We start from the raw sequence: 60,948 nt of genomic DNA on the forward strand, positions 1-60,948 counted from the left end.
TTAACATGCTCCCTAACATGTACCCCAATATACACCCTAACTCTGCCATACTCACATCCTAACATGTGCCCAGCCCACACTCATACCCTAACAAATTACCTAATGCACCACCAATCTTATGCCTCACCCTAGACCATCTTCTACCCCCAATCCGTATGTCACTGCATAACTCACACTTTGTACAATCCTAACCCACTCCCAGAACCTACATAACCCCTTTCCTAACAAGTTATCTGCTCCTCACCTATTCCCTAATACACTTTAAAGACCGCTGCATAACATATGCAAAATCTTAACCCATCCCATAAAGTTCTTCCTCACACGCTCCCTGACCTTCAACCTTTCCTGAACCCTTATGAGAGCATTTTCCTCCACGACATCCCCAACCTCACATTTTGTCTACCACATTCCCTACACTCTGCCACAACCCTAAACCTGACCTGTTCCACAATCCAAATGCTAATCTTTTCCACAACAACTATCAGATCCATAACATTAACCCATTCAATAAACATAATTCCCTATCGTTCTGTAACACTTAACACTAACCCTGACTTACTAACCTGCTATGTAAGGATAACAGAAAACCCACTACTCACTTGAATCTGTTTCTGAACCATGACTACAAAATTCACTCTAACTCCCATGCTGAGTAACCTCAATAGCACCCAACCTTAACTCTACGCTTCACATCAACAACCCTACACCTGAACCCTAACCTCAATCATACCAACCCTAAACACGGTAGCCCTAACAACCCTAACCATGTCACATCACCACTGACACTAAAAACACTATTCCTTAAGCCTACTGCTCCTCCCCTAGCTTTGAGGGATGGTTGGGCTTGCTGAAATGTGTTAGTAACACACTTATGCTACTGATTGGAGTTAGTAAATAGTTTAGGATAAGGCCTAGGATTGGTGGGTGGCTTATGATACATGTTAAGGTTATGGATCCCCTAAACAAATCCAGACCACACCATGAACATCAACAAGTCTATTCTGTACCATGAACATCAACAAGTCTATTCTGCACCCTAACTTAAACCATACCAACCCTAACGATAGTAACCTTAACAACTCTAACCCCTACCACCAACCCAGACAACAACCTTAACTCTTTCACCTACATCCCGACCCCAACGTAACTGACAGCGCAGTGTCCTGCATCCTTGGAGGTAGGTGGTCTTCTTTTGTCCAATATTACAGAGAAACATAGCACTCTATCCCACACCCTCACCCTCACACATGTACACGTGGCAGGTGTATGAACAGAGTAGGTCAAGAGTTGGTAAATGTGTTAGGCAACAGTGAAGGTATGGATTTGAGGACAGAGAGCTGGCTTGGGAACTACAGTCTGACAGTTCACAATTTACCAAGCAGGAAAGGGTAGGCCTCCCTTCCTCATAAATGCTTTCACCCTCTTTTCTCTATGTACCAAAAGCAAAGACACTGGAGGCCTAAGTTGGACCTCAGTCCACCAAAGCAGGCACTGGGCTGTCTACCCAGATTCTACGCTCACCATTGAAAACTTGAAGACTCTCCAATGTGGTCATCGTTGTCACTACCATTGTCATCATCTCTGCCGCCGTAGCCTCCTCCTCCTCTTCTTCTCTTCCTACTCTTCTCCTCCTCCTCCTCCTCCTCCTCTTCCTCTCTTCCTCTTGCTCCTTCTACTCCTCTTCCTTTCTACTTCTTCCTCTTCTTCCTCCACCCTCCTTCTTCCTGCTCCTACTCCTCCCTCCTCTGCTTCCTCTTCCTTCTTTCATCCATTCTTCTTTTTTCTTCTTCCTTCTTTCTTCCTTTTACCTTTCTTTTCTTCCCTCTTCCTTCTTTCTTCCTTTCTTCTTTCTCTTTTCCTCCACTTCCTTTTTTGGGGGCCAGTCCTCGGGCTTAAACTCAGAGCCCAAGCACTGTCCTTGGGCTTTGTCAAGGCAAGTGCTCTACCACTTGAGCCACAGCACCACTTCCGGGTTTTTCTGTCTGTGGTACCAAAGACTAACTTTTTCCTGAGTGTGGTACCAAAGAATTGAACCCAGACCTTTGTGTATACTAGGCAAGCACTCTATCGTTAGGCCAGGCTCCTGGCCCCTCTCCAGTTGGTCTTCTGACACTGGGAACATTTTCTCCTCAGAGTGCACACAGGCAGAGGAAGGCAATGCACCACAAAGGCTAGGCATCCAGGAGCCTGGTTAAGGATACACAAGACCTGGAAGGTCTGACAGAGAAGGAAAAGTACTAGGATATGCCTTCTGCTTCTCTCCAAAGATTATTATTAGAAACTTGACAAAACCCCACTTCTGAGGCATAAAATGGAGGGCTTCGTGTGGAGTTGCTGACCTAGCCTATGGAGAGCTGTGAACATAATACCACTGGAATTCACCCATGCAAATGGAAATACCTTGGAATGCCTAATAAAAGTGTATTTAAGGTGTATATAATGACAACATAAACACACATGCCCTCTCTCCCTAACCCCCATGCCCTATTCAGGACATTGCTAAAAGCTCAGTGAAGACTCAGAGCTGAGGATACAGACTTAGGATAAGCCTGCTGTGGCAAAAGGTGTTCTGACAGGTACCAACTTAACAAGCAGGGAAGTATAGACTGCCCTTCCTCACACGTGTCTTCATTCCATTCACCAGGCTTTGGTATGAATATGACTGGAAGCACGGATAAAAAACCTAGTACAGACTTAAGACACGAGGTTGGAGACCTAAATTTTGCATGAGTCTATAAAAGCAGGTTAGGGGTAGGATGTGTCAGTCAGGCCACTTCAACATTAGACCACAGAATCAAATTCTTGACACACAATTCCCAGTGTCTGGACTACACATTTTTTCCTGATACTCAGCAAGTTTTGCCCCCGAAGTACTTACGGTCAGAAGAAATCAACACACAACGAAGGGTGAAGATGCTAGAACTGCTCCACAGATCGGTGGGGTCCTGTATACTGACAGAGGAAGACAAAATGGAAACAGTCACACAGAAACTCCTACTAGAAAACTGACATATAACATCAGTCTAAAGGAACTGATTGAGTTACTAGACAGAAAGGGGTGAGGCTCAGTGTTGAGGTGCTTGCCTAGGTGGTAGGAGGCCCTGACACACAATAAAATTTAAATTCACCAAAAGAAATTTAAATGCATTGATATGTTGAACAAAATGTGTATATAACCTATATAATTAAAAATGAAACTTCCTGCATTCCCTCAGCCCCAACCCACAGGCACTGAGAAGGACATGACCAAAAGCAGAAGTGAAATCATGATGACGATTCAGAGACCTAAGTAGGGGCCTAGGGTCATCAAAGTTGTCCTGACAAGCACCAACTCACCAAGCAGGGAGGGAGACACTACCCTTCCTCACACATGCCCTCACCCCCTTCTCCAGGCCCCAAGAGGATCAAAGTATAGATGAAAACATGATGACACTTGGAGACAGGCCAGAGGCCTGGGCAAGGCATGAGTTCACCGGAACAAGTTCAAATGATGTCCATCCAGGCCATTCTACGTTGGGCCATACCCACTAAACCTGTATTCACAATCCCAAGCTTCCAGTCTCTCCACATTTTCTCTGTGCATTTTCTTCTCAAAGTGTCTATAGTCAAGGGAACACAACATACAGCAAAGGCTGGAAATTGTGAAAATCAAAGGCTGAGGTGCTTGCCCAGCTTGTGAGAGACCCTGGAACACAATATCCCAGGAATTCACCAAACAGAAATTAAAATATCTTTGTGTGTCTAATAAAATGTGTATTGGACCTATACAATAAAAACAAAAATCATTCTGTGCTGGTCCTGGGGCTTGAACTTAGGACCTAGGTGTTCTTCCTGACAAATGTTTTTTCAAGGCTAGAGTTCTACTACTTGAGCTCCACTTTAGAGTTTTTTTACCCATTATTGGAGACAAAGACCCTCAAGAACTTTCCTTCCAGGGCTAGGGGTGAACTGCAAACCTCAGATCTTGGACTCTTTAGCAGCTAGGATTACAGACGACCAAGACCTGGCAAAAAAAAAACAATGCTTTCCACAAATCCCCTCACACCCTAACCCCCATGCCCTATGCAAGATGTGGGCTGGGAGCAAGATCCTACATCCTACATTTCAGTGTACACCCAGATCCTACACTTATGTTTGATTCAAAAGTTCTGGATTCTTCATCTTATCTCATCACAGCACCTAAAGTGAAAGGAGTCTCTGAAGAACAGAGGCTCAGCATCCTGAGGCCTCTCTTCTGCTGAGCAGGATCTAGGGTAGAGCTGACAGAAGGAAAAAAAGAAAAAGCCATGTAGACCACACTTCCTGCTCCCACCTTCTACTACCCCACCAAGTTCCTCATGAGGCAGATCCTGGGCCAGGCTTGAGGCAATGATGGCTTCCTGAGACCAACAGGGGACATGGCTCAGCATCAAGGTGCTTGTCTGGCTGGGGAGGCATACTCCAAAATATAGACAAAATCCTGATATGCCCAATAAAATGTGAAGGAGCCCTCCATACTGGAGGATGAATGAATGATGTCCCCAACAACGTCCACACTGGAGAATGAGTGATGTTCTCAACCATCAGTCCTCAAGCTCTGAGAGGGGCAGGGGGGAACAGGAGGGGACAGGAGATGGGGAGGGACAGGAGATGGGGAGGGGACAAGAGATGGGGAGGGGACAAGAGACAAGGGGGGACAAGAGAAGAGGGAGGACAGAAGATGAGGAGGGACAGGAGCCAGGGACCTTTACCGGGTGGACAGAGGCCAGAAGTGAGGGGGAGAGCATTTCACGAGTGGACACAGAGCGGAAGTGAGGGAGGGGGAGCATTATGGGAGCAGACAGAGACCGGAAGTGGGGGTGGGGGAGCATTATGGGAGCGGACAGAGACCGGAAGTGGGGTGGGGGAGCATTATGGGAGCGAACAGAGACCGGAAGTGGGGGTGAGAGAGCATTATGGGAGTGGACAGAGAGCAGAAGTGGGGTGAGGGAACATTAGGGGGGGGGCAGAAACCGGAAGTGGTTGTGGGGAAGCATTATGGGAGCAGACAGACCGGAAGTGGGGGTGGGGAGCATTACAGGAGGCAGAGACCGGAAGTGGGGGTGAGGGAGCATTATGGGAGCAGACACAGACCACAAGTGTGGGTGGGGGAGCATTATGGGAGAGGACAGAGACCGGAAGTGAGGGTGGGGGAGCATTATGGGAGCAGAGACCAGAAGTGGGGGTGAGAGAGCATTATGGGAGTGGACAGAGAGCAGAAGTGGGGTGAGGGAACATTAGGGGGGGCAGAGACCGGAAGTGGGTGTGGAGAAGCATTATGGGAGCAGACAGACCAGAAGTGGGGGTGGGGAGCATTACAGGGGGCAGAGACCGGAAGTGGGGGTGAGGGAGCATTATGGGAGCAGACAGACCGGAAGTAGGGGAGCATTACATGGGCAGACAGAGGCAGGAAGTGGGGGTGGGGGAGGATTACCAGAGCAGACAGAGCCGGGAAGTCAGGCGGTGGAGGGGCAGCATCCCAGGTCCAGTCTGCACTGACCACTTCCTGCCATGGCAGTGCTGTCCTCGGACCTGGAATGAAAAAAGTAAAACAAAATAAAAGAGGAGGCTGCGGCAGGCGGCCGGCCAAGCCTCTCCACTCTTGACCAGGCCCTGCCTACACTGAAAGCTCACCGCTGACTGGGAGCTGGCTCCAGAGGCCTGGCTTAGGCCTAACATGGCTGAAGCCCCTTCAGGAAGAGGAAAAACAAAGCAGCAGGCCCCACCTCACACAACTTCACAGCCACCACACACCCAGGCCCCGGGCCTGCCTAGGCTAAAAAGCGCACCTCTGACTGGGAGCTGGCTCCGGAGGCCTGGCTTAGGCCTAACATGACCTTCCTCACACACACACACACACACACACACACACGGCGTCTGGGTAGAGACAGCCTCCTTCAGGTGCTTCCCCATGAAGAAATGCTGCCAGCACCTTCCAGGACGGGCTAACAGGCAACAGACGCCCGGCCTCAGGACAGCTCTGTAGGCCGCCGAACAAATGCCGCTCTCTCAGAGGAAGGCGAACACACTGGAGCCTCTCACAGGCAGAACCGCCTGTGAGGAAAATAAAAGAGGAGGCAGCAGCGGGCGGGCTGCCGCTCCTGTCCACTCTTGACCAGGCCCCGGCCTACACTGAAAGCTCACCGCTGACTGGGAGCTGGCTCCGGAGGCCTGGCCTAGGCCTAACTTGGCCAAAGCCCCTTCAGGAAGAGGAAAAATGAAGCAGCAGTCCCCACTTCACACACTTTCACAGCCACCACACACCCAGGCCCCAGGCCTGCCTGGGCTAAAAAGCGCACCTCTGACTGGGAGCTGGCTCCGGAGGCCTGGCTTAGGCCTAACATAGCCTTCCTCACACACACAGGCTGCGTCTGGGTACAGACAGCCTCCTTCAGCCGCTTCCCCGCAAAGAAATGCTGCCGGCACCTTACAGGACGGGTGAACAGACAACAGCCTCAGGCTGAGAGTGCCCCGCCCAGCTCTGTAGGCCCCAGAACAAACGCCACACTCTCTGGGGAAGGCGGCCGCACTGGAGCCTCTCATGGGCCGACTGGTCCCAGACAGAACCGCCCCAAACCAGTTCAGCGTCCTCGCCCCGCCCCTGACCCCTGACCCCTCACGTCCTCACTCCGCCCCACCCCCTCAGGCTCTGACCCCGCAAGCCCCGCCCCCGACCCTTCACGTCCCTGAGGAGGAGGGGCAGCAGCCCAGGCCCCATCTGCACTGACCAATCCCCCCCATGGTGGCACCGTCCTCGGGCCTGGACAGAGAAAAATAAAAGAGGAGGCAGCGGTGGGCGGGCTGCCGCACCTATCCACTCTTGACCAGGCCCCAGCCTACACTGAAAGCTCACTGCTGACTGGGAGCTGGCTCCGGAGGCCTGGCTTAGGCCTAACATGGCCGAAGACCCTTCAGGAAGAGGAAAAACGAGCTGCCCGCCCCACTTCTCCACATACTTTCACAGCCACCACACACCTAGGCCCCAGGCCTGCCTAGGCTAAAAAGCGCACCTCTGACTGGCTGCTGGCTCCAGAGGCCTGGCTTAGGCCTAACATGGCCTTCCTCACACACACGCGGCGTCTGGGTAGAGACAGCCTCCTTCAGGCGCTTCCCCATGAAGAAATGCTGCCGGCACCTTCCAGGACGGGCTAACAGGCAACAGACACCCGGCCTCAGGACAGCTCTGTAGGCCCCCGAACAAATGCCGCTCTCTTAGAGGAAGGCGGACGCACTGGAGCCTCTCACAGGCAGAACCCCCCCACCCCTCTCAGGCTCTGAACCCCGCAAGCCCCACCCCCGACCCATCACGTCCTCAAGGTGGAGGGGCAGCAGCCTAGGCCCCATCTGCACTGACCACTCCCTCCCATGGCGGCACCGTCCCCGGGCCTGGAGGGAGGAAAATAAAAAAAAAGAGGAGGCAGCAGTGGGCGGGCTGCCGCTCCTATCCACTCTTGACCAGGCCCCGGCCTACACTGAAAGCTCACCGCTGACTGGGAGCTGGCTCCGGAGGCCTGGCTTAGGCCTAACTTGGCCAAAGCCCCTTCAGGAAGAGGAAAAATGAAGCAGCAGTCCCCACTTCACACACTTTCACAGCCACCACACACCCAGGCCCCAGGCCTGCCTGGGCTAAAAAGCGCACCTCTGACTGGGAGCTGTCTCCGGAGGCCTGGCTTAGGCCTAACATTGCCTTCCTCACACACACAGGCTATGTTTGGGTAGAGGCAGCCTCCTTCAGGCACTTCCCCACAAAGAAACGCTGCCGGCACCTTACAGGACAGGTGAACAGACAACAGCCTCAGGCTGAGAGTGCCCCGCCCAGCTCTGTAGGCCCCAGAACAAACGCCACTCTCTCTGAGGAAGGCGAGGCGGCCGCACTGGAGCCTCTCACGGGCCGACTGGTCCCAGGCAGAACCGCCCCAAACCAGTTCAGCGTCCTCGCCCCGCCCCCGACCCCTCACGTCCTCGCTCTGCCCCACCGCTCTGGGGCTCTGACCCTGCAAGCCCCGCCCCCAGACCATGACTTCCGTGCCCTGGCACCACTACCCTGGAGCTCTCCCTCCAAGCCCCGCCCTAGACCACTCACCTCCCTTCCTCTTCCTGGCCCCACCCCCTGGCGCTCAGCCCCCCACAAGCCCTGCCCTTCTCAAGCCTCAGCCCCGCTCCGGCTCCAGCCCGCCTTTTTCTCTGGCTGTGCTTCCCACTGCGTCTGGCTGCTCTCCACTCAGCTCTGCCTCTTCCCCTTCCCACCTGGATTGGCGGGGAGAACAGAGCAGCAGCCTGTGAACCAGGACAGTTTCCGGGGGTGGTCTGCTTTGGTGGCCATGGACAGGGCTTGGAGTCCGTGCTCTGGGTTGGGCATGGGGGGATCCGCTGTCCGTTCTGGGGTGGTGGGGAGGAATAGGTTGTTTGCCCAGGGGTGGGCGTGGAGGGTCCCTGGAGGGCTCCAGATCCTGAGGCCGAGTGCCGCTGCTTACTTCTACCCGGGGAAGCAAGGAGACCCAGGTTGTGAGCACCTGGTGGGGAGAAATGTTTGTCCAGTGTCTGAAACCCCACAGCCCCTCCAGACAGCCTGGAGGCTCAGTACTGGCAGAGGAAGACGAGCCCCAGCCATGGCCTCCCCTCCCAGCCCGGTTCTTCCCCCAAGGAGGTTCCCGCTTCACTGCCTGCCTGCCAACCTGCCTGCCTAGCAGAAGACCTGAGATCAACCCCTGACTGTGCGGCAGCCCACGAGCGTTTGGGAACACTTTGCTGACACTGGAACTGGAGAGCCAATGGGACAGGCAGGCCCAGACCTTCCACAGACACTTACTAGGGACAGTCACTTAGGGCCTTGCATGGCCTCTCTCGTGCATCCCAGATTATCAGTATGTTAGGGTGGGGGGGGGGGGGATGAGTGGAGAACATGGAGGAAAGTAGACCAGAGAGCAAAGCAAGTCAAGAAAAAACAGGCTGAATTGATGATATTTCCAGTTTTCAGTTAGGACTGGGAAAATAAACCTTTACAGAATCCAGTTGGTAAAAGATGAATTTAAATGAAAACATTCCATCTTCTGCCTCAAACAATGTTTCCTTCAAAAATTTAAAACAGGGAGACACAGCAGCCACGTGTTCAGAGACAACAAGCGCTGTCTCACAGCTTCCATCCAAGATTAGTGTATTTGTTTATTATTTTATTTCATGCTCCCTCATAAACTGCAAACACGAGTGAAAAAGGGAGAGAAGACGAGCTTGCACTCTCCCTCTCTCCCTCTCTTCCTGTCTTCTTCCTTCCCTCAATCCAACAGAGTTAGAAGAGCTTAAAGAACGATAAGCACGTTGGAAAACACAGAGAGACAAAGCACACACCCATACATACACACATTTAGACAATATGAAGCCAGAAGAGGGGCTGAGGCTCAAGTACTGCAGCACCATCTTAAGTGAACAAGCTGAGGAACAGCACCCAATCCCTATATTCAAACTCTATGAACAGTGTGCACACACACACACACACACACACACACACACACACACACACAGAATTAATGTAAGGAAAACTATGGATGTGTGACCACCACACTGTTCCACACATGGTGTTCACATGCCACACTGACATTTCCCACGTGAACAGCAGAGGACGCCCTCCAAGGTACAGTGAGCTCCGCTTCCCACCAGAGGGCGTGCTGGACCCCTGCTCACCACCCTCCTACCCTCCCTAGTGTAGTGAGCTCTGCTTCCCACCAGAGGGTGTGCTACACCCCTGCTCACCACCCTCCTCCCCTCTGTGGTGTAGTGAGCTCGTCTTCCCACCAGAGGGCGTGCTGGACCCCCTGCTCACCACCCTCCTCCCCTCCCTAGTGTAGTGAGCTCGTCTTCCCACCAGAGGGCGCGCTACACCCCTGCTCACCACCCTCCACCCCTCCGTGGTGTAGTGAGCTCGTCTTCCCACCAGAGGGTGTGCTGGACCCCTGCTCACCACCCTCCTCCCCTCTGTGGTGTAGTGAGCTCGTCTTCCCACCAGAGGGCACGCTGGACCCCTGCTCACCACCCTCCTCCCCTCCCTAGTGTAGTGAGCTTGTCTTCCCACCAGAGGGCGCGCTGGACCCCTGCTCACCACCCTCCTCCCCTCCCTAGTGTAGTGAGCTCGTCTTCCCACCAGAGGGCACGCTGGACCCCTGCTCACCACCCTCCTCCCCTCCGTAGTGTAGTGAGCTCGTCTTCCCACCAGAGGGCGCGCTACACCCCTGCTCACCACCCTCCTCCCCTCCCTAGTGTAGTGAGCTCGTCTTCCCACCAGAGGGCACGCTGGACCCCTGCTCACCACCCTCCTCCCCTCCCTAGTGTAGTGAGCTCGTCTTCCCACCAGAGGGCACGCTGGACCCCTGCTCACCACCCTCCTCCCCTCCCTAGTGTAGTGAGCTCGTCTTCCCACCAGAGGGCGCGCTGGACCCCTGCTCACCACCCTCCTCCCCTCCCTAGTGTAGTGAGCTCGTCTTCCCACCAGAGGGCACGCTGGACCCCTGCTCACCACCCTCCTCCCCTCCGTAGTATAGTGAGCTCGTCTTCCCACCAGAGGGCGCGCTACACCCCTGCTCACCACCCTCCTCCCCTCTGTGGTGTAGTGAGCTCGTCTTCCCACCAGAGGGCGCACTACACCCCTGCTCACCACCCTCCTCCTCTCCCTAGTGTAGTGAGCTCCACTTCCCACCAGAGGGCACACTACACCCCTGCTCACCACCCTCCTCCCTTCCGTGGTGTAATGACCTCCGCTTCCCACCAGAGGGCGCGCTGGACCCCTGCTCACCACCTTCCACCCCTCTGTGGTGTAGTGAGCTCTGCTTTCCACCAGAGGGCGCGCTACACCCGTGCTCACCACCCTCCTCCCCTCCCTAGTGTAGTGAGCTCCACTTCCCACCAGAGGGTGCTCTGGTGAATACTCACCACCCTCCTTACCTCCATGGTGCAATGAGCTCCGCTTGCCACGACAGCGCGCTCTGAGTGAACGTTCACCACCCTACTCTCCTCCATGATTCAGTGAGCTGTGCTTGTCCCCAGAGGATGCTCGGGGTGAATGCTCGACACCCTGCCACCCTCCGTGGTGTAGTGATCTCCACTTGCCACCCGAGGCCGCTCTGGGTGAATACTCATCGCCCTACACCCCTCTGTGGTGCAGTGAGCGCCACTTCCGAGCAGAGGGCGCTCTGGGTGAATGCTCACCACCTTCCCTGCCTTCCCGTTGTGCAGTGAGCTCCACTTGCCACCAGAGGGCACTCTGGGTGAATCCTCCCCGCCCTCCTCCCCTCCATGGTGCAATGAGCTCCGCTTCCAAGAAGGGTGCTCTGGGTGAATAACTGCCTTTCACCCCTCCATGGACCTGTGAGCTCCGCTTGCCACCAGAGGGCGCTCTGCGTGAAGGGTCACTGCCCCCCCATGGTGCAATGAGCTCCACTACCCAGCAGAGGGCGCTCTGGGTGAATGCTCACAGCCCTAGACCAATCCATGGTGCAGTGACCTCCGCTTACCACCAGAAGGCGCTCTGGGTGAATGCTCACCACCCTCCTCCCCTCCGTAGTGCAATGAGCTCTGCTTGCCACCAGAGGGCGCTCAGGGTGAATCATCACTGCCCTACACAAATCCGAGGTACAGTGTGCTCTGCTTCCCACCAGAGGGCGCTCTGGGTGAATGCTCACCCCCTCCTCCCCTCCGTAGTGCAGTGACCTCCGCTTGCCACCAGAGGGCGCTCTGGGTGAATGCTCACCGCCTTTCACCACTCCGTGGTGCAGTGAGCTCGGCTTGCCACCAGAGGGCGCTCGACGTGAAGGGTCAATGCCTTCACCCTTCCCTGGTGGTGCAGTGAGCTCCACGACCCACCAGATGGTGCTCTGGGTGAATACTCACCACCTCCCCGCCCCCCCGTGTAGTAGTGTGTTCCACTACTCAGCAGAGGGCGCTCTGGGTGAATGCTCACAGCCCTAGACCAATCCATGGTGCAGTGACCTCCGCTTACCACCAGAAGGCGCTCTGGGTGAATGCTCACTACCTTTCACCCCCCCCCCATGGTGCAGTGAGCTCTGCTTGTCACCAAAGGGCGCTCTCCATGAAGGGTCATTGCCTTCCCCTCCCCCATGGTGCAATGAGCTCCACAACCCACCAGAGGGCGCTCTGGGTGAATGAGCACTGCCTTCCCCGCCTTCTCGCTGTGCAGTGAGCTCCACTTGCCACCAGAGGGTGCTCTGGGTGAATGCTCACAGCCCTAGACCAATCCGTGGTGCAGTGACGCCACTTACCACCAGAGGGCAAACTGGGTGAATGCTCACAAATCTCCCCTCCGTGGTGCAGTGACCTCCACTTGCCACCAGAGGGCGCTCTGGGTGAATGCTCGCAGCCCTAGACCAATCTGTGGTGCAGTGACCTCCACTTACCACCAGAGGGCAAACTCCCCTCCGTGGTGCAGCGAGGTCCACTTACCACCAGAGGGCGTGCTGGGCCTGTGCTCACCATCCTCTCCTCTGACTTGACTCTCTCACCCTAACCTAGGTTTGTGGATTTCTGTGACCTTCTCAGCCGTGTCTCTGAATGTATTTTTCTGAGTCTATGGACTATCCTAAGCCCTAGACCTCTCTACAGCCTCAAGATTTCTACTAAGGAAGGAATCTCAGCTTTTTTCCAATTTCTTTTTTTTTTTTCCAGTCCTGGCTTTGAACTCAGGGCTTGAGTACTTGGGCTTTCTCAAGGCTAGAGCTCTACCACTTGAGCCTAAGCACCCTTCTGGGTTTTTCCTATGTATGTGGTACTGAGGAATCAAACCCGTGTCTTTGTGCATGCTAGGCAAGCACTCTACCAGTAGGCCAAACTCCCGGCCCTTCTTTCCAATTTCTATAGCAAAAATCATTTGCATCTTATGTGTTTTCATTACCCCCAGATTAAGCTGTACATAGACTCTTTTTGAGAGAAACAACTTTATTTGTGTATGGTGCCTATTTCACTAATGAGATGGTTTGAATAAGATATGTCCTCCACAGGCTCCTGTGAGGAATGCTTACTCTCCAGATGGCGGTGGTATTTTCAAGGGTTTTGGAGAATCTAGAATGGGGGCCTAGCTGAAAGAAATTGTTCACTTGGGTGACTCCACTAGGCCTTGCACTCAGGACTTAGGTGCTGTCCTATAGCTTTTTCACTCAAGCCTCACCCACTATCATTTCAACTCCACTTCCAGCTTTTTCTGTTGTCAGCTGAAAGTCTGTCTCGTGGATTTTTCCACCCTTTCTGGCTTTGATCTATCTCAGCTTCCTGAGAAGCTAGGATTACAAGCATGAGCCAGATGCCCTGCACAAGCCTCACCGCCTACAAGATTATGCCCCACAACACTGCTATACAAGGGACCGGGCTCCTGTCACATGACCTTGGGAGACAACCCTCCTTCAAATCACATCAGCAATCACTCGTGGTTATAACTTAAGATTTAAATTATGATGTAATTGTTTAAATTATTTTTTTCTTTATTGTAGAATCTCCTAGAAGACTTAGCAGATCCCAGGACAGAAAAGGAAATGAATGTATCAGTCTCTGAAAGTCTGCAGTATTTCCATTAGCCTCCACTCTTCGTATAAACCAGAAGATATGCAGTTTCCCGCCTAAAAAAAGAGATTTATGAGCATAGTAAAATTAAACATCTGCGGCAAAAGGACAGCAGGAACGAGGGTCAGCAAGCTTCCAGGCTAGCAGAGCACGTCTTCATCCAATCACCTACCACCCATCTCATCAAGGAGAAAACAGTGACTTGGGAAAGTCACTTCTACGCGCTGGTGAGTTGGCAAATCTTCATCTACCCATCACCTACCATCCATCTCATCAAGGAGAGAACAGTGACCTGGAATAGTCACTTCTACGCTCTTGTTAGTTAGCACAAATCACAGCCAGCCTGATGCTAGATGGCTCACACCTGAGGATCAGAGTTTTAAGCCAGCCTGGACAGAAAAATCTGTGAGACTCTAATCTGCAATAAACTTCTCAGAAAAAGCCAGAAGTAGCACTGTGGTTCAAGTGGTAGAGCTCTAGTCTTGAGTACAAAGAAGCTCAGGGATAGCACCCAGGCCCTGAGTTCAAGACCCATGACCAGCAAATTAAATAAGATAAAATAAGGGGCCTGGAGTGTGGCCTAGTGGCAGAGTGCTTCCCTAGCAGGCATAAAGCCCTGGGTTCGATTCCTCGGTACCACATACACAGAAAAAGCTGGAAGTGGCGCTGTGGCTCAAGTGGTAGAGCCCTAGTCTTGAGAAAGTGCAAGGGCAGTGCCCAGGCCCTCAGTTCAAGCCCCTAAACTGGCAAAAATAAACAAATAAATATATAAATAAAATAATAAATCAGGGACAGGCAAATTATGAGAGTGGAAGTATAAGCCAACTCAAACCCTGTTTTTGGAAAACAACTTCTATTGGAACACAGCCAATTATATTCATTTACGCATTCCTGTACTGTCTATGGCATCCGATGTGTTACAAGGCCAAAGCGAGTGATGTGTTACAAGGCCAAAGCGAGTAACAGCTACAAAAACTGTGCCCCACAAACTCTGAAGTTCCTTCTCTTTAGCCATGGTCATGTAAAGTGTGCTAACCCCTGTTCTAAATCACAGAGGAGTCAATGAGCCAAAACTGGCTAAGAACAGGTACCTAAGAGAAATGCTCAGGACAAATGAAAGAATAACAGGAAAAGTAGGTTAGAGGAGAGCATCAAACATAAACACCATCTAATCCATTAATTTTGAATTAATCAAGCCTCCTTCTGTGGCTGAGTATGTCCTCCAGTACCACCGCCGGTGCCACCATGGGCACACATAAAACCTCTCTGCCTTAACTTTCTTCAACTTTTCTCTCTAGTTTCACCTCCGTAGCCATTAAAAGTATGTCTTGATGCTTAGTGAGTGTATGCTGCTATGCCAGACTGGGAAAGATGAGAAGTGTGGTCCTGTCCCCTGGTCTGCTAGGCACCATGGCTCATACTTGTAATGCTAGTTATTCAGGAAGCTTGGACCTAAGAATTTATGTTCAAAGCCAGCAGAGCAAGAAAGTCTTTAATGCCCTCATCTCCAATTACCCACCCAAAAGCAGGACGTGTGGTAGAGAGCTAGCATGAGCAAAAAAGCTCAGGGACAATGCCCAGGACTGACTTCAAACCTCAGAACCAGCACCAAAAATTAAAAAAAAAAAAGAGTACATGGTATAATGAGGGGGGGAGTCATATAATTTTTTTTAAAATTTTGGAAATAATAAAGGAGGCATGCTCAAGAAGCAATGAAAGCAAAAAAAATAAGATTTCTTAACAATCTGCTTGAGTGCATCTGTAAAGGCTTTGCACAGTAGAGAAGGCCATGCTTATGAAAGCACGAGTAGGCGTTTGCTCAGAGGTTAAATTAGGACGAGGTAATAGAGGCCAGAAACCACATGTGCATGGTTATAGAAGATACTTCTACCTGAGCACTACTGGAGCCTTTATTCTCAGAGAAGTATGGTGCAATGGGATGAATGTTGAATGGTGGACAGAGTGGTTTAGTAACTAGGGAATGCTCAGAAGAAAGGCAATAATTCAGCCATGCAACTTTCATAAAGCTCTGAGAACCCAACGCACCCCGTCACGCATGTGCTTCTCTTACCAGCAGGAGTGATGACTCCCATACGTGCACTGGATGTCTTCCCAGGACACCTGGACGAACACACACAGATGACAGCAGCAGCTAGTTGGTAGCTAGGAAGTATTCAGGGAATTCAGGGCTCTGCAATCTGCCCATTAGACTCCTATAAAGAAGCCCACTGTGATGACAGCTGGTGACACGATGCCCTGTATAACAATGCCCTCTGTAATGTCCTCATTCATCTTTAAACTTTTACTCATTCCCTCAGAGTTTTATCTTGCATCTTTCTAATTTCTGGTTTCATACGTTTCCTATACAGCATAAAACATCAAGGCACTGGACCCACTGGGCCAGAAACCTAAACACTGAAGCAAGCAGACTCTTAGCAATAAACCAGCTGGGCACTGGTGGCTCAGGCCTGTAATCCTAGCTACTCAGGAGGCTGTGGTTCAAAGCCAGCCCAAGCAGGAAAGTCAGTGGGACTCCAATACACTACTCAGAAGAAGCTGGAAATGTCACTGTGGCTCAAGTGCTACAGTGCTAACCTTGAACACAAAGAGGTTTAGGGATAGTACCTAGGCCCTGAGTTCAAGCTCCAGGACTAGAAAAAAAAAAAACAATAAATCTAGACAGAGGAATAGCTTTGAACCATAGAACTCCCCAGCTCCTACACACAAAATAGAAGGCCATACTTTGTCTTCAACTCTGCTGAGGATTTACTAGCGATGGCTAATTCAGAACAAGAGAACATGTGGATGATAAGCCTCACCCAGCCAACATTGGAGTCGTTGAAGCAGAACCATTTTCCATCCACTGCATTCCGTATACAAGCGCAGTAGTGACCAAAGTCGGCCATCCCAACATGGGCAATCACAGCAAAGAGTTCATACTGCCCTTCAGGCACTGAGAGACAAGGCTCTCAGTGATTTATCCCGCCTTCCCCAGCCCTAGTCTTGAAGGAAGCATGTTTTGCCATCATTTGTTACTGCTCTGTGCTAGGCACTGGTACTTCAAAGGTCCTAGAGAAAAGTCCTTGACCTGGAGAATCTCATAGCTACTTAAAAGGAAACATTATAAACCAGAACTGTAATGGCTTCCTCTATATTGGATACATGCATATGGTAAGTAGGGATTGGTCAATCTTTGTGCCCTGAGGAACGTGGAAACCCCCAAGAAAAGAACTGTTTTAACCCCCAAGAAAAGGGTGGATAAAAAGGGAATTTGTTTTGTTTTGGTTTGGGTTTGGTTTTGTTTGAGGAAGGGTTTAAAGAGGGGATTTTGGAGCCTTTGTTTCATCTTGGTCTCTTCTTTTCTTTTGCCAGTCCTGGGGTTTGAACTCAGGGCCTGAGCACTGTCCTTGGGTTTTCTCAAGGCTAGAGCTCTACTGCTTGAGCCACAGCACCACTTCCAGCCTTTTCTCTGGAGGTGGAACCAAGGAATCAAACCAGGGTCTCTGTGCGTGATGGGCCAGCACTCTCCACACCACACTTCTGGCCGCTTTCTTTCTGCTCTTGTGAGACAAGGTCTTACCATGTAACCCAAGCTGGCCTTGAACCAATGATCCTCTGGCCTGTGACTCCCAACTGCAAAGACTATAGGCAGTGCCACTATGCTTGGTAAAATAAATAAACAAATACTCTGCCTGAAATACACCTTCGCTCCTGTGACTCACAACAACCTGAGGACCACCTGTCTTCCTCGGTACTCCCCTGGCCTGGCCAGCAAACAGCATACATTCTCAGATGAGCGCAGTGCTCAGAGGAGGCAGACCTCACTGCCTGAGACGCTGCCCTTCCTCAGCCAGTGTGCACCCAGCACAGCTGCTCACCTCACCCCACAGTGGAAGCCAGCAAGAGACCTAGTCACTGGCCTTGGCTGGTAAGAACCTGGACCTGGAGAATTCTTGAGTAGGTGCCATCTAACAGCTGAGGGGTTAGAGCAGCTGAGCCTGAAGGAAGTCCTGTCTGTGAGATGGATCCAGAAAGGTGGGAATACCTCACCTGCTCCATGGCCTCACTGAGGACTTGTTGCTCAGTCAGGAGAACATGACTGAGATCCAAGTTCTGAGGGAAATGCAATGAGTGGCAGATTTTCTCAGTCTGAGAATTTCTAATGGAGAATCACATAAGGTGAATGGCCAAAGTTTGGGGCAAATGCATCATCTTCAAGACCTGCAAAAGCAAAAATCACTGTGAAATGCCAGGGCTGGTGGTTTACTCTTCTCCCCAGGAAGAGGTGTGTAGGACACACAGTGCAGGGCTAAAGGCTCCCACCGGGGACTCTGTTTAGCTCCTCCAAGACTCAAGTGACACTTGACTGACACAGCACTGCAGATCTCAGACAAAAGCCATGAGCTTCCCAGGGCTGCACACAGGCCCTTGAAACCCTAGGAGCAGGAGTCTGTCATAGGGAGCTGGTCTAAAACTGGAGAGAAAACCCCACCCGCCACCCACCCACCACCACCTGGCCCCACACTCTCCCTGCTCTTCCACTCTTGGTGAAGCTGCATGGGAAGCCCAGGGATCCTGGCACCAGCCCCACCCAGACCCCACCCACCACACATCGTGAAGGGCACTGAAGGTGTCTGGGAAGCCTTGGCCAGGAAACCCACAGTGGAACTATTTGAATCTGAGGTGTGAGTACCTGGTTTCCACGTGTCTTCATCCACAGTTATCACAGAACCACTTGCTTTTGTTGGCTAACTCCCTAGGGTGGAAAAAGCACCGCAGGGTGTCTTCCTGCCCGGTGGAGGGGAACAGGGACAGGCAATGTTAGCAGACTCTTTCCATCAAGAAAGCAGCCCGCCCCCGACAGTGAGGGTTCAAGCTTTGCTTCCACTTTCCCCTGCAGTCTTCTAAATAGCCCCCACCTCTACTGCTACATGTGCCAGGATCTTCCATGAATTGGAGGGGAAAAAAACCAGAGGGGCCCTTGTTAGTAGAACAGTATAAGAAAAGTAGAAATACGGGGCTGGGAGTTTGGCCTAGTGGTAAGAGTGCTTGCCTAGCATGCACGAAGACCAGGGTTCGATTCCTCAGCACTCCACATACATAAAAAAAAACCCAGAAGTGGTGCTGTGGCTCAAGTGGTAGAGTGCTAGCCTTGAGAAAGCCCAAGGACAGTGCTCAGGCCCTGAGCTCAAGCCACAGGACTGGCAAAAAAAAAAAAAAAAAAGAAAAGAAAAGTAGAAATAGGAGAGAGAACTTTTTCTGGTCAATGAAATTGACCCTCTAGAGCTATGCAAGTGAAACAGAATTATTTTTGATATCAAGGGGAAATGACACAAACAACAGGGCACTGGCAAAGTGGACTGTGCGGATTCACCAGGTCTCACCAGCGTTTTCAGAGGTTTTGAGTCCATGTCATACAGAGGAAGAGGGAGGGTCGGCATACAGCTGGTCCTACTGCTCTCTCCGGTACAGGTGAGGCAAACCAAGGAATCCTTGACCTGCATCGTGTACAGGGCCTGCAGCTTCTCCACCTGTGAGAAGGAGCCAAGGACAGGTTAGACTGGTGTCCAGAGCTGGACCTGTTAAGACTGCCTGGCCCCTCACGCTGGTTGCCCTACAAACAAGGGTGCAGTGGGTGGGGGGGAAGAACACTGGGTCTCTGAGGAACCCTCTCTGCACGTGGCATAAACAATGGTGAGAGACTTCTACGGGTCCTCTGACTCCTCCAGCTTCAGGCGCTTACCAAGTCCACATCAGGTATTTGATCCTTAATTGGGTTCCAGAACGTGAGGTAAAGCTGAGCGGCGTCATGCTGGACAAACACTGGTTAGAAAGAAATAACAGCACAGTAGTGAGGGCACTGGAGGCGTCCCAGGACCAGACGCCCTGGCTGCACCAACACTCACCACTTTACTTTTACTCTCTTTCCCCAAAGGTCAGTATGTACTGCCCATGAGCCACTCAGGACATGAAAAGTATTCTTGGTCCTGAATTGGACAGTTCCTCTTAAACTTTTGACACCAGAATGGAACAGGGCTCAAAGTCTGCAACCCATCCGCTCTACGTGCTCTGAAGGATCTGCTAAACTGGCAGCCTAGATGGAAAGGGAAAAGCCGGCCACAGAATAGCCAGAGCAGGAACTGGGTCAACTGCAGGATCCAGGAGAGGCAGAGCACGTTCTGACACGCCAGCCTCTTTTTGGTAGTTAATTGAAGCTAAGAATCTCATGGACTCTCTTACCTGGATGATTTCAATGGTGATCCTAATATATCAACCTCCCAAGTAGCTAGGATTATAGGCGTGAGCCACAGGTGTCTGACTTTCTTTTTAATGTTTTACCCTTTATCCCTTTTTAAAATTGTCATTCTCTGTAGTTTTTCTTTTCACTTTACCTGTCTTATACTTACAAAGCATTCTACTATATATTTATTCTACCTTCTTTTTTTCCTTCTTTATCCCTAGCTTTTCTTGCCATAGCAATTCTTTACTTATTTTGTGTATGTGTGTGAGAGAGAGAGGCAGGGGACTTGAACTTCAGGCCTGGGCACTGTCCCTGAGCTCTTCAGCTAAAAGCTAGTGCTCTACCACTTAAGCCACAGCCCCACTTCCATTTTTCTGACAATTTATGACAGAAAGCTCTAAAAGTCCAGGTCACTATGAAAAAAAATAAATAATCCACAATTTTATCACCATGAATAAAAGTCGTTTACCTCTTCAGTATCTTTGTGAAGTCCAGGTTCATAACGAATACCTGAATCAGGACGTGAGGACAACAAGTCTCTCCAATGTTGAGTAAACCAACTGGGCCTGTAAAGGAGCAAGGAAATAATGCCAAAAGAAAGATAAAGCATTCATTAAAAATCAGATGTTTTTCTAGAGCCTACTAAAGCCATGAAATGTGAAATTCTCTCTGAGATACAAAGAATTCACTAGGCAACCTTTAAATAATTAGGAGAGAGTTATCAAGCATGAAACTGGAATGCTAACTGATGAGGTAAGTTTGAAAAGCCTATTAGGAAAAAAAACAGATGTCACAAAAAGAGTATTCTTAATTGAAAAGTAGTAGTAGTGTAAGCATTTACAGAAAGAGAAAATTCAAAAAGCAAACATTAGGGCTGGGAGTTTAGCCTAGGGGTAGAGTGTGTACTTAGCATGAATGAAGTCCCAGGTTCAATTCCTCTGTACCACATACACAGAAAAGGTTTTAAGTGGTGCTGTGGCTCAAGTGGTAGAGCTCTAGCCTTGAGAAAGTCCAAGGACAGTGCCCAGGCCCTGAGTTCAAGACCCAGGACTGGCAAAAACAAAATTGCTGAATGCTTATCTGAGGGATTCGTGGGTCCTTGGGGCTCTGGGACAGGAGAAATGTCAGCCTGTCTGTGTCAACCTCCAGTGGAAGAGTCCCCACCACAGAGATGGGGAGGAAGAATGCCAGGCACAGTGGCTCACACCTGTCATCCTCGCTACTCGGGAGGCTGAGATCTGAAGGTCAAGGTTCAAAGCCAGCCTGGGCACTAAAAGCAGTGAGACTCTTATCTCCAATTAACCTCTAGAAAACGGGAAGGGGGCTGTGGCTCAAGGGTATGGCAGTAGCCTTGAGCTGAAGAGCTCAGGGACAGCGCCCAGGCCCAGAGTTCAAGCCCCGTATCCCACCAAAAAAAAAAAAAGGAAAGAAAAGAAAGAAAGGAAGGAAGGAAGGAAGGAAGGAAGGAAGGAAGGAAGGAAGGAAGGAAGGAAGGGAGAGAGAGGAAGGAAAAAACAACAAACAGGACAGCTCTGAGTGAGGAAGGTTCACCTGCTGCAACATTTCTAGTCAAGTGATGAAAAAACAAAAACAACTTCAGGGGCTATTAGCAAATCTGACACACTAGCAACCAATCTCCCAGCCATAAGCTCAGCTGCTCTCAAAGATGAGCTGTTGAAAAGGGGAAGAATGCAAAAAAAAAAAGAAAGAAACGAAAGAAGGGGAGAATGCAGGTGATCTCAAAATTCCTGTGGAAAGGGCTTTGGTGCCTATCAGAGGAGGACATAAAAATGTGAAAAGCTTAATATGTGGCTATTAGATCCAAACAGTACAAGAGCGAAGACTCAATATTTGCATCCCCAATGCTATGGACACAGTATTGGAAATATAAACACAACTACATAGACATATCTATGACTCTATAGACATAATGTTGTATTACATAGATTAATATGTATCTATGACATACAAACCCTTAGCATAATTTTAATTATGTTCTAAAATCTAAGTGCCAGTGATTATATACAGAGATTCCCTTCTTGAATACTTGTTTGTTAAATGCATCATTTGAAATATGATGTAAAAATCAATGTTAATAAAGTCTTTAATAAAAAATATAAAATTAAATTAAGTTTTAAAAAATATGAAAAGCAAGGGGAAGGACAGCTCCCAAATCAGATTCCAGCTCCCAAGTCAGCAGGAGCACCTTGCATCTGAAGGTAACAGGATGGCTACTGTCTGCCACACATTCATTGAAAGCAATGTCACAGGTTCCGTCACTCAGTCCTCCCAACCTGCTAGGCTAGAAACTGCTCGCTCCATTTCAGATGTAGAAATTGAAGTACAGAAGACAAGGCTCTCAGGCTTCAGACTACTGTCAGTGAGGAAAAAATGTTGCTGCACAATGAGAAAGAAAGAAATGAAGCTCTCCTGACCGTGAGGGTAGTCCTGGGGACTGAGATGTTCTCTTAGCTGCACTCTCTTCTTTCTCTCCATGCTGCTGTCTTCATCTGTCTCGTTAAGTGCTCCTGGGCAATGCTGAGACTCAGCCAGGATTGACTGGCAATTCTTTCTCAGGAACCCAAACATCTTGCCCATTAGTAATCACCCTAAAATCCCCAGGCCAAGGATGCCTGGATGGTGCTCAAGATGCCACAATTTTACCACCAGCAAGAGTTTCCATGAGCCAGGGACAGAGGAACTTCTGTGAAAACATATAGCAGAGAGGTAAGGACAACATCTTTCATTCAGTTCTGATTCCGGAGAGTTGGCTGTCAGAGGGTGGCCCCTGTGAGGAGCTGGAGCTCTAAATTTGGAAATACCATCAGGCTGGACACCAGCCCTTGGACCCTCACATTTCCATTTGTTCTTGCTCAGAATGAGCTGCCATTTCCTAACACTGAACCACCTCCCCCCCACCCCTGTATCTCCACTTTCAACATTAGCCATAGGGTCCAGACCAGAGTTTTATCCATGTTCCTCAGACTCAAACCCTGCCAATCATAAGGGCTGTCTGTTATACCAGAAAACTGCTGCTGGCAGAGTCCTTGCTCCATACTCTAAAAACCAAAGAGGTAACCCTCTCATGCACCCTGAATGTATCCTAACATACTCTAACCAAGACCCTGACCTTAACATATATCCTAACATGAACTCTAACCACTTACATGCACTGTAATAAGTACCATAATACATACACTGAAAAATACAAGTACCCATACGTGTAGCCTTGCCCCAAACCTAACAAGTCCCCTATGAAGTATGCTCTGACACATATCATAACATGTGCTCTAACTCATACCATAACCCTAACAAATCCCTCATCACCAATTACCCTCACTCTAACACAACTCCTAGCACATACCTCAACCCATACCCTGACACAGATCCTAACACACACCATAATGCATAGTCTGAACACTAACATGGTAAAGAGAACCCTATCATACACACTACACCACAGTTACCTTTACATGTACCCTAAACCCTAAAACATACTAGAGCAAAAATTTAACACATACAGGTATGCTTACATGTACCCCAAACATACCTTAGCACATGCCTTAACTTTAACTCAAACCATTAGCCAATATCCTAACATATGCCCTAACCTTAACACATACCCTAACATACACTCTGATCCTAGCACATCATCTGAACGTTCAACCATGTCCTAAGTAGTTCCCTAGTGTGTACGTGAAGCCTAGGCACCCTTAAAAGCACCCTAATCTGTACTCAAAACGTAACCTACCTACGCATTAATACATGCCCTAACATTAACCAACGCCCCAGCCCTAACCAATACCCTAAGACATGTCCCGAACCTAACATCGTCCTAACATGTAGCCAAAACATAACGTACACCCTATTATGTAACAGCATCTAACTAACACATTGTCTAAACCACAGTTAACCTTACGTGCACACACCATGTACTCCACACGGGTAACCTAACACATGCCCTGCTACCTGCCCTAACCCTAACACACGGCCTAACCACCTAACACATGCCCTGCTACCTGCCCTAACCCTAACACACGGCCTAACCACCTAACACATGCCCTGCTACCTGCCCTAACCCTAACACACGGCCTAACCACCTAACACATGCCCTGCTACCTGCCCTAACCCTAACACACGGCCTAACCACCTAACACATGCCCTCCTACTTGCCCTAACCCTAACACACGGCCTAACCAGCCTGTTCCCCAACACATACCCACCACACACAGTAACTGCTCTGCGCTCACACTCTCACAGGTACCCTAACCCAGACTCGTGCCAACACTCTTAACATTTACCTTGTCGTGCACCTCGACATGTGCTCTACCCCTGAAATTTACTGCACATTAACACGTATCCTAGCAAGTACCCTAACATGTACCTGACCCATTTCCTAACATGTGTCCTAACCCTAATAGTTTCCTTATCCCTACCATTCTCCACCACATTCCCTAACACTAATACGCGCCGTATTCTAACATGTATCTGAGTCACATGGGTCCCGTACACGCAGCCTAACACGTGCCTCAAACCCATCCCGATGCATTACCTTAGCGCGGTCCCTAACGTGTGTCCCTAACTCTGACCCACACTCGCACTCTAACCCGTGCCCTGACCCAGACCCTAAGTCATCTCCTAATCCAAATCAGGAGACGTTCCGCAGTCCTCACCCTCGCCCAGAACGTACACAACGCCTTCCTAACGAGTCCCCGATCCCCACCTGTCCCTAACACTCTTTCTGTAACGCTAACCCTCCTGGAACACTGCCTACGCTCAACCTTTCCTGAACTCCTCTTACAACCTTTTCCTCCACCACACATCCGCAGTCTCACGCTTCGTCTGCCACATTCCCTACACCTCTGCCCCAACCTTAAACCCTCACCAGATCCCCAACGCTAACCCATTCACTAAACCTAATTCCCTACCTTTCCCTAACAGTTACCCTCGCCCGAGCCTATTAACCTGCCGCGTGAGGCCAGTGGAGGACCCAACACCCGCCAGAACCTGTTCCTGAATGGATCTCACTCCCACACGGGGTAACCTGAACAGCACCCAACCTCCACGCCACGCCTGAACCCAAGCATCCACCCCGCCAACCTTAAAGCCAGGAGCCCTAACAGCCCGATACTGAGAGAGCGATGATCCCACGGCTCTGAGCCGGCAAACGGCTTAGGGTTAGGCCTAACACTGGCGGCTGGCCTAGGGTACGCGGGGAGGGTATGGGTTCCCTCAGCAAATCCTGACCCTGCCGGAACCCGCTCTCTACAACAGTAGCCCTAGCAACAGCTCTAGACCCACCACCACCCGGACACCAGACAACCTCCCTTCCTTGGCCTCCATCCCAACCAAACCCAGCTCACCTTGCACCTACCACTCAACGGACTGCATTCCTGGAGGTGGGTGGCCTTCCCCTGGACCCGGCCCACTTCCTCCGTCCAGGCCCGCCCCCCCATGTCCTCCCCCTCGAGCCCCGCCCCTGGACCCGGCCCACTTCCTCCGTCCAGGCCCGCCCCCCCATGTCCTCCCCCTCGAGCCCCGCCCCTGGACCCGGCCCACTTCCTCCGTCCAGGCCCGCCCCCCTCATGGCCTCCCCCTCGAGCCCCGCCCCTGGACCCGGCTCACTTCCTCTCTTAGGCCCGCCCCCTCATGGCCTCCCCCTCGAGCCCCGCCCCTGGACCCAGCTCACTTCCTCTCTTAGGCCCGCCCCCCTCATGTCCTCCCCCTCGAGCCCCGCCCCTGGACCCGGCTCACTTCCTCCGTCCAGGCTCTCCCCCCTCATGGCCTCCCCCTCGAGCCCCGCCCCTGGACCCGACCCACTTCCTCCGTCCAGGCTCTCCCCCCTCATGGCCTCCCCCTCGAGCCCCGCCCCTGGACCCGACCCACTTCCTCCGTCCAGGCTCTCCCCCTCATGGCCTCCCCCTCGAGCCCCGCCCCTGGACCCGACCCACTTCCTCCGTCCAGGCTCTCCCCCCTCATGGCCTCCCCCTCGAGCCCCGCCCCTGGACCCGGCCCACTTCCTCCGTCCAGGCCCGCCCCCCCATGTCCTCCCCCTCGAGCCCCGCCCCTGGACCCGGCCCACTTCCTCCGTCCAGGCCCGCCCCCCCATGTCCTCCCCCTCGAGCCCCGCCCCTGGACCCGGCTCACTTCCTCTCTTAGGCCCGCCCCCCTCATGTCCTCCCCCTCGAGCCCCGCCCCTGGACCTGGCTCACTTCCTCTCAGGCCCGCCCCCCTCATGGCCTCCCCCTCGAGCCCCGCCCCTGCACCCGGCTCACTTCCTCTCTTAGGCCCGCCCCCCTCATGGCCTCCCCCTCGAGCCCCGCCCCTGGACCTGGCTCACTTCCTCTCTTAGGCCCGCCCCCCATGTCCTCCCCCTCGAGCCCCGCCCCTGGACCCGGCTCACTATCTCTCTTAGGCCCTCCCCTCCCGAGCCCCTCCCCTCCCGAGCCCCGCCCCCGGACCGCTCACTTCCTCTCTTAGGCCCGCCCCTCTCGAGCCCCTCCCCTGGAAGTGGCTCACTTCCTCTCTTAGGCCCGCCCCTCTCGAGCCCCGCCCCTGGACCGCTCACTTCCTCTCCTAGGCCCTCCCCTCTCGAGCCCCGCCCCTGGACCTGGCTCACTTCCTCTCTTAGGCCCGCCCCTCCCGAGCCCCCCCCCTCGAGCCCCGCCCCTGGACCTGGCTCACTTCCTCTCTTAGGCCCTCCCCTCCCGAGCCCCGCCCCTGGACCGCTCACTTCCTCTCTTAGGCCCTCCCCTCCCGAGCCCCGCCCCTGGACCGCTCACTTCCTCTCCTAGGCCCTCCCCTCTCGAGCCCCGCCCCTGGACCTGACTCACTTCCTCTCCTAGGCCCTCCCCTCCCGAGCCCCGCCCCTGGACCGCTCACTTCCTCTCCTAGGCCCTCCCCTCTCGAGCCCCGCCTCTGGACCTGACTCACTTCCTCTTAGGCCCTCCCCTCTCGAGCCCCGCCTCTGGACCTGGCTCACTTCCTCTTAGGCCCACCCCTCTCGAGCCCCGCCCCTAGACCGCTCACTTCCTCTCTTAGGCCCGCCCCCTCGAGCCCCGCCCCTGGACCGGGCTCACTTCCTGGCTCTCGCTCCTCCTCGTTCACGAGCTGCCCTCCTCCAGCCTCGGGCACACACCCGCTTCGGCCGCCTTTTTCAGAGGCTGCCCTTCCCACTAGCTCCTGGCCGCTCTCCGTTCGGCCCCAGGGCTCCGGCTCTGCCCCGACCCACCCGGAGAGTCAGGGAGAACCGCGCAGCCGCTAGCGTGGGGCCGGGGCGTCTTCCGGTGGGGTCTGCGTCGGTGTCGGTGGCCTTGGGCTGGTCTTGGAGGCCGTGCTCCGGGGTGGGCGTGGGGGACCTGTTGCCCGCTCTGGGTCCTTGGCCCGTGGAAGCAGAGGCCCCAGCTGTGAGGCCTGGCAGGAAGAAGATTGGGCAGCTGCCTCGGTGCAGGGTCTCAAACCCCACAACCCCTCCGGACGGCGTGGAGCCCCAGCAGCGGCCTTCACTCTCAGCCTGGGCCGGCCCCAAGGAGATTCTCATTTTACTACCCGCTGCCACCCTTGCCTGCCTAGCCAACAGCCCTGAGCTCAAACCCAGGAACTGCTGTGGACCAGAACACAAGCCTTGGGGGACGCTCTGCTGCGGCTACAACTGGCGAACCAATAGGACAAGCAGGCCAGGAGCTTCTGCGGACAGTCATGTGGGGCATCACATGGCCACTCACACACACCCTAGATTGCCGGTGACTGCCACAGTGAGGTTTGGCAGATCCTTACCTTACAAGTGATGCCAACATCAGAACGGTTTCCTTTTCAATGAAGGGAAATTGATGTTCTCGGGGCTGGGAGTGTGGCCTAGTCGTAGAATGCTTGCGTAGCATGCAGAAAGCCCTGGTTTTAATTCTTCGGTACCACTTACATAGAAAAAGCTGGAAGTGGTGCTGTGGCTCAAGTGGTAGAGCGGTAGCCTTGAGAAAGCCCAAGGGCAGTTCTCAGGCCCTGAGCTCAGGAGTGACAACATTAAAAAAATAATAAATTTAAAAAAAAAAAAAAGGAAATTAGTGTTCTCTCAGCACCAGCATGGGGTAAACACTGGTTTAAGAAAAAAAAAAACACAGCTGGAAGATGTGAACCATCAGCTTTGCTCCCTGTGTGGATTTGAGAGACCCACCCAGAACCTTCACAGATGCAGCAAGTATAAGATGTGAAAGGGGAATGATGGAGGGAAGAAGTAGCAGGTGATAACCCCATCCTACCCCCAGAAAGACTGAGGCGGCCCTGGAGGCTGAGGCACAGGATGAACAGAAGCAGAAGTGGCAATGGTGGGTATGCAGTCCCTGTGCTCCTACCACACCCAGAAAGGTATAGATAAGGTCTCTCTCCTTCCCTCTCTTGCTGTGTCTCTTCACACTTTCTTGTCACTCCTGCATCCCTTTTCTGACCAGGCTGAAGGAGGAGCTAGAAAAGCAGATTTCAGGTACCTGCTCAACCAGAGAACATAGAAGAAGAGGCCAGCTCAAAAAAGAAGAGACCTGGGCTGGGAGCATGGCCTAGTGGTAGCATGCTCACTTAGCATGCACAAAGCACTGGGTTTGATTCCCCAGAACCACATACACAGAAAAAGCCAGAAGTGGCGCTGTGACTCAAGTGGCAGAGTACTAACCTTCAGTAAAAAGTGTCCAAGGACAGTGCCCAGGCCCTGAATTTAAGCCCCAGAACTGGCAAAAAAAAAAAAAAAAAAAAAAAAGAGTCCTGGAATAGGGGCAGGGAGCAGAGATAGTTCATGAAGGGGGCTGGGGCAGGAAAGCAAGAAAGGTATTGGGAGGCCAAAGACAATGATCTGTGGGCAAGAGCACTCTAGGTGGGACATAGCCAACGCAAAGGTCTAGAGAGGACATGGTAGTGATGGGCAAGGAAGGGTGATGAGTAGGCATGTCTACAATGAGGATTGCCACCCTTTACCTTGAACTTCGACAAACCAATCTTTTACCCCCTAAAAGTCCATGAGAAAGACCAGGAGCCATATGCTAAGCAGGGCCTGATATCCTCCTAGGCCAAGACCCAACACACTCTGGTCTTATTCCTGGGGCTGCATGAAATAAAGGCATAATTTTAGTACAACCTGCCTTAGGTGAATCTGTGCTATGTGGAGGATTGGGGATGGGAGCCAAAGACACCTCTCTCCCAAGTCCCTGAGTCTGCTCGTGCCTTAGCCCAATTCTATCTTGAAGCCTACAGAGTCTACACAGCAGGGACTCAGGAAATGCTCCCCCTCCTCCTGGTCTCTTCTAACCACAGGCAGAGGAATGGAAATATTGACCCCCAAGTGGCTCATAGGAAACTTATCCTATGATAATTTATTTCCTTCAAGTAGACCTGGATGGCACTAACTCTTGCACACACAACCAGGATCCAAAGCCTGTCAGTTCCATAATGTAGTTCCCCCATTAGATTGGGGGAGGAGGGGAAGCAATTTGAGGATTTTTTTTGAAGATCCATGTAATCTGTGTTATCACAGACACAAAATACTTAATTGAGATACTGCCAGGAACATACTATGCTTGTGCAGCAAGTCAGTCAGCTAAGGTTTACGTGATATGCATTTGAAGCATATTTCAGACCCAGTGAGATGCATGTACTCAACAAAGCCTAGTGACAGGAATCAGTCCTCATCTCCTGGATCTAAATACAGTGAAGTAGTAACAGGTTCCTTCTCTTGATGTGTCACATAGGCCAGTGACAGCATGGAGTGAGAAGCGAGGTCCACAAAGCCTCCCAGACTGTTTCTATGGAAGGATGGAAGAATGTGGCAAGATGGGAAATCCATCAATCCAGGACTTTCAGCAGCAAACCCATTAAACATACCTATGGTTTCTGATAACAGACTATAAAAATTAGTATCATTCATGTTAAGTGGAAATAAAATACTATATGATGAGAAGAGAGCACCCCCGTTCTACTAAGACAAACACATGATATCTCACAAAGCAGATAAGAATGACAGAATAGTTACATTTACTCAAAGTCAAAAAGTGAAAGGTATTGTAAACTATATAAGTCTGTACTGAAATTCCACTTTAAAGCTAAGAAAATACAGTGGTAAGAAGAGTTTGTGGTAGTAAGAAGGTGGTATCTTCCTTTGTTCCAATGGGAGCATGTGATGGGTATATTCAAACAATTCTGTCAGCTAGCAGTGAAATGAAATACATATATTACAGATTGCCAAGACTACATTCTACTGTAATTATGTAATTTTAATTACATAAAATATAAACCAGTTATATATAACCCATGCTTATACAGAAACCATGCTATATTCTACATATTAAATATATGTGCTTATATTATACATGCATACAACACACATTATATACACTAGAAATACATGCTATAATAAGGTGTAAAAATCTTTTGAGCACAGTCCAAGGCCAGTACTACCCAAAAACAAGAGAAAAAATCCCCTTCATACAGACATAATAGGCCTCCACAAAGTATTAGAAAAGCAAATGTAAAAATTCTTAGAACCCATATCAAAAGGAATTGAACCTATAAAAGTTATGTTTTCATATTTGAAAGATAATACATATTAGAAAAAGGAAGATCATCCCAAGAGATACAGAAAATCATTTAAGAAACCTCAACACCAGTTCATGCTCTTTCATGCACTTGAAGGGAAACATGATCTCTGAAGGCTTTAGTGAACTGTTTACATTCATAGTACTTTTCTACAGTATAAGTGTCTGTCTTCAAGGCAAATTATGACCTCTGAAGGCCTTCACACATTGTTTACATTCATTGAACTTTTCTCCAGTATAAGTTCTTTCCTGTCACTGAAGAGAATAGTGAGGACTAAAGATTTACCACATTGTTTACAAGCATAGAATTTTATTCCAGGAATATATTTTCTCACATCTTCAAAAAGACTTGGAAGAGCTAAGAACTTTACCACAGTTTGCTCATTTTTTTTTCTTCAGTGAGTTCCTTTATGTAATTCAAGGGACTAGAACTAAGAGCTTTACTGTATTATATGCATACATAAGGATTTCCTCCTCTACATGTCCCTGTACTCAAAGGAATAAATCTCTGAAGGCTTTTCCATATTGTTTACAGTGATATCTGGTTTTCCTCCAGAATGAGTTCTTTCATGTACTTGAAGATAGTTGAGATATCGGAAGGCTTTCCCACACTGTTTACATTCATAGGGTTTTTCTCCAGTATGAATCCTTTCATGTACTTGAAGGGAACTGTGGTATCTGAAGGCTTTACCACAGTATTTGCATTTGTAGGGTTTTTCTCCAGTATGTGTTCTTTCATGTCTTCGAACAGATAGGTGGTATTTGAAGACTTTAAAACACTGTTTACACTGGTAGGGTTTTTCTCCATTATGAGTGTTTTCATGTACTCGAAGGTAGCCAAGACACATGAAGGCTTTTCCACATTGTTTACATTCGTAGGGTTTTTCTCCAGTATGAGTTCTTTCATGTACTTGAAGGTAATTGAGATATCGGAAGGCTTTTCCACACTGCTTACATTGGTACGGTTTTTCTCCAGTATGAACCCTTTCATGTACTTGAAGGGAGCTGTGGTCCCTGAAGGCTTTACCACACTCTTTGCATTCATATGGTTTTTCTCCAGTATGAGTTCTTTCATGTCTTCGAAGGGAAAGGTGGTATTTGAAGACTTTAAAACACTGCTCACATTGGTAGGGTTTTTCTATAGTGTGTGTTTTTTCATGTCTACGGAAACAACTATGATCACTGAAGGCTTTGCCACATTGCTTACATGCATAGGGTTTCTCCCCAGTATGACGCCGTTGATGTACTCGAAAGTGACCAAGATAGCGGAAGTTTTTTCCGCACTGTTTACATTCGTAGGGTTTCTCTCCAGTATGAATTCTTTCATGCACTTGAAGGGAGCTGTGGTCTCTGAAGGCTTTATGGCATTGTTTACATTCATGGGGTCTATCCCTTGTATGAATTTTTTCATGTCTTTGAAGTGATTTGGAAGAACTAAGAATTTTGCCACACTGTTTACACTCACATGGTTTTTCTCTGGCATGAGTTCTTTCATGTAATTTAAGAGAACTGGAACTACTGAGCATTTTACCACATTGTTTACATTCATAGGGTTTTCCTTCACTGTGCATTCGTTCATGTATTTGAAGGTAGCTAAGATGTTTAATGGTCTTTCCACATTGCTTACATTCATAGAATTTTTCTCCAGTATGACGTCTTTGATGTGCTCGAAAGTGACCAATATATCTGAAGTTTTTTCCACACTGCTTACATTCATAGGGTTTTTCTCCACTGTGACTTCTTTCATGTACATTAAGGGAATTGTGATCTTTGAAGGCTTTACGGCATTGCTTACATTTATAGGGCTTTTCCTCATGATGGATTCTTTTATGTATTCGAAGGTAGCTGAGGTGTCTGAAGGCTTTTCCACAGTGTTTACATTCATAAGCTTTTTCTACAGTGTAAATTCCTCCATGTATTTGAAAAGAACTACAACAAACAAAAGTCTCTGCTCTTTCCTTGCAATCATAGAGATTTTTTATACTGTGAAGCTTCACACTGTGAGTCTGCTGATGTACTGTAAATGGCCTGAGAAAATCAAAGGCTTTGAAACATATTTTACACTCATAAGGTCCATTTACTCTGTGAGATGCCAAGTGCCTTTGTACACTTGTGAGAGAAAAGAAGGTTTTCCCACATTGTTCACATTTATACAGCGTCTCTCCATATTCTTCATGGGCGTATGGTTTGTATCCAGAGTGAGAGATGGTGTGGCTATTAAAGGATGAATATGATACATGAAAAGTTTGCCACACACATTTCATACTTCTATTCTAATATAAATTTTCTTCCTCACATTAAGACTGGAATCTAGGTACAGGGATCTGTACTGATTACCTTCTTTACTTTCACTGATTCTCTCCCATGTAACTTGAGTGAAAAATACCATAACATTAGGAATAGGTACTTTAGTAATGAAAATTTATTAGTAGGTCTTGAACTTACACTACTTGTCAAAAGCTATGTATATTCTGCCATGGATGAATAATTTGAAAATAAATGCATTGATTACTCTGCAACATAGGGCTACTATCAGAACACCAACATTCATGAGTGTGATTTTAGTGCTGATTCACTTTATGACATCAAAGTATATGTTTTTGGTAAAATTTTTATAATGATATTAAAACTTGTAGGGGTTGCATGTTTTTAAACTTTCAGGACATGCAAGATTCACTCAAAAGATGCTGCTTCCTCTTGTGCATGCAAATTACCTTAGACTTCTCCCAGGGTTTTTATATTGATCTTTAATGTTCTCCTCTCTCCATTTGTTCCCTAAAATGCAGACCCAGAAAAAATTATGAACTGTTAGAAATTATAAGAAAAATACTTTCTAGGTTAAACATATCCTATAACCATACATCCCTGATTTATTCCTTAAATTCTTCCCTATCTACATTCCAAATCACAGAACAATTTGTTCTCTAATTGATCAAGTGAAGGAATGTCATTCATACCTATAGAAGCGAGGTTGCTGAAGGTTTCCAGCATTACATCTCTGTAGAGATTCTTCTGAGAAGGATCCAGCAAAGCCCACTCCTCCTGAGTAAAGTTCACAGCCACATCCTCAAAGGTCACAGACTCCTAGAACATTCCACATACGTGGACAGAGAATGGGTGACTCCACAAAGATGTTTTCATATTTCTGCTGTCACTAAACATGCATTCTATATCTTGGTCATGACCCAAAATCTTTCCTACAGAGTTGTAATGTTATACTTGAGCTGTTCCAGAAGGAATAGCACAAAATACACACACACACACACACACACACACACACACACACACTAATAAATTTGACTAAAAATATAAAAGTTATACTCTGAAATAATGTTAAACAAAAAAAATAATTTTGGTTTGTTTTTGTTTTTTTTTTTTTTTTGCCAGTCCTGGGCTTCGGTTCAGGGCCTGAGCACTGTCCTTGGACTTTCTCAAGGCTAGAGCTCTACCACTTGAGCCTCAGCACCACTTCCGGCATTTTTCTATGTATGTGGTACCGAGGAATCAAACCCGGGTCTTCATGCATGCTAGGCAAGCACTTTAACCACTAGGCCAAACTCCCGGCGCCAGGTTTGTTTTTTTTTTTTAAAGAAACTAAAGCCATGCTGAGGGCATGGCTTAACTGGTAGAGTACCTGCCTAGCAAGTGTGAGGCACTGAATTCAAACCCTAATACTACCTATTTTTTTTCAACAATGGTGAATGAAGAGAATTCAGAATATTCTAATATAAAGAAATGGCAAAGATGTGAATTAACAAATACACCAATTTCCCAAATCCACCAATTACACATTGCACACATGTACTACAATATCACAGCCAAGAGGAATCATACATACGCATGAGACTAAGACAGAAGGACATGGACTTCCAGGCCTGCCTGAGCAAATAATACCTTATGTCAAAAAAAGGGGGGGGAAGGGGGATGGGAGTTTAGCCTAGTGGTAGAATGCCTGCCTAATATGCAAGAAGATTGGGGTTTGATTCCTCAGTACCACATACACAGAAAGAGCTGGAAGTGGGGCTGTGACTCAAGTGGTAGAGTGTTAGCCTTAAGGAAAGGCCAAGGACAGTGCTCAGGCCCTGAGTTCAAACCCCAGGTCTGGCAAAAATAAGCAAAACAAGCAAAAAGAAGCATCATTCCGTATTCAATAAATACATACAATTACTATGTGTCATTTAGTATCTATACTTTTTAAATAAATAAATACAAATAATAATGACTTTTATATCCTCTACTAGTTAAAACTTATAGAATTCTTGTCAATATACTATCAAGTGATAAGACTTAACCTGAAGAAAACTAAAGCAAAAAAAAAGGGGGGGGGGCTTTTTGAACCCCAGTACAGGAAGGAAGAGGGAAGAAAAGGGAAGGAGGGAGGGAGGGAGGGAGGGAGAGAAATGCTTTTTAAAAAGTAAAATTCATGGAGCCGAGAGTTTGGCCTAGTGGTAGAGTGTTTGCCTAGCATGCAAGAAGCACCACGTTCGATTCCTCGGTACCACATACATAGAAAAAAGCTGGAAGTGGTGCTGAGGCTCAAGTGGTGGAGCTCTAGCCTTGAGAAAGTCCAAGGACAGTGCTTAGGCCCTGAGTTCAAGCCCCAGGACTGGCAAAAAAAAAAAAAAGTAAAATTCATCCACACAGTTAAGTAATTCAGCTGAACACTGGTAGCTCATTCCTATAATCATAGTTATTCAAGACGCTCATATCTGATGGATCACAATTTGAAGCCAGCAAAAGCAAAAAAGTCCATGAGACTACATCTCCAAAATAACTAGCAAAACCCAAGCTTGCTGAGCACTCACGGCTAATGTCTATAATCCTAGCTACTCAAAGACCTGAGAATTGTGGTTCAAAGCCAGCTGGGTAGGAAAGTCTGGCACTCTTATCTCCAGTTAGCCACTAAAAAGCAGGAAGTAGAACTGTGACTCAAGTGGTAGAGCACTAGTCTTGAGCAAAAGAGTACAGGGACAGCACCCAGGCCTTGAGTTCAAGCCCCAGGAATAGGAAAAAAAAAAGCCAAGCTGGAGGTATGGCTCAAGTGGAAGAGAGTACCAGCTGAACAAGCAAGCCAAGTAAGCACAAAACTGGAGTTCAAACACACTCAAACACACACACACACACACACACACACACACACACACACACACACCAATTCTCTATAGGAAAAAGCAGAGCAAATACTTCCTAATTCATCCTACGAGAAAAACATTACTACCAAAATAAACAGACATTATTAAAAAAATAATAACCTATGTAAAACTCCTTAGCAAATGTTAGCCAATTGATTCTTGGAACATATTTATAAAATTATATACCACAACAAACCAGCAATTATTGCAAGTATATAAACCTAACTCAAAATGTCTAAATTCGGGCTGAAAGTGTAACTCAGACCATAGATCTAAAAAGTACAAGAGCCTATGTAAAATCTCCTGCATCAAAAAGAGAAATAATAAATAAATAAATAAATAAAAACTCATCGGATATAAGCCAATTCCAGGCTCGCCTAATGACTCTGACTGCTGGTTTTGACCTGCACAGCCAGAGGACTCATGACCATATATATATATATATATATATATATATATATATATATATATATATACCAACAATATAATCTGGTCACTATTAGAATTAACCATGTATTTCAATAAGCCAGGATGAGTTATTAGCAAAAGAATGAGCCCAGAAATTAAGAAGTTCTTCATGCTTTGACATCGTCCAACCTCTTGACCTCTGAGCCTTCTTCAGAGACATCCCACTGGCCTCCCAAGCTCCTATCTATATTGTCTCAAACTCCACTGATTCTAAAGTCACCCATCTGGGCTTTATCCAAAGCTGCAAGTCCTCTTTACAGTCGATCCCTTCTCAAAATTCACAGAGATTTTCACAAACCTCTCTCCCAACCTCTCCTGTCTATGGACTGATCCTATACAACATCACCATGCCTTCAACCTGCTAGTAAAATAGCTGACCAGAGCCTAAGAGAACACCTTATTATCTTTTAGTAATGATCATTTCTTTCACCAACATTGCAATTAACAAAGTAACAGCCATAAATATAAACAACTGGGATGGGACCAAACCTATTTCACACCCTTTTTTGCTTTATGTTAATTGCCTATAGTTTCCTATGTCTAGAAAAACAACTATAGCTGGAGTTTCCCCCATTTATGAGACATCTGATTATTCTAGTATGGAATTTAAAAAAAAAATGAGCCAGGCACAGTGGCTCACACCTGTAATCCTAGCTACTCAAGAGGCTGAGATCTGAGAATCATGGTTCAAAGCCAGCTTGGGCACTGAAGAACCTGAGACTCTTATCTCCAATTAACCACTAGAAAATGGGAAATGGGGCACTGACTCAAGGGGTAGGGTGGTAGCCTTGAGCTGAAGAGCTCAGGGACAGCCCCCAGGCCTACCTAGAGTTCAAGCCTCATGATCCGGGGCAGGTGGGGGGGGATAAAAAAAATGATTGTTACCTTCACATTTCTACCTATATTGACCCTGTCAACATATATTTCCTCTGAGAGAAAAGGACATCTACCTTTGCCTTTTCCAGATATAGACCAGCTCCTAAGCTCTGGTATACTTAATTCCTAAACTAAAATTCCCATGCTAGGCACCAGTGGCTCACACCTGTAAGCCTACTCAGGAGGCTGATCTGAGGATTATCATTCAAAGTCAGCCCAGGCTGGAAAATAAGTAGACTTTTATTTTCAGTTAACCACCAGAGAAAGCCAGAGTGACGCTGTGGCTCAAGGGGTTGAGCGCTAGCCTTGAGCAAAAGCAGTTCAGAAACAGCACCCAGCACCCAGAACCCAAGTCCAAGCCCAGGACCAGCACAATTTTTTTTTCCTAACGTCTTATCCCCACATACAATCCAATTCCATCATCAGAAGGAAGAAGGCAGGGTCGTCATCGCTTCTAAACATCCTGAGGATCCCTGATAGAGCTAAACACAGGTACAGGAGCACATACACACACCATCATATTCAAGACCTTATTAGCAGTTGTTGTCCTCCAAAACCAAAAGGCATTCATTACACTTCCTGTCAATCAATGAGGTACTTGTAGCCATTATGGGAGAAAAATTCTGCTTCTTAAACAGCATCATTAAAAGGGCCACAAATGATCAAGAAGCATACTAAAATGGGGTGGGGATGGTGCTCATGGAAATTCAACATTTGAGTCCTGGCTCTCTTAGCTAACCCCTGTCCTAGACCCCTTAGTTGCCATCCTCGACCAGCTTATACCTTGTCTTTATCTCCTCCACTTCTTAATATTTCATCTCCAAACACTTACCCACCTAATCAAGAACTTACAAACCCCCAAAAATTAGACTATAAGACTTAGTTCCAACCTTGGTTACACTGGAAGAGGCAACTCTACTCTCCCATGTAGCTTAAAGAAGTTACAAGTACTGGTGCCACTGATTCATGCCTATTTTCCTAGCTGATCAAGAGGTTGAGATCCAAGATTAGAAGCCCGTCTGGACAGTAAAGCTCATGAAACTCCAATGAAGCAGAAAAAGGTCAGAAGGAGAACTATGCCTCAAGGATAAAGAGCTATCCTTGGGCAAAAAAGCAAAGCGAGAGTGAGACACCCTGAGTTCAAGTCTCAGTACAAACCAAAAAAAAAAAAACAAACAGAAAAACTCTAGAATATGGAAACAAGACCTTTGTCTTGTGTGACTGTTCTTCTTAATGTACTACATTGTTTCTCTTCCCATTTTTTTGCCAGTATGTTTATTCTCATATTGTTACTGTATCTGATTTTGTTACCTGGTACACTGTATATACATTTATTTCTTTATTCAAAATAGGAAAGGGAAGGGGGGAATATGATTGGGAGGGGGAGGGAGAGGAAACGGGAACAAAAACATGAGAAGGGATATCAATGTGCGAGAAGTAATGTACCTACTACCTGATGAATGTAACCCCTCTATACATTATCCCAACAATAAAAAATAAATAAATATTCCCAGGGTCACAACAGACACTCGATAAATGGGACTACCTAAAAATAAAAAGTTTCTGTACAGATAAAAACATAGTTGCAAAAGTAGAGAGACAGCCAACCAACTGGGAAAAGATATTCACCAACAATACATCTGACAAATGCTTAATATCCAGTATCTACAGGGAATTCAAGAAACTAATCCCCCGAAAACCCAATAAACCATTCATTAAATGGGCAAGGGAACTAAAGAGAGACCTATCAGAAGAAGAGATTAAAATGGCAGAAAAACATATGAGAAAACATTCATCATCTATGGTCATAAAGGAAATGCAAATAAAAACAACCCTAAGACACCACCTTACCCCAACAAGAATGGCCAAGATTTTGAACTCAGACAATGACAGTTGCTGGCGGGGTTGTGGAGAAAAAGGAACCCTACTGCACTACTGGTGGGATTGTAAACTAGTTCAGCCACTCTGGAAAGCAGTGTGGAGGTTCCTTAAAAAACTGAAAATAGACCTTCCCTATGATCCCGCCATACCACTTCTGGGCATCTATCCTGAACAGCATGACCCAGGATATTATAAAGACACCTGCTCAGCTATGTTCATCTCTGCACTATTCACAATAGCCAGGCGATGGAAACAACCCAGATGCCCTACTGCAGATGAACGGATATAGAAAATGTGGTATATATACACAATGGAATTCTACATAGCCAACAGACAAGATAAAATAATGGCATTTGCAGGAAAGTGGATGAATCTAGAGCGAATCATGCTGAGTGAGATAAGTCAAGACCTAAGGAACAAAAGGCGCATGGTATCCTTAATATGCGGTTATTAAATCCAAAGTGTACAAGAGCGAGGACCCAATAACTGCATACCCAAAGCAATGGACATGGTAATGGAAACACAAATATAACTATATAGACAAAAAAACCTATGACTCTATAATCATAATGTTTTATTTCATAAACTGATATGTTTCTATGACATACAAACCATTAGCCTAATTTTGATTAAGTTCTAAAGACTAAGTCCCAGAGAATGTAATTAGAGATTTCCTCCTTGAACAATTGTTTGTTAAACTTGTCATTTAAAATATGATGTAAACATAAGCCATATAATTAATCATTGTTGTTCTTAAGGTACTATGTTATCTCTCACCACTTCTACTGTCCCTTAGTTATCTCATATTGTTACACTATCTCACTTTGTTATCTGATATATCGGATATAATTGTATTTGGTTATCTGAAATTGGATAGGGAACGGTGGGGAAAAACAAGATGAAAGGTGGGGGAGGGAAGAAGGGAAATGGGGACCATGACATGTGAAAGGGTATCAATGTGTCGGAATTAAGGCACCATTTATCTGGCAAATATCATGTAACCCTTCTATTAATTACAATAAAAAATATATTTAATAAATAAATAAATAAATAAAAATAAAAGATAACCCTTTGTACCTTTACACCCTTAAAACTGCTTAAGTTCCAACCCATACAGGATCTGAGCTATGACTGGCTCCTTTCCTCCTTTGAAAAGTTTCAGCTCCGCCCAAGTAAAATTCTTCACGCCTAGAACAGTAATTCACAGAGGGAGATCTAACACAACTTCGCAGTACTCACCCCAAATGGCTCATCTACCTAGATGTAAAATGCAGAGTTTAGAACTTGCCAACAACAGCACAGGGGAAACAGAGGAAAGGGTTGGAGTAAGCTCTCTGAGTCCTCACCATGAGCATGGTCGGAACAGGACAGAACAAGCCACAAACACCAAGTTTTCCAGGCTGTCGGAGCCAGTGTCCGCCTTTCCACCCCTGAACCATCAGCGCCAGTCAGCGCCAATCCACCCCTCAGCGCCAATCCACCCCGAGAGCCTTCGGGGCCGTCAGCATCAGTGCCCTAGAGAAATACACACCCCATCAGAGCCAGCCCCCCCAACCGTCAGCACCAGTGCTCTGGAGGAACACACACCCATCAGAGCCAGCCCCCCCCCAGCCGTCAGCACCAATGCTCTGGAGGGACGCATACCCTTCAGAGCCAGGCCTCCAGCCATCAGCACCAGTACTCTGGAGGACACACACCCCATCAGAGCCACTCCCCCCCACCAGCCGTCAGCACCAGTGCTCTGCAGGGACACACACCCATCAGAGCCAACGCCCCCCCAGCCATCAGCACCAGTGCTCTGGAGGGACACACGCCCATCACAGCCAGCCCCCCCCCAGCCATCAGCACCAGTGCTCTCGAGGACACACACCCATCAGTGCCAGCCCCCTCCCCTCAGCCGTCAGCATCAGTGCTCTGGAGGACACACACCCATCAGAGCCAGCCCCCCCCCAGCCGTCAGCACCAGTGCTCTGGAGGACACACACCCATCAGAGCCAGTCCCCCCCCCCCAGCCGTCAGCACCAGTGCTCTGGAGGACACACACCCATCAGAGCCAGCCCCCCCCCCCCCAGCCGTCAGCACCAGTGCTCTGGAGGGACACACACCCATCAGACCTAGCCCCCCCACCCCCCCCCCCGCAGCCTTCAACAGCAGTGATCTGGAGGGACACACACCCATCAGACCCAGCCCCCACCCCCCCCAGCCGTCAGCACCAGTGCTCTGGAGGACACACACCCATCAGAGCCAGTTCCCCCCCCCCCACAGCTGTCAGCACCAGTGTTCTGGAGGGACATAGACCCATCAGACCCAGCCCCCCCCCCCGCCGTCAGCACCAGTGCTCTGGAGGACACACACCCATCAGAGCCAGCCCCCCCAGCCATCAGCACCAGTGCTCTGGAGGACACACACACATCAGAGCCACCCCCCCCCCCCCCGCCGTCAGCATCAGTGCTCTGGAGGACACACACCCATCAGAGCCAGCCCTCCCCCCAGCCCTCAGCACCAGTGCTCTGGAGGACACATACCCATCAGAAGCCCCCCGCCCAGCCGTCAGCACCAGTGCTCTGGAGGACACACACCTATCAGAGCCAGCCCCCCCCCCCAGCCATCAGCACCAGTGCTCTGGAGGACACACACCCATCAGACCCAGCCCCCCCCCAGCCGTCAGCACCAGTGCTCTGGAGGACACACACCCATCAGAGCCAGCCCCCCCCCCCCCCCCGCCGTCAGCACCAGTGCTCTGGAGGACACACACCCATCAGACCCAGCACCCCAGCCATCAGCACCAGTGCTCTGGGGGACACACACCCATCAGAGCCAGCCCCCCCCCCCCCGCCGTCAGCACCAGTGCTCTGGAGGACACACACCCATCAGAGCCAGCCCTCCCCCCAGCCGTCAGCACCAGTGCTCTGGAGGACACACACCCATCAGAAGCCCCCCCCCCCAGCCGTCAGCACCAGTGCTCTGGAGGACACACACCTATCAGAGCCAGCCCCGCCCCCCCAGCCATCAGCACCAGTGCTCTGGAGGACACACACCCATCAGACCCAGCCCCCCCCCAGCCGTCAGCACCAGTGCTCTGGAGGACACACACCCATCAGAGCCAGCCCCCCCCCCCCCGCCGTCAGCACCAGTGCTCTGGAGGACACACACCCATCAGAGCCAGCCCCCCCAGCCATCAGCACCAGTGCTCTGGAGGACACACACCCATCAGAGCCAGCCCCCCCCCCCAGCCACCAGCACCAGTGCTCTGGAGGACACACACCCATCAGAGCCAGCCCCCCCCCCAGCGGTCAGCACCAGTGCTCTGGAGGACACACACCCATCAGAGCCAGCCCCCCCCAGCCATCAGCACCAGTGCTCTGGAGGACACACACCCATCAGACCCAGCCCCCTCCCCCCAGCCATCAGCACCAGTGCTCTGGAGGACACACACCCATCAGAGCCAGCCCCCCCCCCAGCCATCAGCACCAGTGCTCTGGAGGACACACACCCATCAGAGCCAGCCCCCCCCCCAGCCGTCAGCACCAGTGCTCTGGAGGACACACACCCATCAGAGCCAGCCCCCCCCCCCCCAGCCATCAGCATCAGTGCTCTGGAGGACACACACCCATCAGAGCCAGCCCCCCCCCAGCCGTCAGCACCAGTGCTCTGGAGGACACACACCCATCAGAGCCAGCCCCCCCCCCAGCCACCAGCACCAGTGCTCTGGAGGACACACACCCATCAGAGCCAGCCCCCCCCCCAGCGGTCAGCACCAGTGCTCTGGAGGACACACACCCATCAGAGCCAGCCCCCCCCAGCCATCAGCACCAGTGCTCTGGAGGACACACACCCATCAGACCCAGCCCCCTCCCCCCAGCCATCAGCACCAGTGCTCTGGAGGACACACACCCATCAGAGCCAGCCCCCCCCCCAGCCGTCAGCACCAGTGCTCTGGAGGACACACACCCATCAGAGCCAGCCCCCCCCCCCCCAGCCATCAGCATCAGTGCTCTGGAGGACACACACCCATCAGAGCCAGCCCCCCCCCAGCCGTCAGCACCAGTGCTCTGGAGGACACACACCCATCAGAGCCAGCCCCCCCCCCCAGCCACCAGCACCAGTGCTCTGGAGGACACACACCCATCAGAGCCAGCCCCCCCCCCAGCGGTCAGCACCAGTGCTCTGGAGGACACACACCCATCAGAGCCAGCCCCCCCCCAGCCATCAGCACCAGTGCTCTGGAGGACACACACCCATCAGACCCAGCCCCCTCCCCCCAGCCATCAGCACCAGTGCTCTGGAGGACACACACCCATCAGAGCCAGCCCCCCCCCCAGCCGTCAGCACCAGTGCTCTGGAGGACACACACCCATCAGAGCCAGCCCCCCCCCCCAGCCATCAGCATCAGTGCTCTGGAGGACACACACCCATCAGAGCCAGCCCCCCCCCCCCAGCCATCAGCACCAGTGCTCTGGAGGACACACACCCATCAGAGCCAGCCCCCCCCCCCCAGCGGTCAGCACCAGTGCTCTGGAGGACACACACCCATCAGAGCCAGCCCCCCCCCAGCCACCAGCACCAGTGCTCTGGAGGACACACACACATCAGAGCCACCCCCCCCCCCCCCGCCGTCAGCATCAGTGCTCTGGAGGACACACACCCATCAGAGCCAGCCCCCCCCCCAGCCATCAGCACCAGTGCTCTGGAGGACACACACCCATCAGAGCCAGCCCCCCCCCCAGCCATCAGCACCAGTGCTCTGGAGGACACACACCCATCAGAGCCAGCCCCCCCCCCAGCCATCAGCACCAGTGCTCTGGAGGACACACACCCATCAGAGCCAGCCCCCCCCCCAGCCACCAGCACCAGTGCTCTGGAGGACACACACACATCAGAGCCACCCCCCCCCCGCCGTCAGCATCAGTGCTCTGGAGGACACACACCCATCAGAGCCAGCCCCCCCCCCAGCCATCAGCACCAGTGCTCTGGAGGACACACACCCATCAGACCCAGCCCCCCCCCAGCCGTCAGCACCAGTGCTCTGGAGGACACACACCCATCAGACCCAGCCCCCCCCCAGCCGTCAGCACCAGTGCTCTGGAGGACACACACCCATCAGAGCCAGCCCCCCCCCCAGCCATCAGCACCAGTGCTCTGGAGGACACACACCCATCAGAGCCAGCCCCCCCCCAGCCCTCAGCACCAGTGCTCTGGAGGACACACACCCATCAGAGCCAGCCCCCCCCCCAGCCGTCAGCACCAGTGCTCTGGAGGACACACACCCATCAGAGCCAGCCCCCCCCCCCCCAGCCATCAGCACCAGTGCTCTGGAGGACACACACCCATCAGAGCCAGCCCCCCCCCAGCCGTCAGCACCAGTGCTCTGGAGGACACACACCCATCAGAGCCAGCCCCCCCCCCCCAGCCATCAGCACCAGTGCTCTGGAGGACACACACCCATCAGAGCCAGCCCCCCCCCCCCAGCCATCAGCACCAGTGCTCTGGAGGACACACACCCATCAGAGCCAGCCCCCCCCCCCAGCCATCAGCACCAGTGCCAGCCCCTTCCCGAGCCTCCGTGCCGACCGAGCCAGCGTCCTGGTCCGCGCCGGAGGCGGGGGCTGCGCGCGGGCTCCCGAGCCGGGCGGGAGTGGGGCGGGGGGGGTGGGAGGAGACAAGGCCCGCCGCACCGGGGCGAGGCCGGCCGGCCAGGACGGAGCTGGAGGGTTCCACTCACCTTGTCCTCCCCGCACGGGGCCCCCACACTCACCATTCCCGGCTTCCCGGTTTCCCCGAGTTCTCCTCACACCGCTGCGGTCAGCACGGGCCGAGCCGCAACAAAGGCTGACCTGCAGGCGCCTCCCAGCCCAGGCCTCTCCCGGCCGCCCCGCTCCACCAGGCTCCGCGGGACCCGGAAGGAAGCGCTGGGAGACGAGCGCCCGCCCCCTCCTCTGCAGCCACTGATTGGCTACTGCTGCGCTACGTCTCCTGAGTGACAGCCCGGCCAGGTCTCCGCCCCCTCCGCCGAGGCCGGGGATTGGCCGAGGCGCACGGACCAGCCTCCTCCGGGCGGGCGCGGAGCCCAGTGAGACCTTCCGGTCAGGAGGGAGCGCGGGCTCGCTCGGCGAGCGGCGTGGGGCGGGAGGGGCGCGGAAGTCACCTTATTTTAAGAATGTCGAGCGGCCAGGCTCAGAAGGGACACCGGGAAGACACTGGAAACGTCCCCGGAGCTGGAGAGCTCAGCACGGCGCCAGGCCGCCCCGCGAGCAGGCAGGCGTTGCCCCGCTCCGCGCTGTTCTGGGCTGAACGCCGGCGCTGCAGCTAGGCCTCAGGGACGATGCGACTCGACGGTAGACTCGCTGCCTAGTCTGCATGAAGCAGGTTTTCCAAGTTACTCCTATGCTCGCTGAGTAAGGATTTTTTTCTGCTGTCTGATGAATAAATCATGTAACTTGCAGGCGCCAAAGAAATGTGCTCAGAAGTACGCTTATTGAAGAAAGCCTTGCCAGGTGAAAATGATGGGAGAAGGAAGCCGGACTGTCCCCTAGAGGGCAGAACCGTCCCGAGTAAACCGCAAGCCCCGGCTGGGGCCGTGGGTGCTCCGGGAAGCCCCTCCCCCGCCTACCCGCCCCCTTAGGTCGTGATCCTCGGATCCCAGCCTCCGGAGTAGCTGGGACCACAGGCACGAGCCACGGCGCCTGGCCAGGAAAACCCCACTTCAAGTAGGTCTTATACCAGCCCCAACTACATAGTGTCAGAATCAACCCACACTTTCTCTAGCAACATTTGGTGCGTTCTCAGGTGACCCTTGCTTTCTTCTTTCCTTCTCTTCTCCTTCCTTCCTATTGTCTCCTCTGCCTTCAAAATGTAGGATTGTTTTTCCTGTTGTTGTTGCTCATCAGTGGATTCCGAGGGATCCAGAACTGGGTCTAGCAGTTATAATTCAATGAATATGACCTGCTACGACTAAATTTCTGATACTAAAGCTGAAACAAGCCTTTACCCATTGGGCAAGTCTCTCCACCCTCAGGCCTCCCATAGCTTCTGAGAAAGTTGTCATCTCAAAACTACTGTCTTGGAAGTGGACAGTTTTTCTCTGGAGCAGTAACAGATTCACTGCCTCTTTTCTGTAGGAAAAGATGCAGATCATTGTGACCTGGCAACCTATGGCCTGAGAAATACTTCCACAAAGGGAGCTGCATCCTAGGCCATTTGGGCTGCAAAGCTTCTCTTTAGCCTCCTTAGAATAGTCTTCTTCCTTCCAATTCAGATTGTAAAGCAGCAAGAGACATTACCAAGAATCTCAGACTCCCAAATCCTGATGAATTGGCTGTGCTGAGCCTGGCTGTGTGCACTGCTGCCTGGAGTTATTTACAAAACATTTGGAGATCCCAAGATTGGCATCTCCTTTGCATAATTTTCCAAATAGCTCATTTTCTCTTTTTCTCTGGTCACTGAAACAGGCTAGTGCTGGACATCAGCACATCAGCTAGATGGTCAACTTAGAAAAAATGTCCAAAGACTTTAACCTACCCTTTTGATTTTCAACAGAAAGTCCAAAGGAGTGTGTTAGAGTATTGAGCTGCAGCAAAGGGTGCACTGTTTAGAGGCTCTGGAGAGACAGGGTACAGTGTAGTTGAGAAGCCCTTCTGTCACTGCAGCGACATTGGTTTCCCCTCTTCCTCCTGAGCAGACTTGGGGCTTGTTTTCTCTACCATTCCCTCTTCCTCACCTCCAAGCTCCTGAATGTTTGGAGCACATCTCCAAGCTACACTCTAGCTCTTGGAACATATCTTCAACTCACCCTCTTCATCTTCCTAGTTTGTTCCCCCTCAGCCCCATCAGGACTATACATTTTACAGCATTATCTCCATTTCTTTCCAACATTCCAAGAGCTGCAAAGGCCTCTGACCCTGGTCACTGAAGAGTCATAAACGCTTCAGCTCCAGGTCATTCCTTGGTGTTTCAGTTGTGTGGGAGCTGCTGATGCTGGCTTCCTGGTTTTGGTGGAGGTCCTGTTGCGCCCCACCAGTAGCTGGTTTAGGAATGTAAGTTTGAGCACAGGTAGTGGTGACAGGCAGTTCCCTTTGTATTCGATCACTGCCATCTTGGCTCAGTCCTGCTCACTTCAATTTGAGATCTGCAGCATTCTGGTGTAGCCTCCATTCTGACCATGGTACAGTGGAGCAAGTGCTCCAGTACTCTACACAATCAGTGAGATTTCTCTAGTAACATACTATAGAAATGATGCCTGAAAATATAGCCCTAAGTATAGAGATTTTTCATAAACCCCTTTCCACTCCTGTCCTCCCACACTATTTGCCCAGTGATGTTTGCCTCAACAAATACGAACTTTCAGTGACTCCTTGTTACCACTCAGAACCCAAAGCTCCCAGGAAGTGTCATTCTTGGTGTCTGACAAATGCACAGTCTGTGGCTACACTATTTTTCTTTTCTCAGAACCCTCTGTCACCCACCTGCTTGGTTCTCCTTCCCCATACCCTGTCGATCATTATTCTAGAATGTTGCACAACTGGAATCACAATTTCTTTGACCATACCAGATTGTTTTCTTTCATCTAATCATTTAAATTTAAGGTCCTCCATGTCTGTTGGTAACTCCATGGCTCATTTTCTTTTAGCATTGAGACAATGTATCATTGTCTCTTGAATAACATATCATGATGTGTCAATAATCCATGTCTTAGCACATTGTCTGGATGTGCTCTTCACCTACTGAAGAGTTGGAACTCACTCCAGCCAGTGGTACCCTAGAAACCCTGTGTCCAGCAAGTGCTGACTGGAAGGCTTCCTCCTAGAGGGAAACAAAGTTCCTATGCACATTCAATGCACATTCATGGGCATACACACTTGTACACCACATTATTCTCCACCATTTGAAACATTACATACACCTCTCAGCCTGAGGCACTCACTGGTCTAGGCCAAGATGAACCAAAGCATTTCATATAATGCTGGCTCCAACGTCTATTCCCCTCATTCAAAGCTGGCTCTCACATATTGTGCATCTCCTAATACACTCATGATTATAGTAGCTACTTGGTTCTAGGCTGTGCCCATGCTAAGAAAGGCTTAAGTAAAGTATTGTTGTTGAAACAACTGTGTTGTTCTATGGCCTGGTATAGGCTGGAGTAGTTGCAGAGCAGGGTGAGGCCTTTGGCTCTGGGATTGAGTCCTGGCCCTATTACTTCACTGGGCAATCTCAGGAAACTCAAACATCATGAGGTATCCTCTTCAAATGCGTGAAACTGGAGATAATAGTGCATGTTTAGATTCTGTGAAGATGAGATCCAGAAAGTGTTCAGGACACAATGCCTTGGTCGGCATGGCTGTACAATGCTAGATTTGTGATCACCAGTCTCTAGACAACATCATCTAGGATTTCTAACTTCATCTGCCCTTCATCTGACTTCATAATGCATCCCACTTCCTTGACCCTCTCCAGGCTTTCTAGCAACAGTTCTCTATGGGCCTCTTCTTTTCTCTTAGAATCTAAAGCTCCTAAAGCCATCGTTTACTGTACATGTATTTGTGCTCACTGTCCTGCTCACATGTCCTGAGTTCGCAATTTAGGCTTTTCTATTCAATAATATAGCTGAAGATGTCTGCTGGTGTATAATCAGATCCCTTTCTTGATAACAATATACAGAGGGTTACCCTCTAATGCATTCTTCTAAGACCTGTACAAAAGCCAAAGCAGGCTCCTAGTACTTCCTTCTTAAGGGCTGATGTAGGCAAATCCAGATAGCATTTGGTCATGCATACATTCTTGCTCATGCCTATGCTGTACCTGAATACTCAGCTTGAATTTTGGCAACCACTGAGATGCCATTAGAGAACCCACCCCTTCTCCTTCCATTGTAAGAAGGTGAGTGTGTCCATGCTCCACTGAGGAATGCTGGGAAAGAAGGCTACAACTCTGAGAGGGTCGGGAAGATTCACACTGTAGACTGTTGGCCAGCAATTATGGGTGCTGGGAAATGCTGACACTGTTTGCTTTTATCTTCAGGGTGGCTGCAAAATCGGGAGGTCAAAGTTTTGCAACAGCTAAGAGGAGTTTCTAAAGAGTTCTTATCATGCACAGGGACTTGACAGCTGAGAACTGTTTGCCTGGGAGTGTCTGTGGTGCCTTTGGGAGAGGAGTTGGTCATGTATCCACTGCCAGGGAGGTCCGGGAGAGAGGCTTTGTGTGTAGGAGTCAGCTGGACAGTCCTCTGGACAGGCACTGCAGCCTCTCTGAGGGGATGAAACAGGCTCTTCCCATCAAGAGAACAGTCAGGTTGCAATGGCTGGGAATATCCAGAACACAGATTTTTAAAGAGGAAAACTTGAAGACTGAAGAAGGAATAGTGCTGCCCTAGAGGCTTGGCTTGCCTCATGAAGCTGGCTATCCATGAGAGCAGCTGAGGCTTTATCTGCCAAGCCATTGTACTGGCTGTGCCTCCAAGCCCTCCACGGTGCTTTCCTCCTCCTCCTCCCAGAAATCGTGTATAAAAAGTGCCACTTACTTCTTCTGTAAGAATTTGGCAGAACTAGTTCAGTTGGTTAAAAAATAATAAAATGCCTGCAAATAGCACTCTTAGAAGGTGATGCTCCTATTGAAAAGAAATATTAGCGATGTAAATGATACATAGTAGTACATCATAATATGTGTTCTGGGAAAAGTGTTAAATCCGTAGGATCTAGGTCAACTTTTATGACAACAGTTTAGTTAATTCAGAACTGTACAATACGTGATTTGTGCTATGCTGAGCTACAGCAAACAGTTCCTTGGAGTGTAAAAAACCATGAATCCTATTTAGTCTCACTTTAAACCTGTCTAACCATTATAGTTTTAAAATGCATAGTTTAAAAAGTAAGTAAAACAAATGACACAACTAATTAGTGTAAACACTGACATGACGTTACTACCCATATGAAGAAATAAACATCATCAGAATGTTGAGAGCCTCAGCCCTTCTCCTTTCTGAAGATGATAATCTTCTTGGAGCTTCTTTCACTCCTCAGTATGTTGATGAGATTCATTCTTATAAGCTTACTTATTTTCCTGGCTGAATGCTGTAACATATCGCATAGCTAACACATCCGTTAACTGCTTTGGACATTTACATTGTTTGTAGTATTGAACTCCTATAAGACTGCTATTACATGCCTTGGGAAAAGAACTGAAATGCAGGAGTCTCAGTTGCATAAATATAAAATGCAGGCAGTCTGGATCCCTGAGTCCCACATGGAAGGATACTAGCTTGGACAGCCATCAGATTTACTACAGATTTCTCAACCAAAAAATTAACTCCTAGGTTTCTTGACATTGAAATTTTAAGTTTATTACTGCAGCACAGCATAGCTAAATCTACTAATGAAAATGAAACAGTTTATTTTTAGAAATACTTTGAAAAATCAAAATGAATGATTTTCACCCTTTAAAATTCATTATTTAGCTAGGTGCAGTGGGCTCACATATATGCCCTAGCTACTTGGGAAGCTGAGGTCAGAGGATCATGGTTTGAGGTCAACCCATATAAAATGTTGGTGAGACCCCCCCAACTCCCACCTCAACCAATAAAAACATGTGCCTATCATCACAGCTGCTAGATGTACAAATAAAAAGGTCAAACTCCAGTCCAGCCAGGGGAAAAAAAATCTAAGACTTTATCTCAAAAATAACTAAAGCAAGCCAGGCACCGGTGGCTCACACCTGTAATCCTAGCTACTCAGGAGGCTGAGAACGGAGGATAACAGTTCAAAGCCAGCCCAGGCACAAAATTCCATGAGACCACCAAAAAACTGGAAGTGGCACTGTGGCTCAAAGTAGCAGAGCATTAGCCTTAATCTGAAGAGCTTGGGGACAGTGCCCAGGCCTAGAGTTCAAGCCCCATGACTCACAAAAAAATAAAATGAAATAAGATAACCAAAGCAAAAAGGGCTAGAGGCATGACTCAAGTGATAGAGAACCAGCTCTTCTGGGTTGGTAAACGACAGTACATCAAAAACTTACTATTCCAACATTAATTAATTAATTTATTCATTCTACTGACCAAGACATTGACAGCAGGTGACAAAGGACATCTGGAGGAGAGGAACCGTGAACTCAAAGCCTTTACCATTCGGGCTGATAATAGTCATTTGGGATGCTCTGTTGTCAATCTGATGCCATTTGTGTTCACATCTTTTTTTGTGAAGTTTTACGACTATTTTCTTTGTCATTTTTCCTTTAGAATGGCACCATTGTAGAAAAAAGACTAAGGATGGGTATTGGTGGAGTATCATAAGGGAAGCAGAGCCACAGAGAGGAGCTATAGGGAAGCTGTGTAACATCAAAGCAGCCTGCAACCTAGCACACTGAAACCCTGATGCATGTATTAGCCACCAGACACAGCTGCAGACCAGAACAGTTCACAGCATTTAGAATGTGCCTGCGGGGCCAGGAGGAGATGTCAGAGTGGTTGCGCCCTTTAGGGACACTTCTGTACCCTGTCAGGTGCCAGTATTCCTCAATTTACTAGACCCATTACTGGAGAAAAACAACATAGGGACATATAAGAGAAAGTACAGACTTGCTATTTAAGAAAAAACAGCAACAATGTGACCTCATGTAAATAGCTGTTAAGAGTGGTTACACTTGACGCATAAGTTCTAAAACTATTTTATAAAAGTATAGAAAACAGTCAATCTGGGGGTGGAGCTTTATGATGCTAGGGATAGGATCCTGGGCTCCACATGTGGTAAACACGTACTCTACTGCTGAGCTGCACCCCCTGTAGGCAATGGTTACTCCATAGCACTTATGGAGCACCTGCTGAATATAGTCTGTACAGATGAACAAAATAAAGGAAGGAAGGAAGGAAGGAAGGAAGGAAGGAAGGAAGGAAGGAAGGAAGGAAGGAAGGAAGGAAAAACACTTATTATAGTTTGATCAAGAAGGACACAGTAGGCATACTCAAATCTGATGGGTCAGAAGGAAAAACTGAAGTGGCCCAAGGGTGCTGGTTGTAACTGAGGAGTTTCCAGCCTTCCATTTTTTTGACCCATCCTGTGGTAGAAGAAAGCATCTTTGTTTTTAATCTAAGTCCATGACTAGGCCTGGTTCTTGCTCTTCAGGTACAGACACAGGTCTGTACCTGTGTCCTGAAAGCAGTTTGTATTGCCATTTAATGATCTTATTCTGACAAAGCCTTAGAAAGTGCTCTTTGGGCTGGGAGTTTGGCCTAGTGGTAGAGTGCTTGCCTATCATGCATGAAGAACCGGGTTCGATTCCTCGATACCACATACACAGCAAAAGCAGGAAGTGATGCTGTGGCTCAAGTGGTAGAGTTCTAGCCTTGAGAAAGCCCAAGGACCGTGTTTAGGCCCTGAGTTCAAGGCCAAGGATGGACGAAAGAAAAAAGTGCTCTTTGCCAGCTATAGACCCTAGACTCCGACTCACATTTTTCACAATCGCCCTGCTAGATTTCCACAACCACAACACCCTTCCTCGTCTAATTAGCCATTGCTGGTGGTTTGTATGCAGGATGCTCACTAGAGCTCAGCCAACCTGATTTTGATCTTGAGAGTGTCACTTTCCATGTGAAATTCAAACTCTTCATCTCCATGCCTTAGGTTTGTTTTCCCAGGTATAAAATGAGAAGTAGCAATGCTAAAATCAGAGGGATTCACTTAGGCAGAGTGCTCAAGACAGTGTCTGGTGCATAATAAAGCATCCTTTTGTTTTGTTTTCTTTTAGCTCTTGTCTTTATTACTAGCAGAATCATATCTATAAAATGGCTCTTCTCTTATCATATTCAAGCCAGGACCCCTGGTGCCCCTGGCCAGAAGGGATAGGTAGCCCTCTCATATGGGAGGGTAAAGAAAGTGGTAGCAAATAGACTACTGCTTTTAGATAATATTAACGTGGTCAAATCACATTTAAGTAAGTGAAGGAATGGGAACCATAAAACAATTTGTGAGACCATGAGTGTATAAGGATGCAGATGCAGGCAAGAAGCACCAATAACACAGAACATCTTTGTGCACCAACACAAGAACAATAATTTTAGAAGGAAAAAAAAATCCCTCAACTGCCAGGGGTTGAGCTGGCTGTTCTTCAATCCTACCCAGAGGGCATGCCACCAGCACACTTCCATCCCATCAGAGGGCATGCTGCCAGGACACATCCTCAGAAGGGAGGGACAGGGACGGTGGAGAGAGCATATCCAGGATCTGGGTGGAGGAGGGCCGGGAAGGCGGAACTGCAGAAGGAGGGGAGGGGCAGGAGGGACAAGATGCTGGAGGAGGGGGGGGGTGCGGGTGACAGCGGGAGGAAAGAGCCGGGGTGCCCGGAGGAGAAGCAGGGGTCGTGGGGGATGGGGCAAGCGTGGAGCAGGGGGATCCGGGGGCAGCGGGAGAGAAGGAAGCAGGGGCAACGGGGCAGGGGTGCCTGGGGAAAGGGGACACGGGGCAGAGGGAGCAGGGCGCAGCGGGGACCGGGGACGTAGGGAGCAGGGGGAAGGGGACACAGGTCTCTGGAGGGGCGGGCTGAGGAAGGGGAGCAGCGAGCGGGCGGGAAAGGGGGCGCGGCAGGGACGCTCCCGGGGGGCGGCGGACCCCGGGTCCCCAGGGCCCGGCCTTCGCGCCGCGCAGCCAGCCTCGCCAGGTCCCCGAGCGGCGCCGGGGCGCAGGGCCGGCTCCGGGCGCGCGGGGGCGCTGCGGCCGCGCCGCGGCTCGGCGGCCGCACCGGGCGCCGCCTCTTTCCCCGCCCGCCCGAGTCGCCGCGGAGCCGGGCGGCGCGGGCTCGGCCACCTCGCGGCCGCGCGGGCAGAGCCGCCCCTCGCCGCGGCGACCTCGCGCCGCCTTTGTCCGCCGGGGGCAGCGGGTCCCGCGGCCGCCGCCGGCGATGGCCCCGCAGCAGGGGCGGCCCGCGCCGCCCGCCCGCCGCGAGCCGCCGTCCGCGCCGCCGGTGCCGCCTCGCCGGGCGCGCGGGGGGCGCGGGGCGGCCGGGGGCCGGGGGCGCGCGGGCGGGGCCGAGGCGCGCGGCGTCAAGTGCGTGCTGGTGGGCGACGGCGCGGTGGGCAAGACCAGCCTGGTGGTCAGCTACACCACCAACGGCTACCCGACCGAGTACATCCCCACCGCCTTCGACAACTTCTCGGGTGAGCGCGGGGGAGGCCGCGGGGCGGGGGCGCGGCGGGGGCGCGCGGCGGGCGGGCGGCTCCGCGGGCGGGCGTGGGGCGTGGGACCGGGGCCCGGCGCCGCCGCGCTCCCGGCGGGCGGACGCGCAGGTGTCCTCACCTGCGGCCGGCGCGGGCCCCGCGCGCCCAGCCTTTCTCCCGAGCCGGCGCACGACCTGCCCGCGCCCTCCGGGCGGCCGTCCTCCCCTTCCTTTCTGCGTCTGCCGGGCTTACGAAGAAAGTTAGACACTCACACGCTTCGTAGAACGCGTCGCTTTGCCGGGAGGAAGGAAAGAAAGAAAGACGCGCTGCCCGAGCTGCGCGGGCCGGCGGCCGTGGGCAGCTCTCCCCCCAGAGGCCCCGCGCCCTCGCCCCCCGCCGGCGGCCGCAAACGCTCGCGGACAGCCGGGGTGCGGAGACCCAGGCGGGGCCACCGCGCCGTCCTCCACCCAGAGCCTCGCGGGAGGACGGCGGCTTCCTCCCGCGTCCTTTCAGTGCTCTGAAGTGACGGAGGGGGGGGAAGGCCCTTTTCCGCGCCCAGGGCCACAGGCGGCCTCTGCTTGCACCAGTTCTCAAGGCAGCCAGCAGCCAGCGATAAGCCCTGAGGCCGGGGACTTTTCCCGAGGGAAAACATAATTATCTCTAATATTTTCCACTGGATTAAAACTACAGGGCGGGTTCCCACCTACCCTTCCCCTCCAGCCCCTGTGTGGCTTTCTGGTCCTTTGAAAGGAGTGTGAATGGAAATAAATCTTCAGGGCTGAAGGAAGAGGACTAGCCCGGGGTGGGTGGGGGGGGAGGGCAACCTCCAAGGCCTCGGGGCTGTGCCCTCTCATTCCCGGGGTTGAAGGGACGTGGTAGCCTGGAGGGTTTCTACACAAAAGCAGCTCCAGGGCTTCATGATTTTAGCCAGGTTTTTAGTTCATTCGAGGACCTGGAACAGGAGCTCACGGTCCAGAGTGAGTGGTAGAGCAAACTGAAACTGCCGTCTGCTGAAAGAGGTTAAAAGACTCCTCCTGATAATAATCTTGCTCTTGTTTTCAAGCTGTGGTGTCTGTGGACGGGCGGCCAGTGAGACTCCAGCTCTGTGACACTGCAGGACAGGTCAGTATCATGTTACCCTCAGTGCTGGGAAAGGAAACAGCCTTTTAAAGGTTTCCAAACAACCTTTGACGTGCTTCCCTTAGTAACTGGGTCATTCCAAAGACTGGTGAAGTAGACTCACCCAGCTGTGGCCCCTCTGAGGACAGAGGGAGGAGGCAGAAGAGGGCAGCTTGGCCTGTTCCAAAGCAGCCTTTGTCTTAACTTGTTTCTGATATCTTTCACTTACTGGATTTTACTGAAAGAAAATGTAACAAGATTCTCCATTGTTTCTTGAAGTAATATCTTCTCACCATTTTACTTAATGCCAACAAGCCAGATGTTTAAGAAAGTTGCTCAAGGGAGAGCTGGACCCTGGATCTGTAAGCCTTGTCTCCCTTCCTCGGCTGTGGTTTGACTTGTCAGGACCAGCCCCCAGCTCTGAAGCAGAGATAAAGTGGTCAGTACAGCCCTAAACTGGAAGGAAGAATGAACAGCGACACTCCCTTCTGTTGTGGAGCATTTGTTCTTGTCTTGAGAGTGAGGCATTGGAGTAAACAGCCAGAGGGTAAGGTGGGAGGTGTGGGTCCTCTGAAGATCTCTAGGGCTGAGGCTCTTCCTCCTCCCGAGCAGGGCACTGGCCATCACTATCATGTGGGGTTGTGGTTGAGCGTGCCCACGGTACAGCAGTGAACCAAACATTCTCCAGCCTTTTGATCTATGTGGTGCTGGGGAAATCTTTACATTAAAACAATAGTGGTAGTGGTAGTCGTAGTCATTAATCTGAGCGCAGGAATGCTACAGTTTAGTATGTAGTCTCTGCTGGTCTTGCCCTGATGAAATTCTTCATGGCATCTGCACAGGCCTGGTGTACATGTGGCAGCTTGGCCTTGGAACCCCTTCCTCAAGTGTGCGCTGCAGGTGGCACTGTGCCCACCTGCGTTGCCTTATTGTAGTGCACATCTGAGGCTCTGGTTGCAGGTTTCTGTGCAGGATCTCCTAGTCCTCCTGGCCATAATCTCAGGATTTGTTTATTTTTTAGCTGTTCTGAGGAGGCGCTCTCCACACGGAGCTACCCGGTCCCAAGGCCACTGATGGTTCCAGGGTTTAGCCAAGTGACAGCCTTCCCCTGCAGGAGCTGCTCCCCCAGGCACACTTGAGCAATCAGAGGTTCCCTCCCAGAGGCCTCCAGGCAGGGGAACAAGTCATAGAAAGGGCTTCAGAGCCAGGTGTAGCCACCTGGCTGGGTTTCTGCACTTCTTCTTTCAGCACAAAGTTGGCTTAAAAAAAATAATTTTACTTTTACAGATTTCACTTAGAGGAGCCTCACAAGTTGCGGAGACTACCAGGCTCACCTCAAGCCTGTTGACTGCCCGTCTGTAGTGTAGTGAGCAGTTTGTTGTTCCACCATGAAAACAAGGCACTTAAGATTTTTTAAAAAAAGGACATCCATGCAAGATTGATACTGATCCTCTCAGACCCCTAGAAATAGTCATGAATAGTGATTAATGTGCCTGTAAGTAGGACTCCACATCAATTGCATAATGGAAAACATAATGTTTAATTTCTCCTTGCTCATGAGGAGAGAGTATTCAACAAAGTCTGAAGACAGTGGCACCTATAGATTACTGATTGATTGTGGTAGTGGGGTTTGAACCCAGAGCCTTGTACTTGCGAGGCAGGTGCTCTGCCTCTTGAATCAGACTTTCAACCCTTTTTCCTTTGATTATGTTGAGATAGAAGGTCTCAAGTTTTGCCTGAGTCCGTGGATTGTGCTTAGCCTATTCCTGATCTACCCAGATTTTTCTCTTGAGATGGGGATTTTGTAAACTTTTTGTCCAGGCTTACCTAAGCATAATCTTGATCTCATCCTGCCAAAGTAGTAGCTAGGGTTACAGGTATGAGCCATTGCACCCAGTTTACTTTTTTTTTTTTAGACAGATTCTTGCCAGGTAGCCCAAGCTAACCTCAGAGTCGATCGCCTCTGGCTTCGGTGCTTCCATGTGCCACCACACTGGGCTTGGATACACATGTAACCAGGATTGAGACCATGTGAGCACTTGACACAGTGTTATATAGACGTCTAGTATGGTGCTGCAGGCTACTGCCTGATGTTCAGTAGGAGGACATGCTAACTTGAAGACCGACCTCTGACCTTCCACACCAAAACATCCTACGTGTCATGTGTCTTACATAGTGCTTAGTTTGACTGTCAGTAGTAAGAGGCTGCTTGGTCTACTTACTATCCACTCTCCCTTATTTCTCTAGTTCTCTATAAACTGTAGGACAAGTATGTCCATTCTGTGGTCCTCTGTCCATCCGTAACACAATATGTGAAGGCCTTGGACATTGGGAGAGATGAAAGAAAAAGCAAGAAATGAGAGAAAATAGAGTTTGAAAGAAAAGCCAGAATAAGAATGTATTCATTGGTGCCTGTGGGTGACTGTGTGGGACACATGTTCTCTTGAGTTGCTGGTGACAGTGGCCTAACAGGGGTCCCCAACTCCACTTCTGGGTTGCAGAGTGCTTGTGTCTGGTTCACATCATTCTGCACTGTCTGTGTTCAGGGCAGTGGGAGGATCATGCATCATTCATAGTGCTCTTGGGAAAGAGCAGTGCTGGGGTCTTAAGAGCTGTGTTAATAGATGTGATTTGCTAGGGTAAATTTGGAGTTCTGGGACCAGCATGGGGAAGCACTCTGAGTTTCAAAAGAGTAAACTAAGCCTCGGCAGTTGAGAATGATTCTGCGCTGATGACTGTGGGCTAATGTCCAGATCAAGCAAACTGTCTTCAGATTATGTATACTTCAAGAGCCCTTGTACTGAATGCAGTATGTCAGTCATGAGCTCCAAGCAAATTCAGAATTATTTTTGGTGTTAAAGCCATTGCAGAATTTGGAAGCAGATGGCAGTTACAACAATATACTCTGAGCAGGCAGTTGGGTCTGAGACTGTGGCTCTTCCCAATAGAACAGTGGGCTTCCTGGGACTAGGCTGGCCTTAAAGGACATATGTCAGGATGGTCCTTTGATGGTGAGAGCTGATTTGAGGGTAATTCTATGTGCTTTGTTTCCAGGATGAGTTTGACAGGCTGAGGCCGCTCTGCTACACCAATGCAGACATCTTCCTGCTTTGCTTCAGTGTGGTGAGTCCTGCATCTTTCCAGAATGTCAGCGAGAAGTGGGTGCCTGAGATTCGGTGCCACTGCCCCAAAGCCCCCATCATCCTGGTGGGGACACAGTCAGATCTCAGAGAAGATGTCAAAGTACTCATTGAACTGGACAAATGCAAAGAGAAGCCAGTGCCTGAAGAGGCAGCAAAGCTGTGTGCTGAGGAAATCAAAGCTGCCTCCTATATTGAGTGTTCAGCCTTGACTCAAAAAAACCTCAAAGAGGTCTTTGACGCCGCCATTGTTGCTGGCATCCAGCACTCAGACACCCAGCAACAGCCAAAGAAGTGTAAGAGCCGGACCCCAGACAAAGTGCGGGACCTGTCCAAGTCCTGGTGGAGGAAATACTGTTGCCTGGCATGACTCTCGGGAAGCTGCTGGCAGAAGCTGTGTGAGCGACAATGACTCATGTAGCATGTGTGCATGGTCACTGGAAGGGCCCTTAACACATGACTCCTTCATCCTTCAGTTTCCTTGTTTGTGTGAGCTTAGAGCTGAGATTTTTATGCAAGATGAGTTGTTTTGAAATAAGTTAAAATGTTTTCAATAATTCTGGAAATTTATGCTGTAGGCCTCTGGATTCATTTATATCTAATGTGAAAAGGGATCCCCAAAGCTGGATGTCAAGCTTGAAGGTTTGCTGCATTAGAATGTACAGAAGGACAATTGTGCCTAACAACCTCTCTTCTATAAGGGTTGCTGAATTACTATCTGTTACATGCACAGACCAGTCATGGTGAGAACAACTCCCCACCTGGAAACCACACAAACTATATCTGTTTCTTGAGGAGCAAATGCCTACAAGCCTCATACCTGTCCCTTTCATCATGGTAGATTCGGTTGCTTAAGATTTAAAAAAAAAATCTTACTACTGGCACTGTATGAACCAAAGAACAAACTTGTTCATTGGGATTTCTCATCCGTAGACCCATTATGTTACCACCACTAGAAATTACTAGAAATGCCCTGTAGGAGACAGGAACTGCTCCAGACCCATTTTCTTTAGGAGCAACATGAGCAACTCAAGAGATCAGGGTGTGGTATTCGTGCTCCGTGTGTGGTTTGGGTGCAGACTGCCTCTCCTTTAGTGAGTGGAGCAGAGGGAACCTCCTGGACAGGCATTTTAAGCTTCCATACTCACACCATGCCATCTGCAGTGAGAACCAAGCCACAGACACACTTGTGAGGCACACACCTCTTCTAAGCCAAAATACTCATGTGTGTAAACACACATAGGCACATATGTGCATGCACACACACCTGCATGTGTAGATGGCGGGTTTAGTGCTGCTCAGGCTGTAGACAATAGGGAAAGCAGAACATATGGGAATAGAAGAGCTTCCTTCTGTTACTTCTTTGAAAGTACCCCAGGTATGATTTTTAATATATCTTCATCTACATGTTTTGAGGTCATCTTAGAAAGTGAAATGAACATCTCTCGTGACCTATTAAAGCCACCAGTTTAGTCCCCAGTGCCATTGAGTCCCAAAGCCTCTGCATTCCTGTCCCTATAGGAGAGATAATGTATCAGGGCCAGGAGGCCAGGTGAGTGGGCCAGGTCATGGCTCAGCAGTACTTTTCTTGCCATGGGATATTCAAAAGAACTACAGTCAAACAGGATCAAAAAAAGAACTACGCTCATGGCACATGTCATGTGCAGCAGGGGTCTTCAGGCTGACTTTCCTGTGTCAGCAGAGCCCATTCGTGCTTCAGTGGGTACTTTCAGAATAATACAGACACTGAATAATAGTGTCTGTGTTGTCATGGCTGGGACAGTTACAGCCAGCCAATAACAGTCTTGTCACTCGGTGGATTTCATGCCATCTTTTTCATATTTAAAAATACTGTTTTTTGTTTTCCCATAGAAAAATATAAAATATCAGGCTACACTCAGGAGCTGCTTTTTTCTTCCTATTTGTAAAAAAAGGGCTAAGGATTTCTTTAACAGACATTAATCATCAAACCACTAAAATCCATGTACTGTTTGCTGTTGATTTCTTAGCACATTGAAACTGATATCAGCCTTAGTTTCCTGAGGTGTTCAGTTGCAGCCTGAGCAATAGCATCACTTCATTTGGGGAAATGATCGTAACAGATCATGTCCCTACGGCCGTCTCTGGGAAGGCGGCCTCCTAGTTGGGGTTCTGCCTGCCCTGAGTGCAGAGGCATGGGGAGGGGCAGATTATTTCCCTGGTAAACCATTTTAAATGTATGAAAGCAGGTCTAATGGAGTATAAGAAAATAAAATTTTTAAGACAACAAAAACTTGCTAAGAAGTTGGGCTGCGCTCCCTGCCTGTGTGCCTCTGAGGAAGTGGTGTGATGAATGCTGCATGGCCCACCCCTGGAAGCGCTAATCCAGGGTTCAGTACGCCTGGACCACCTGTGCCACAAATCTAGTGGCAGCAGTTTTAACATGCATTTTATAAGGAATAGTGTATTTAAAAGTTTTCCCCATTCTTATTTATTTGTGAAGATAGGGATTTGGGCTGATAAATCTTTCAGAGTATGTGTTTGAGTTCAATGTAAAGGTGCTTTGCCTCCAAGCTGAAAAGTGGCTAAATATGCAGCTTGGTGTCTGAGATAGGGTCCTAGAAGACATGTGTGGAGAATGCTTCTTGAGCCTAATCCTCACAGTCTAAGCGAAACATCATAATACTACGTTGCGCTGGGCTTCAAAACTGTCATCCCTTCACCACTTGTATACAAGTGGGCCTTTATAATCTTGACAAATTTTCAAGCAGCTACCCAGGAGTCTCACAAGCCTGAAAAGGACCCGGGCTCCTCTGTAGACTGTCGTAAC

General features: G+C 49.9%; 2 protein-coding genes and 1 long non-coding RNA gene across 4 annotated transcripts; 1 reads left to right on the top strand and 2 right to left on the bottom strand.

Moving 5' to 3' along the window:
* Nucleotides 1-16,859: 16,859 nt before the first annotated feature.
* On the bottom strand, nucleotides 16,860-26,943 carry LOC150045779 (uncharacterized). Its single transcript, XR_016532681.1, has 7 exons — nucleotides 26,896-26,943; nucleotides 22,252-22,520; nucleotides 20,286-20,382; nucleotides 19,319-19,398; nucleotides 18,960-19,106; nucleotides 18,269-18,331; nucleotides 16,860-17,796 (listed from the first exon to the last, which is right to left on the bottom strand). It is a non-coding gene; the product is annotated as an uncharacterized LOC150045779 (long non-coding RNA).
* A 2,940-nt stretch (nucleotides 26,944-29,883) lies between these two features.
* Nucleotides 29,884-44,632, bottom strand: LOC150045780 (zinc finger protein 124-like). 2 transcript variants are annotated; one of them, XM_090318703.1, is made up of 4 exons: nucleotides 44,503-44,632; nucleotides 33,348-33,474; nucleotides 33,105-33,165; nucleotides 29,884-32,604 (listed from the first exon to the last, which is right to left on the bottom strand). In XM_090318703.1, the coding sequence occupies exons 1-4, from the start codon at nucleotides 44,503-44,505 to the stop codon at nucleotides 30,867-30,869; spliced, it is 1,929 nt and encodes a 642-aa protein (XP_090174829.1). In that variant the 5' UTR covers nucleotides 44,506-44,632; the 3' UTR covers nucleotides 29,884-30,866. The 2 variants fall into 2 exon arrangements, with proteins under 2 accessions (XP_090174829.1, XP_090174830.1); XM_090318704.1 differs by lacking the exons at nucleotides 29,884-32,604; nucleotides 44,503-44,632 and having other exon boundaries at nucleotides 33,101-33,165; nucleotides 33,348-33,483.
* Nucleotides 44,633-53,624: 8,992 nt separating this feature from the next.
* Rhou (ras homolog family member U) lies at nucleotides 53,625-58,709 on the top strand. Its single transcript, XM_090318705.1, has 3 exons — nucleotides 53,625-53,880; nucleotides 54,944-55,002; nucleotides 58,054-58,709. The coding sequence occupies exons 1-3, from the start codon at nucleotides 53,625-53,627 to the stop codon at nucleotides 58,507-58,509; spliced, it is 771 nt and encodes a 256-aa protein (XP_090174831.1). The 3' UTR covers nucleotides 58,510-58,709.
* Nucleotides 58,710-60,948: the final 2,239 nt, after the last annotated feature.

The sequence above is a fragment of the Megascapheus bottae genome, chromosome 26 (genome assembly GCF_031878675.1).
Source record: "Megascapheus bottae isolate mThoBot1 chromosome 26, mThoBot2.hap1, whole genome shotgun sequence".
Classification (NCBI taxonomy): Eukaryota; Metazoa; Chordata; class Mammalia; order Rodentia; family Geomyidae; genus Megascapheus; species Megascapheus bottae.

Bases quoted from the DNA above. Each gene is read 5' to 3' on its own strand.
- LOC150045780 (XM_090318703.1), bottom strand. The intron at 33,166-33,347 runs GTATGAATGACA...TCTGCATTTTAG, and splicing joins CAGCAACCTCGCTTCTATAG to GGAACAAATGGAGAGAGGAG. The intron at 32,605-33,104 runs GTAATTTGCATG...ATCCTTTAATAG, and splicing joins AACCCTGGGAGAAGTCTAAG to CCACACCATCTCTCACTCTG.
- Rhou (XM_090318705.1), top strand. From the start codon at position 53,625: ATGGCCCCGCAGCAGGGGCGGCCCGCGCCGCCCGCCCGCCGCGAGCCG. The intron at 53,881-54,943 runs GTGAGCGCGGGG...CTTGTTTTCAAG, and splicing joins CGCCTTCGACAACTTCTCGG to CTGTGGTGTCTGTGGACGGG. The intron at 55,003-58,053 runs GTCAGTATCATG...CTTTGTTTCCAG, and splicing joins TCTGTGACACTGCAGGACAG to GATGAGTTTGACAGGCTGAG.